General features: G+C 39.9%; 1 protein-coding gene across 1 annotated transcript; it reads left to right on the forward strand.

Annotated features, from left to right (window-relative positions):
• The first annotated feature begins 3,552 nt into the window (after positions 1-3,552).
• Positions 3,553-48,953, forward strand: SLC17A8 (solute carrier family 17 member 8). The gene is made up of 12 exons (XM_032844325.1): positions 3,553-3,849; positions 18,986-19,238; positions 26,092-26,210; positions 28,013-28,127; positions 29,420-29,507; positions 33,427-33,513; positions 33,899-34,038; positions 34,164-34,313; positions 35,281-35,413; positions 42,394-42,504; positions 46,702-46,829; positions 48,496-48,953. Exons 1-12 carry the CDS (start codon positions 3,749-3,751, stop codon positions 48,835-48,837), a joined length of 1,767 nt encoding a protein of 588 aa, XP_032700216.1. The 5' UTR covers positions 3,553-3,748; the 3' UTR covers positions 48,838-48,953.
• Positions 48,954-72,089: the final 23,136 nt, after the last annotated feature.

Genomic DNA, 72,089 nt, shown 5'->3' on the forward strand with positions numbered 1-72,089 from the left:
CAGAGGGTCGTTGTGGGGATTACATGAGTTGAGTGCTTAAAGTCTGACACCTAGAAACTACTCCACAAAGGTTATTACCATTATCAACCATCTAAATCACCAGCAAGAAACTTTTGTAGACCTAAGTGTGTTTCATGAGCAACATGAAGGCCAGTTCTTTAAGGTATGGTTAGTGTTTTCAGCAGCCATTGACCCTTCAGAAAGAGGTTCATGTGGTCTCTGTCTGGTAGTGCTTCCATTGTGTGCTCTAAGAGATAAGTAACCTTAGAGTAGCTAGGGACTAAGAATTGGGTTAGAAGTTCTGCCAGTGGATGCTTTCTGTAGCGAATGAGTGTACTTATCATATTGTGATTGTATTTGCTTTTGATGAAGGAGCAAGCTTTTTGGGAAACAGGTAAAGACTTGGTGAAGTGATTGTGTGTGTGATGTCCTGGGGTCTTAGCATTCTCAGCCTTGAGGATTGGTGGCCAGAAACTATCCTTTTAAGAGCACAGGGCTGACAGGAATTTTTGTAGAAACTAACAGGCTGCTTCTAAAATTTATATGGAAATGTAAAAGACTTAGAATAGCCAAAACAATTTAAAAAAAAAAAGAACAAGTGATTTAATTTCCCAATTTCAAAACTTATTATTAAGCTGTGTTAGGACAGTGTGATACTGGCATAAGGATAGACATGAAGATCAATAAAAAGAATTGACACTCCAGAAATAGATCTTTATGTTCAACTGACTTTTTGACAAAGGTGCCAAGACAATTAATCCAGGATAGCCTTTTTAACAAATGGTGCTAGGACAATGGATATCCACATGGAAAATGATGAATTTAGATGTATGCCTTACACCATATATAAAAATGAACTCAGAATGATTATGGACTTAAATATAAGAGCTAAAACAATAAAACTTGTAGTGGAAAAATAGAAGAAAATCTTTCAGACTTCAGATTAGTCAAAGATCACTTAGATATATAAACAAATGCACAGTCTATAAAAGAAAAAACTGAAATTGGACCTCATCAAAATTAAACATTTTTGTACTTCAAATATAGCATGAAGAATATGGAAAGACAAATGGCAGACCAAGAAAAAATATTTGCAAAACACATAATCTAAAAAAGGACTAAAAACATATACACTTCAATAATAAGACAAATATCTCATTGAAAAAACATAAAAATGGCTAGTAAGAACATGGAAAGGTGGTCAATGTCATTAGTTGTCAGGGTAATGCAAATTAAAACCACCGTGAGATACCATTTCATACCCACTGGAATGGCTATACTAAAAAAGATAGCAAATATTGGTGAGGATGTACAGAAATGGGAGCCCTCATACATGCTGGTGGGAACATAAAATAATGCAGCCACTTTGGAAAATAATTTGGCAGTTTCTTAAAAAGTTAACAAATACCTATGAAATGACCCAGCAATTTCATTCCTGGTATTTACTCAAGAAAAATGAAGAGTTATGTCCAAGCAAAGACTTGCACGGGTATATTCTTAACAGTTTTGTGCATAATAACCCCAAATTTGAAACAACCTAAATGTCCATCAACAGATCAATGGATAGGCATCATGTGGTAAGTTCATATATTGAAATATTCTGCAGAAAAGAAAAAAAGAAGTAACAACTGCTAATAGGAGCTGTGGCAAACCTCAAAAGTGTAAGAAGCCAGGCACAGGAGAGCATATATTGTATGATTCCATGTATATGAAAAGAAAATAGATTAATGGGTACCTGGGACTGGGAGTCGGAGGGGGAGATGGGCATTAACAGTGAATATAAGGGATGTTTGGGGGATGATAGACACATTCTATCTACTTTGTGCTTTAGCATAAGCACCTAATACCCACCATTATTGCATAACTTGGTAAATTTACTGAAAACCATTGTCCAGTTGAAATGGATGAACTATGTGATATACAGAATATACCTCGGTAAAGTCAGAGGAGGCAAAGCAGAGGATGTGATGGGGAGGAGAGAGAGACACAAAGAGAGACAGGTGAGAACAGCTGGAGCCAGGCTGTTTGGATCTGAAACCTGGCAAGTCTTTGCCTCAGTTTCCTATTGGTGAAATTGGGAAAAATGAGTTACTAATCACAAAGCAGTCTTGGGAAGATTGTGATAATATATGAAGCGTGCCTAACAGAATTGGGCCATAGAGAGAGCCTGATATAATATTAACCATAATAATAATAATAGTTATTATTGGTAGTAGTATTTAATCTACCAAGGATGCAGCTGTGATTTAGATAACTTAATTCAAATCTTGAAGAAGGATCAGACTTGAAGGATCATTTGCAGCTTGCAAATGACAGTGACCAGTCCTGTGGACATGACTTTTGGGGGAATCTGAGAGCCCGTAGCACAGGATCTGTTAGGCGCATGCAGGCTGGGAGGTTAGAGCACCGGAGCCTTGCTAATGACAGCTGTTTCTTTGTGGCAGCATCATTTACAAAGGTGTCACCTGCTGCCCATAACATATGATATTTTAACCCCAGTACAACAACCCTTTATGTTATACTCCACTATGTGCCAGGGCTTACTGGGGCAGAGGACAGGTGATTTGGAGGTGTGGAGGAGGGACACCTTGTCTGTGAGGGTTACTAGAGGAAGAGATGTCTTGGTGAGGCTTAACAATCCCCTGACACTTCCCAGATGAAGGGTGTGGAGAGTTACCCACAGGCAGAAGGTACAGCTTGAGCAAACCCCTACGTGGAGCTCGATGAGTTCAGTGAAGGGCTGATACGAAGAGCAGAATGACAAGAAACAAGGTCCCGTGGAGGTCCTTGTGAGCCATGACAAGTAATAAAGAACTTAGATTTCTCCTGAGGACAGTGAGGACCAGTGAAGAGGTCTAAGCAAGTACTAGGACCGGCTCAGATACCTTCCGTTAGTCAGTCCCAATGGACCCTCGCACTGTACCTTGAGAGATCCTGCTCTGTCCATCAGGAGCAAATAAATACCTTCCTGGATACTTGCATTTAGCACTCTAGCATGCAAATGTTCCTCCAAGGACCACGTCCACACTAGTATCTGGCTGAGAAACCGCTTCAGGGATCCCTCGAGGGGCGTATGAGGCGTACCCTGGTGGCCGAGAGCCCATCTGTAAGGCTGGACCTCAGAGACGCTGAGGACTTGTAAATGCTTCATTCGCTTCGACCTGGGTGTCTGCTCTGGCTGACAGCCCACTAATGAGCCCCAGCGGCTGAGGGACAGGTATTGTGCCGGTTACTATAGCATCACCTTGGAAAGGATCACTCAGTGAGAGCCACTGGCTGAGTGAGGCAGGAGGGGGATGTGGTCAGAAGCAGCCAGAGGGGCTGGAGAGAGGCTGCAGATGCTGTTGCTGGTCTCAGGACACCTCGTGGGCTGGAGCCCACTTCAGCTTCTCCAGCTGCAGCCCCAGGGAGGGAGTGAGGCTGCGCTCAGCCTGAGAGTGGCTGCCTGAGACAGTGTCACGGGCTGCTGCTGAGCTTGTGGCTTTCAAGGGACTGAACTCCCAGCCAGACACTACTTGGCCTCTCTTTTGGGGGGGAGGGGGAGGGATTTAGGAAGGGTGTCTCCTCTTGGAATATCTGAGCTGGGTTTCATCTCCTTTTTGATGTTAAGTAGTTACCTCCATGAGAACTGACTTCAGGGTACTACTCGTCGAGGAGAGCAGAGTGGTCCCCACGCTGGAGATGAGGAAGGATAACAGTTTCTGAGACTTAACTGTTAGTGCTTGGAGGTCCCCCTCACCCATTCAAAATGCCTTTTAAAGCATTTGATACCTTCAAAGAAAAAATTCTGAAACCTGGAAAAGAAGGAGTGAAGAACGCCGTCGGAGATTCGTTGGGGATTTTACAAAGGTAAAGTTTGAATGCAAACTTCAGGTTATTTCTGAGTAGTTTCACATTGCCAATGTTTGAAAGAATTTGCTTCATATTTTAAAAGCCACATTTTTAAAAAGGAGTGGATAGGTCAGATTTGATGGCTTCTGGAGTCCTTTCCGGCTCCAACACACAATGCCTGGAGTTTTAAAAAAAAAATGCATCGAAAGTATAGGATTGAATTAGGAAAATAACAAGACAGGCATTTTGTTTATATGGCAGAATGTGTACTTACTGGAGATAGTGATGTTGCATATTGTGTGCTTGGCATTGAATTAGAAAAGATACAGGGAGATAATATTTCCTGTTAATTCAATAATAATGCCAAAATCAGGAACCCCGTTACATGGTTATGCTTTTAGTTGAAATAATTTTTAAGAATTTTCACTACAAATGAAAATTGGATATGTATTTAGCTTGTTATATAAACTATATAGGGTGGTTGCTGATTGGTTTTGAAAGAAAAGAATAGTTACACAATAGTTTGAAGAAAGTATCTTTAAAAATTAGTATTTAAGTAAAAAAAACCTTACATGGTTACAGTGAGAAAATATTATGTACTATCATTAAAGTGAATGTTTTTGTCCAAAATAGAAACACTTTGTATTAAGATAGAAATTAATAGCTGGAAGTTAGAATAAATGCATGTATGTGGTCATTTCCAAACCAAAAAATAAACAATTTTTAGAAGTAAAGTACAACACTGAAAAAAATAAAATAAAAAAAAAGTAAAATACATTGTTATTGGAAGGAGAGTTTGCCACAAATGAATGAATTGATGGGACATTTTAATTTGTGTTTTTTTAATAAATATAGCCTTTCTAGGTTTTATAGGTGAATTTATAAGCAGTCCTTAGGCACAAGGTAAAATGACTTCTTTAAACTCTCTGATATAAAAAAATGTGAAAAATACTCTTGATAAGATTTTTATATGTTTGAATGACTCTTTCTAATCCTGATGAGTGAAAATGCCATCTGGTATCTCCTTTTAACTTTTACGTGGTATCCTTTAAATTAAAAAAAAAAAAAAAACCCTTCAGCATGGAAGGGACTATTTCTAGGCACACAGAGGTTCACTCCATTCCTTGGGTTTTATAACACAGGGGCTTGTCAGTGTGAAATTTCCACTGTATCACTCTTTTTTTTTTAAGATTTTATTTATTTATCTGACAGAGAGAGAGAGAGATCAAAAGGAGGGAGAGCTGCAGGCAGAGAGAGGGAAGCAGGCTCCCTGCTGAGAAGAGAGCCTGATGCAGGGCTTGATCCCAGGACCCTGGGATCGTGACCTGAGCCACAGACAGAGGCTTAACCCACTGAGCCACCCAGGCGCCCCTGCACTGTATCACTCTTGATGAACTTTCATAGTAAGAGAACTGGGTTCAGCCTGTCATTAATTTAAATGTTAAAAACAAAAAGATTTCAATTAGGCCCACAATGAATTATCACGTATAGATAAAAACCTAGCTGACAGCAGGATAAACCACCCAAACATAGGAAGTAATTATAATGACCTTTCCTTTTAAGAATGTTTTAGCTTTGTATTGCGTACTCTCCAGGTAACGTCCATCTTACTGTGGTGGTGTTCCTTTGATTAAAAATGAAAGAGGAAGGCACAATGGCTTGATTGGCATATTTAAGTATGATGACAAAGGCATCTGACAAAGCCAGGAACAAAAATTGTGACTTTGGATTATCGTTAACTACAGTCACCATAATAATCATCCAACTCTGTGCCTTAGTTTATACAATATTTGACAAGGAAGCACTTAGGAATTTTCTTTCCAACATTAAATTGAATTGCTTTTTTGAAATTGAATCACTTTCTTCGGTAAGAGACTTATTGTAAGAGCTGGTTTTCTAGTGTTTGCTTAGATGATCCACTTGAAGATTCTTTTGTTTGCCAGATTGGTTTGCTTAGGAATAGAACAAGATTCATAATTTCCACGTTGTACGACCTCAACCCAACATGGAGCTATGTGTTTAGGACTCTGAATGGTTTCTTTGGAAGTGAGTCACAACACAATAGAAAATGACTAACAGGGCTTGAGAGGATATAGGATGCTCTAAATGCATACTAGATGTTATCACTGTTGGCTTACTAGAGAATGACTTGAGAAAAAATAGTGCCAAACTTGAACCCCTTCTTTCTGTGATCCTAGAAGGAAATTATTGGCAGAGGAAGGTAAGAAAAGGCATTAACTGACTAGCAATCCAAGTTGACCCTAAGCTCTGACAGTCTTTGAGCAGAGCTCCAGAATTAGGACTCCTTCACCGAGACCAACTCTGATACACACTTGGTGTTCACCTTGTCTATAAGATATTTATATTTAAGTGCCCCACCCAGAGCCTGGTATACAATGAACATTCCTTCCTCCCTGCTGATTTTTCACTTAAAACCAGTTGGCAAACTCCAATGGAAAAAAAATCAGAAAATACTATTTTCTGTTTTGTAAGGTACAAGAACATTCAGAAGTTAGAAACGTTGACTTCCTAACTCCTAAGCAGTGTAAATCACTGATGTCTTGTAATATTGGATACTGAAATCATCATTTAAATGGAATTATTAGGGTGCTTTTCTTAAAAAAGATTTTATTTATTTGAGAGAGCACGCACATGCATTGCAGGGGAGGGGAGCAGAGTGGGAGGGAGAGGGAGAGAGAATCACAAGTGGACTCCACACTGACCACAGAGCCCCACTCAAAACTCGATCTCACCACCCTGAGATCATGACCTGAGCGGAAACCAGGAGTTGTGTGCTTAAATACCTGAGCCACCCAGGCATTTCTTTTGGGGGGGCTTTTTAATTACTGAGTGTTTCTCATGCTCAGGGGAGTGGCACATGCATAGGGAAACATTTGAAGTTTGTACATGGGGCTGATTATAGTCAGGCGTTATTAGCCTTTCTGGAGAAGAGTCATTGATAAAACACAGCTGAACAATTTCATCAGCTAAAAGTACACTAGTATTTCAGAAGTGTAGGAAGAAAGAATACATTCACTCATAGTCCAGTATTGGAACAGATGACATGGAAGGCATTACATTTAGAAACTGATCTCTAGAAATAGACATGTAGATTTTTTTACTTACATGACAATATGGGTGTCCTCTAATTGCTTATGTATAATAAAATAATAATGGCAAACATCTGTTCCAGGCACTGTAAACACTTTTAATTCTTTTAAACGCTATGGGATGGGGACTACTGCAGTTACCATTTTAGAAGAGAAAGCTGAGGCACAGAGAGGTTTAGTAAGTTTCCTAAGGTCACATAGCTTATAAATGGCAGAGCTGGGTTTCAGACCAGATGTTCTCTGCCCACCATTCTTATTCATTACACTATGCAACCTCTCTGTCTTTGCTCTTCCCACTTATTGTGTTGAAACTTAATGACTCATTTAGGTTTAGGGAGTTACTTGGGCTGCAGTGTAGCCAGCAATCACTGGATCTTTTCGGCAAGTATGAGCTTTTCTCCCAATCAGTTGTAGTATTGAAGACTTCCCAAGGGAAACTGATGGGATGCTTGGTCTCCTTATATTTATATATTCCCTTTAAAGAGATGGAACCAATCCTTGTGTGTTGCTTCCATCATCAGCATTCAGTGACTGTGTATTCAACTTATGCGCCAGACATGCTTTGTCTAGCCCATTGACAAATACAAGTGTGTGAGAGTGGGCTCTGAGGTCAGGTGAGTCCAGGTTCTAACTGCTGTGACATCATTTACTTTCTGCCTGGACAACCTCAGGCAAGTTGGCATCTACTGGCCAGGGTAATTCTAGTAAAGCAAAGTCAGGTCGCATCTCTCCCCTGCTCAAAACCTCCCCACGGTTTCCCACCTCTCTCAGAATTAAAGCCAACATCTTTTCAATGGACTTAAAGACCCTACCTGATTTGTGGGAACTTGAGAACTCTGACTTCATCTCTGGCCTTCTTTTCCTGCCTCACTCCACTCCAGCCATACTCTGCACTGATGGGGGGACTCCCTAGACCCCTCCTGTGCCAGCTTCTGCATCCTGTTTTTCACCCTGTAAGGTTTTATCTCTAATTCTTTGATGGCTTATTCTCCCATTTTCAAGTCTCTACCCAAAAGTTACCTTCCCAGGGAGGACTCTCCCAACTCTCTTTCCCTCCTCCTCCCACCCGCTCCCAATCTCTCTTCCTTGCTGCATTTTACTCCACTTCTCTCTTAGCTAGGGTTGCCTAAAAGTAGACCCTGAAACAGGAATTTGGAGAGCCTAGGATGTGATTTACGGAGGTGGAAATTGGGAGGCAGGGAGTAAAGCAGGATAGGAAAGGAGAAAACCAAGCAAGGATGTGATCTCAGGTAATACACAGGGGCCAGATCACAGTGGGAGGATCTGGGCACTGAGCTGTCCCTTGAAGCAAAAGGGCCAGTCTTTTGTGTCTCTGCATCTGTTAGTCATTGACTGTGGGCTGCCCCTGCTGAGGATCAGGATCATTTCAAGATCAATCAGCCTTGCCACTCTTGTGACCCTTGGCCTTGCCTTTTGGTCTTGGCATGAGGACCCCAACATGACAGGGCAGCAGTAATAGCTCTATGTAGTGGGATTTTCACTGTATTCCCAATTGGAAGTATTCTTCCTTGGGCGTCAGGACTCCTAGAGCCACAGAGTCCAAAGTTGAAGCGATCAGATATCCCATAAGTGAGTTACTAGACATAATGGTAAGTGGGCTATTCCCACTTCTACCCTGTGTTTCTCAAACCAATGCGTTCTGCCCAGGGCACATTATAAAAACTGTTGGTTTATGGAACATACTTCATTCTAAAGGATAGCACCCTATCTTCACAGGGATTTTTCTCTGAGCCAATGCCACAGCTGCATCTGAAAGAGGTTTCCTTTGCTCTGTCAGGCTACCAGCTTCAGCATGGTGTGGCTTGAGGTGGGACCAGTGGATCCCATTGTCCTATGCCCCCTGATGTACCTCCTTTGCCATAATTGAGTGTCTTAGTCTTAGGTGATGTTATGTGGGATCCCATGTTGGCTAATCAGGATTCTTTGAATCATCAGGTAGTGATGCTGGCCAAGACTTGCAGGCTCATTTGTAGAATATATGTCAGCCTCAGTCAGGATGAATTGCTACCTTTTCCAAGATGGAAGGAGTCTGATATAAAAATTTTGCTACCAAGAGGCTGGTTTGTCTCCTTGGAAACTGTGCAGTATCGGGGTGCAGAATTGGTTTTGTTGCTGACAGCTGTGGTAGCTCCAGTGGTAGCACCAGTCTTGGTGAGTGAGATCCCAGACATACCTTCCATCTCTGCGACCATGGCTATCCCACATGCCACTGCTGCGGGGCTGGGTGGCTGAGAGGAGGAGCTGTCTAACATCCACCAGTCAAGCCAGCCATCCATTTAGTTTAGTGCCTCTTTCCAAGTGGAAGCTCTGTGGTGTGTGTTCGTGAGCATCCCAAAGATCTCATACTCTATGTGTGTGCCCTACGTTCATCCTCATGTCTGTCAGTTCCTGTGAATCAGATCCTTTAAATGCCATTCTGACCTTGCTTGCCCTTGTCTCTGATCTTGAAGTGCTCCCACTGGCCTCTGCTACTTCAGAATTCTAGCGTTCTGATGGCCACTGGGAGCCCAGTTCTAGAATAGCACCTCCAGCGGTCTGACGGGATCTGCCTAGGACAGCCACTGCTGAGACACTCAGTGGTGCTGGGGGCCCATTCCTCATAGCCTTGGCAAAGGAGTGTGATTCCTCAAGCTTCCTGAGGAATATATTTGGCGTGTGGACTTTCTGTCATATCTATTAAATCCATCTATAATCTGCCATAATATTCTAGCATCTCTCTTAAAAAATCAAAACAAAACAAACAGTTAAAAGGAGACCTATTTATTGAAGAGTATGATTAACATTGAAAATATGTCATGAATTTTTATATTGCAAATAGTAGACATCAGAATTTTAGCTAAAGGATAGAAGATAACCAATTTAATCCTCACTAATTCATCTATATGGTCAAATCAAATTTAGTAGTCATTGTAACAGGCATTAAAACACAAAATAGGCCTGTAATTTAGGTTTATTGGCCAAGGAAGGAAGGGAGAGAAAGTGAGCCCTGAACCCAAAAAAGGATATTCTTGTAGCCTTGGTTATTCTGTCTTTGGAATGAATGTGGATGGCAAGGGGAATGATGTCGGGCATGCTTATTAAGCCATGACCTGACTTTCTCCAGGTCCCCATCTCTAGGTTCTTATTCAAAGGGGGAAGTCGCTCATGGTCAAGTTGAAAGGCAGATGTCATGGATAATCAAATCCACTTCATAGAGATGGTCTCTGCTCAATTTCTGACCCATAAGAAACTCTTGAGTTATTTTTTAAAAACCATCATAGTGGCTAATCTCTTCCCACAGTGCAACAATGACTAGAAACCAGTACATAATTATTATTATTATTATTATTTTTAAAGAGAAGTTGTCAGTCTCCTCTTGGCATCTCTACTTTGTCTAAACTTCTGAGAACCATGCTGGTAGCTTGTTGGAACTATTTCTTTTGGCCTTTGCCAGGATGTTAAATCCTGTGTCATGGGCCCCTTGCATCCATTTTTCCTAACGCTGTGTAACAAACAACCTGAATGGCTTTAATTTATTTTTTCTCTCACTGTGCTGGAGGCCAGAAGTCTAAAATCAAGGTGTCAGCAGGACCATGCTCTCTGTGAAGCCTCTGAAGTGGGGTTATCTTTGCCTCTTCCTCACTTCTCGTGGCTACGGGCAACCCTAGGCATTCCTTGGCTTGTAGACAAGCACGTCACTCCAGTCCTTGCCTGTGCTGCCATCTGGTCTTCTGCCCTGAGCTTCTGAGTCTATGTTCAGATTTCCCTCTTTTTACAGGGACACCGGTCATCAGATAAAGACCCATCCCAATCTAATATGACTTCATCTTCACTTGATTATGTCTGCAAAGACCCTATTTCTAAGTGAAGTCATATTTACAGATATCAGAGATAAAATACCTTTTTGTTTTGGGGAGTACTCTCCTGATTTTTAAGCTCTAGAAATTAATCCAAATTCTGAAAAACCACAGACACACACACACACACACACACACACACACACACACACACACAATTTAAACCATCAAACAAAACATGTCTATGGGCTAGACTGGCCTTTGAGCTGTCATCTGTATGCCTGGCTTTTGGAATAAAAAGCCACAGAGACCATGTCTTTTTTTTTTTTTTTTTTTTAATTGTCCATCTTACCATTTCCTGATTAGGTAATAAGCTCTGACTCTCTGCTTGAATGAGGGGACAGGAAAGGATGAAATTACCGGGGGGAAATAAAAACAGGTTAACACATCAAAATCAGTGTGACTGTGCCAGGTGCTAGGGATACTTGGTTCCTGACTTTGAACTTATTATGGTATAGTGGAAGAGGGAAATATTAATTTTAAAAGTTACAAAAAAACAAGTAGTATGAACAGTAGTGACTGGGTAGGAGTTGAATTTTATTGAGATCTTTTAGAATTTGATGTCCTGAGAGCCACATGGATGAGATCCTAAAGCAAGTCCCAAACTAGCTCTGGGAGTCAGATTTTTAGTACCTCCTCCCTTTTTAAAAAGTTACCATTTATTGATTATTGATCCAGCGGTAGGAATGCTACTAAGTGCCTTATAAACTTTATTTCTTCTAGTGCTCACATTAGTCCTTTCTCCTTCCAGGGAACCAAGGTTCAGAGAGGTTAAGTCTCTGCCTCAAGGTCACACAGCTAATAAATACTGGACTCAGCATTTGACACAGGATTGTCTGACTAGAGGGCATGTTCCCTCAATCCTTCTTCAATATTCTTTCTCCAAAACTTTTAAAAATGTCTACTTAGTTATGGACATTGGGAATGTATGTGCTATGGTGAGTGCTGTGAAGTGTGTAAACCTGGCGATTCACAGACCTGTACCCCTGGGGATAAAAATATATTATAAGTTTATAAAAAATAAAATAAAATAAATGTCTACTTAGTTGAAGCACTTGATATGTATAAGATGTTTTCTGGTTCGGTCCTGGGTATACTGGCAGGAACGGGCTTGATACCAAATCTGGCTTGTGTTTTCACTTCACCCACTGCAGCGGGGTGCCTCTTGGGCAAGTTTTTGACGTGTTCTGAGTCTCCCAAGCTGTGAAAGAGGGGTAAATTCTACCTCTCAAGATTGTTCTGAGGATTAAGGGAGATTACGTATATGGATGTATATCTAAATATGTACCTCACACAGTACCGGTGTAGAAGGTAGTCAATACCCTTCCATCCCCTAATACTCTATTAGTCTCTTGAGCTGCCATCACAAAGTACCAGAGACTGGGTAATTTAGGACAAGTTTATTTTCTCACAGTTCTGGAAACTCAAAGTCCAACATCAAGGGGTCGACAGTTTGGTTTCTCCTCAAGGTCACCTACTCACTGTGTCTTCCCCTAAGGATGCTGGTCTTACTGCATTAGGGCCCACCCATATAATCTCATTTAATAACTCTTTAAGGCCTTTTGTCCCAATACATTCTGAGGTCCGGACTGTTAAGTCTTCAAAGTAAGAATTTAGGGTGGGGATAGTGGTGACACAATTCAGTCCATAATAAATACCATAAGTGAGCAAGTGAATGGATTTTAAAAAGCTATAAAATGATCCATAAGTTCTGCTCATTTTGTGCTGCAAATGTTGACCTTACTGCCTACAAAACCAAATCAAACCCGGGCTGTAATTACGGGTGCATTTGAATTGTAAGTAAGTAGTTCTGTTAAGGGCCTGAAGGCTAGTGAGCATATCTTAAGCAATTAGACTGCTGGTGCTGAGTGTTTACTGGGCAATTGTGTTTGTGAACAATAGGCTCGGACTTTCCTAGAGTGTAAGGGGCCAGCAGTCCACAGACTGCTGCTTTCTGCATTTGGAGAAACAACAAGACAAATGTTATGTTGGCAAGAATGAAGATTCTCTGATCTTCCCGACCAAGTGCAGGCAAACACCAAAACACCTAATATGATAAACAGCTCTTTTGGATAATTAAAGCTCTCAACTTGTTAAGAACGGAGTCCTCTTTTCACTGTCTTATGACCTCAGCCCTCTTTAGAAAAACAAACCAACAAACAAACTCGTTTTTGGGCAGGGGTGAACAGATCTTTACTTCTGTGTGTAAGTGCTGCAAGTCAGGAGTGAAGACTGATGGAATTGATCCACCCACTCCATTCAGCTGAATAGGGATTAATTATGTCCAGGCCGTATGCTGAGCCCTGGGAATAAAGAGGTTTCAGAAATGGCTCCTGTCTTCAAAATGCTTACATCATCTGGGGAGGCATTCATTGACTCATTCACTTTCTCAAATCCACAGAACCTTACTCAACACCTACTGTGCTGATGAAAGCAAATAACTAACTCAGTGTGATAAATGGTTCGACTGAGGAATGTGTGAAATACTTAGGACACATCTGGGATGGTGTAGCCTTAACACTGAATCAATGTCTACTCATTTGTGGTGGTAATGTTTTACTCATTGTTGGCTAGACTTGTTTAATTTCAACAACAGCTCTGTGAGATAAATATCGCATTCATTTTACAGATGAGGAAATACCATATTCAGAAAGGCCGACTTCCCTTGCCCAGAGTCGTACAGCTAGCACACAGGTGGCAGAGCTGGCTATCAAACCTGGGTTGACTGATAGCCATGAAGCTTGACTTGTCCCATCACACAGGGGGTGGGGGTTGAGAACCTTCCTCTCTGAGCTTGTTATACAAGAAATGTTCCACTATTTTACTGTTTTTAAAACAAATCAAATCTGACTGTGGGCCAAGCCTGGTGGAAATGAACTTCCGGTTGATGTGGGTGGGCTCTTTCTGCTGCAGCTACAGTGTGCAAGGACCACACAAACAACTCAGGGGGTCCCTCTAGTGGTTGATCCGTGTTTGTGTCTGGTCGCATGGTGGCTTGAAGTCCACAGACTCCGCTATCACCTGGGGCAAGGGAAACTGCGACCCAGCACCCAAACTACCTCTCCACAGCTCCCACATCCTACCTCCAAGTTGGAGGAGTGCTGTAGGAGATGGCTCAAGGTCAGGCAGCGATAGGTCCTGCTACTTGGGGAGCCCATATTTCCTTCCATGGAGTTTTATCTTCCCCTTTATCACACTACACTTTCTTTTCTCTCTGCCCCCCCATACCATTGTGTCCTTCTGGAAACTCTCAGTGTATCCCAGATGGCAACATGCACACAGAGGGTGCTTGTGTTGGTCCAGGCCCTCTGAGAAGACAGGGACAGATGCATAAGAGATTTATTGAGGGAAAATGGGGAAAGAGCTGAGGAGGACTGGGAGAACATTTGGACTGCGATGCTATCTGTGTAGGAGAAAGGGAAGGAAGATTTTGCGGGAAGAGTCTCAGACTATACCCCAGTAACTAGGAAGTTTTGTAATGCCAGTGGGGAGCATTGGAGCCAGTTGGGCCACTGATGGGCCTTGCCTCTTGCAGGAAAGGACCTGCCCTCTATGCCTGCTGTGCTCAGTGCTTGGTGGGGAGCAGCCTGAGGGAAAGTAGTCCTCTCAGCAAAACTCTGCTGCATTCAGAGTATAGCAGCTGGGGTTGTCTTTAATTAAACTCCTCAAGGCTCCCTGGTGCCTGAAAATGTTAGTCTGTCTTACTCTTCATCCAAACATCTGCATGATTATAGAGAGATGCTGAGTTTATGACTTGTAACAATTTTATTAATAGCAGTAATAGTAGTATTTACCATTTAGCCATAAAAAGCTCTTTCATGTACCAGGCGCTGCACTAAATAATTTACTTGCATCCTATCATTTAATCATTAAAACAATCCTATGAATTAGCTATGATCATTAGCCCATTTTAGAGATGGGGGTTGTTGTATAATGAACTGTGTTCCCCCCATATTCACATGTTGAAGTCCTAACCCCCAGTGCCTCAGAATATGACTGTATTTGGAGATAGGTTCTTTAAAGAAGTAATTGAAAGACATGGAGAGAGAGACTAGGAAGAGACTGACTCTTAACTACAGAGAACAAATTGATGGTTGCCAGAGGGTAGGAGGGTAGGGGGATGGGTGAAATAGGTGATGGGGATTAAAGAGTACACTTACGATGGATGAGCACTGGGTGATGTATAGAGTTGTTGAATCACTATATTATACACCTGAAACTAATATAACACCATATGTTAACTATAGTGGAATTAAAATTAAAAGTTAAATAAAGAAAATAAAGGAATGCTGAGATTTAAACGAAAAAATAAAAGAATGTAGAAATTAATCAAATAAACAAATGAAAGAGATAATTAAATTAAAATGTGGTCTTCAGGGTGGGTCCTAATCCAAATGACTGGTGTTATTATAAAAAGAGGAAATCTGGGGCGCCTGGGTGGCTCAGTGGGTTAAGCCGCTGCCTTCGGCTCAGGTCATGATCTCGGAGTCCTGGGATCGAGCCCCGCATCGGGCTCTCTGCTCAGCAGGGAGCCTGCTTCCTCCTCTCTCTCTGCCTGCCTCTCTGCCTGCTTGTGATCTCTCTATCAAATAAATAAATAAAAAAAAAAAAAAAAGAGGAAATCTGGACACAGAGATATGCAGAGGGAAGGTAATGTAAAGGCAGCCATCTTTTAAAAAATTTTTCTTTATTTAAATTCAATTAATTAACATATAGTATATTATTATTTTCAGAGGTAGAGTTCAGTGGTTCATCTGCTTTATATAACACCCAGTGCTTATTACATCACATGCCCTCCTTAGTGGCCATCATCCTGTTACCCCATCTCCGTACTGCCCTCCCCTCCAGCAACCCTCAGTTTATTTCCTATAGTTAAGAGTCTTTCATGGTTTTGGCCATTTACAGGTCAAAGAGAGAGGCCTCAGAAAGAACCCATCTTGCCAACAGCTTGATCTTGGACTCCTGGCCTCCTGAACTGTCAAAAAGTAAAGTTCCATTGTTTGAGCCACTCAGTGTGTGGTACTTCATTATGGCAGCCCTGGCAAGCTAATACCAGCATATTGTGGCTTCAGGTGGTCGAGTGGCTTGGCAAAAGTCATAGAGCTAGCACACAGGAAAAATAGCACTCAGCTTCTCACATTCCAGAGTCCATTCTCTTAAATATTTTTCTCTACTGGGTTGTCCATGGCGGCTGGGGCAAGGGCAAGAATGCAGATGACAAGGTGATGGGAAGCTCACAGAGATAGAACACAGCCTGGTGAGCCAGGAAACACATGTGAGAGGGAATTGGCCGACCTGATAACCAGGAGAAAGCCTTCCCACCTTGCCTATATCCTCTTCTGGCTCTGTGGTATGGCCAATCCACTCTTGCTTTCTGTACTACAGTTATATTTGTGCCAAATGGAAATATTAGGTTTCCTATATCTCACTGAGCTGTTTTAACCATAATAAGGTTATTATATGAAATGAGGAGCAAGAACTGAATTTGCTTTATACCAATATTAGTGTAGTTGTTGCATATTATCCCTGTTTTAGCTAATACTACTGGTACCATTGTAATGTGGTGTCAACATTAGAGCAACAGTTTTCCATGGGATACAAATTATATATGTTCTGATGCCAGAAATTCATGGAGATCACCAGGACCACTCATTATAAATAGTCCTGTGATTCAAATGATTCTTGGACATCAATTTAATGACAATACATGGCATCAATGCTCAGTCTAACAGAATGAACTCATTAAATGATTGTGGGGATTAATGTAATAAAAGTAGCTGATATACATTGAGTTTTCATGTGTGTTAGGTTCTGTTCTAAGTGGTCTAAATATAATAATCCACTTATGATAATCCTGGGAAGAACCCCATGAAGAAGAAACTACTTTTATGATTCCTAGGTTACAGATGAAGAAACAGAAGCCCAGAGAGGTTAACTAGGCCAAAGTCACACAGCTAAGTAAGTGGAAGAGTAAACATTCAAACTAAGTCACACTGACTGCTAGTTTGGGTTTAGAGTGGAGAAGAAATCAAGCATCCAGGATGACTTCAAGATTTTTACCTGAGCAGCCAGAGGAGCAAAATTATCATTACTTGGGATGGGAAAGATCTTAGAAATTATTTTTTTTAAGGGAAACTCAATTTGGATATGTTAAATTTGAGATGCTGATTGTTTGTCCAAGGAGATGTCAAATAAGTCTCTTTATGAAAATTGGGATCTGTATCTAAAGCCCACAGATGGAATAAGATCACTTACAGAGTGTAGATAGAAAAGAAAAGAGATCTGTGAGCTGAATCTTGGGCATCCCAGTGTTTACAGATCGGGGAAGTAGGGAATCGGTTTAAAAGACAAAACAGAAAGAGTGGTAAGAGAATTAAGAGGAAGAGCACATGAGTGTGGTTTCTTGAGAGAAAATGAAGATACGGTGATCAGTTGTGTTAAGTGCTGATAGGCTGATTACTTGAGGACCTAAAATGACCATTGGATTGAGCCAAAGGTTCAACAGAAGGCATTGATGACCTTAAGAAGAGCAATTTTGGTGGACAGGCTCGGGGATACCTGGTTGGAATGGGTCCAAGAGAGAGTGGGTGGTGGGGAATTGAAGAAAGAGTCTTCCACTTTTTCTAAAAAAAGAAGATGAAAATGGGGGTAGCTGGAGGAGAACGATGTGGGAGAAAAAAGAACATATTTGTTGATAATAGGAATGATCTAGCAGAGAGGCAAGAATAATTGATGAATTATGGGAGTGGGAATTTCTGGAATAATATCCTTGAGTAGGTGAGAGGAGGTGAAATCTGGTGCCCAGGGAGAGAGGTTGGTTTTGGGTAGCAGCATGGACAATTACCAAAGAAAATGTAGAATGCATCAGCATAAATGCAGCTGGGTAGCTAGGTACATTGAGAAGTTGCTGAAGTTCTCTTCTGGTTATTTCAGTGTGCTCATCCATTTATTAAGCTCCCATTCTGAGCTCAGTTAAAATTGAAAGCTCCTTCCCTGGCTTTATCATTGCTCTCACTTTGAATTCAACAAAACCTGAATAATCCAGTAATTATGGCTCCTTGACTTTCTTCCTCACCAGCTAAGACCTGAAGGAGGGCAGAGAACATGTCACATACTTTATTGTTCCCCAACACTTGGCATAGTGCCTGACATACAACATGCACTCAATAAATATTTGATGAATTGAATTGAATCTAGTATATTTATTTCTTTATACATATACTTTAAATCTGATTTTGCTTGAGTCTTAAAAACTACCAAGATCATAGTCTCTGTGGATTGGTGGGCAGATTTTTTGTATCTCAATCCATTCTGCTAATCATTGTATTAGCTATTTATTATTGAATTCAATATTTATGAAAACTTAAAAGCTTTGCTCATTTTTACAAAAGTTTGGACCTTGGTTGGGCCATAGCAACATCCTCAGAAGGGTTATAATATGTGAGAAGATGCAAATAGCTCCTTTGATAATTGACAGTGTTCAGTTTGCCCAATTCCCTTTTATTTTTTAAATAAAAGGGTGAATTCCCTGTAATTGACATACCATAATCTGAACCGGTAGAAGTCAGTGAGAAATCCTAGAAAGAACCACCTAGAAAGAAAGGATGTACAACCAACTGGCTATGTGCTGTGGTAGAAAATGTGCCTCCCTACCTCTACCTAACATTTTATTAAGATTTAGATAAAGAGGAAAAAAAGAATCTGCGATTGGATTGATTTCCTACTGTTCATCTTTTTAGCAAGCTTTAGGTGACACTAAAATCAAGAAGTGTAATAGTTAGCTAGGTCATACAATGTGAACGAAGTCTGTCAATACTTTTCCAGCAGGAAATTCAGTGAAGTGTATTGTTGAGGACACAGACTTGGACTTGGATTTGCATCCCACCTCATAAAAGACCTAGTTTCCTGACCTGTATAATAGAAAGAGAACACAATCGATGTTATGGAGTAGTTGTGAGCTTTAAATGACCTAATGCCTATAAAAGTGCAATACAACCCCCAGAAGATCAGTAATGTTAGTCACTATTATTTATTTTCATGACAATAACAACTTTCAAAAAGGCAGGCTGCAACCTACTTTGGGTTTCCCTTTTTCTTCTTTGGTTAACCTTTACTCTTTGCCTAGTATACTTCCTTTTTTTCTCTAATCCTGGCCTTTCTTCTCTGACCATTTTTCTTCCACTATAGAAAAATCGATGGGACCAACGAGGAAGAAGATAACACTGAGTTGAATGAAGAAGGAAGGCCAGTGCAGACTTCCAGGCAGACGCCCCCACTCTGCAACTGCTACTGCTGTGGCCTCCCCAAGCGTTACATCATTGCCATCATGAGCGGGCTGGGATTCTGCATTTCCTTTGGGATTCGGTGCAATCTAGGAGTAGCCATTGTGGAAATGGTCAACAACAGCACTGTCTATGTCGACGGAAAACCAGAAATTCAGGTCAGTGTCTGTGTTTGGTGGGGGCTGTGCAAATACTTGGCTATAGGAAAGAAAGCACTGCCCCTCTTCCATTGAAGTGACAAAAAGGTAGAATGGCTACCATGTGCCAGGCACTGTGCAAGGTGGAGGAAAGAGAATGATGAGCAGCACGGGCTGGGCCCTTATCACCATAGAGATGTACAAGTAAGTCAGCATAATTCACAGTGGTAGTGCTATGTTGGAGGTGTTCAGAATGCTTGGGGTCACATCAGAGGATGCTGTGCCAGACTTGGATATCATGAAAGAATTCCCATAGAAAGTGATGGCTGGTTCTGAAAGATAAGGAGGAACTGACAGACAAAAGGTGTTTCCTTGAGGTGGGAAGAAGAGCGCTTGAAGAGAAAGGAACATCTTGTGGTAAAGACTGTAGGAGAGAAGGGGAGGGAGGCAGAGAGGAGGAAAGAGAGAGAGAGAAGGAGGGAGAGAGGGGGGAGAGAGAGAAAATGATGTTATTTAGGAACTGAGATAGGAGTTCATCTTTTCTGAGCCATGGACCCATTTGACAATCTGCTGTAGACTTATGAATCCTTTGTCAAAATAATGTTTTAAATTCTTTCAATAAAATGCATGGGATTATAAATGAAACTAATTATATTGAAATACATATATCAAATTATTGAAAAATAAGGTTGATATAGAAACATATGGGCTTCTTTATGAACCCATCAGATGACAAAATTTAACAATGGGTCTAAAATTACTGTACCTTTGGTGTGCCTGGGTGGCTCAGTCAGTTACTTATCTGCCTTCCGCTCAGGTCATGATCCCAGGGTCCTGGGATCTAGTCCTACATCACGGTCCTTGCACAGCGGGGAGCCTGCTTTTCCGTTTGCTTGCCACTTCCCCCTGCTTGTGCTCTCTGCCTCCCCCAACAAATAAATAAATAAAATCTTTTAAAAAGTGAAATATAATTACTATAAGTTTGAAGTTTGCAGTATAAACCATAGTTTAAGATAGTGGTGACAACTGTCATATGAACAGATTCATAATTTCCACTAGTGATGGAGTCACAGGTACTGATACTACTACTGTGGTTTTTTGCCTACATTCATAATCACAGGAAATGCTAAATTTCAGCTACCAGTTAGTGAAAATAAAAATGCCGAATTTTCCCACCAAAGTTCACAGGTCTGCAACCTTCTATCTTTGGATTAAACGCTGAGAACCCCTGTAGGAGAGTAGAGCATGGCAAGCATCAAGACAGGGGGACACCAGTGTAAATAGGGGTTAGGCCAGGTAACGACTGGTAAGCCATGTAGGGAGTCATGGGTGGGCTTTGTGCAGGGCCCACTGTATCCAACCAGGGGTCTCCCAGTGGACTGGGATTGGAGTGAGTAGAAGCAGGAAGCCCAGTTCAAAGGCAGTTGTAGTCACAAGCAAGCATACTCTGATGTGACTTAAGAGCATTGAGGAGGGTGCACGAATGCAACTAACGAATCATTGAATATTACATCAAAAACCAATGATATACTATATGTTGGCTAATTAAATTTATATTAGAAAAAAGCACTGTTTTTATGAATCACTGGAAAGATGAAATCTGGCTTGCTTCTTACATAGTAGACCTAGAGAAGTATTGAGGCAATGGGGAAAACCCCCCTAAAATGTATGCCCAGTGCATGCATGTCTCATTGTATTGAACATACGCCCGGGAATGACTTGTGTGGAGGTACACCAGTTCGCAGAGAGGCACCTAGGTCTCTGGTCCCTGAGTATATGTGGAGAAACACTGACATCAGAGTTTCCCCACTGCTGTTTGGTCACTGTCTATAGCCTGTGCCAGGAAGAAGGTGTCATATGAAATGGGAGCTTTTATTATACTGTGTCCTATGTGAGTCTCCAAGAGGGGGCTGTGGTGTGCATTATTTCCTGGACTTTATTGTCGAACACCCTCTTTCATGCCACAGCTATTAGCATTACCTGGAACAGTTCCTGCTAAGCGCTGGTTTGGGAAAGTTTGATTCTTATCCACTAAAAAGAAGTCGTTAGTTGGCCCTGCAGGCTTTTTTTTTTTTTCTTTTAGCTAAGCGATTTTTCTGCCAGATGAAAAGAGAACAATGGAGAGCCTGCTAGCCTCTTTCTGATGCTGCAGCTGAATTTGTTCTCAAAGGATATGCTAGTTGTTTATTTTTTTGGTTTGGAGGGAGGGCAGGAGAGGTATGATGCGGCAAGCCATGCATTTTTTAAATAAAGAGTGATGTATATTAGTGAGATTTCAGATGTGTATCACATGCATTCTCCCAGCCTTTTGTGAGCAGGGCCAGCTAATTAAAACTTGTCTGCTGAGGCCCAGATCAAAATGAGATGCTGATTTGTGTTTGTTTGTTGCCTGGAAAGATAGGCCTAGGTCAACAGAGTCTGCTTGGAGGCATATGGAAAAGAAATTTTTGATAAATCTAAGGAACAATACTAGTGTGTGCTCTCTGGTTTCTGTAGTTTTCCCTTTGGAGTCTTAGAGAAACTGATTGAGATCTAAAATATGCTTTGCATAATTTCTTCTGGTCTCAAAAATAGGAGTTGGGGAGCATTTCGGAAGCTCTAGGACAACTCCCAATTTATAGCAGGCCATTTCTCTCTGACTCAAATAGAACAAAGCTTACATGTCAGCTGAACCTGATGACAAAGATTTTACTGGTATTGTTGTTTATTTGGTTTTTCATTTTATGGGAATGGGGAACTACATATTTTTCACTGAGATATTTTGAAGTCCTCATTTTCAAAAGAGGAGAGAAGTAAGCAGTATGAGTATGTAGGTCTTGCAAATATTTAGGTTATACTGTACTAGTGGTATACAGGGTAATTTTAGCTGATGTGTGAATACTCACTTTTAGTTTAATAATTATGAATTTTAAAACACGTGAATCACTTAGAATAGCATCTGACATATGGCAAGCAATAAATGACTGATGTTTGAGAAACTTCGTGATTATCTCTTTTTACCTTCAGGAAAAGTCCAAACTCCTTCCCATGAATCATGAGTCCTGTAGAGTTAAGAGCATGGGCTTTCGAATTGGCCAGACCTGGTTTCACACTTGACTTCTTTTGTTTATTAACTCTGGGACCTTGAACAAGTTGTCCTTATGTCCTGGTCAGGGATTGCTGGTTGCAAGGAATAGAAATGCAGTGAAACCAGGTCAAGTTAAAAAGGGAATTATGCGGGACACCTGGGTGGCTCAGTCGGTCAAGCCACTGCCTTGGGCTCAGGTCATGATCCCAGGGTCCTAGGATCAAGTCCCACATCGGGTTCCTACCTTGGCAGGGAGCCCACTTATCTCTCTGCCTCTGCCTGCCGCTCTGCCTGCTTGTGTGCTCATGCACTCTCTCTCTCTCTCTGACAAACAAACAAATAAATAAATAAAATCTTAAAAAAAAAGAAATTATTAAAAAAAGAAAAAAGGAATTATGTTAGGGCTGTATGGGATCTCATGAGAGTGAAGGGCAGAAAGCAGGTCTGATGTGTGTATTTGTGCAGTCCGTGCCCTGGACAGTGGGAAGCCCAGCCTGTGGCAGGACTGAAATCCTGGCTGTACTCCATGAGGGGCAGAAAATGAGTCTTTACCTAATTCTTTCCAGGGCATAAACAGAGGCTCTGCCAGGAAGGGCAGAGTGGAGCTGGCCCTCCTGGGAATGAGGAAATCCTTAGCTAAGGTCTCCAGCTTGCTTGTTCCATACAGTGCCTCATCTGCTTCTCTCTGAGTATGTCCACTGTCCTAGGTCTCTCCATGGACTCTTTTCTTTCCTTTTCCATCACTTCACATGTCCGTCCTCCATAGTGAAGTGTCTTGCTCAGGAACTGACTTACTTGGCCTTGAAACTAAAACTAAACTCAAAGTTTCAGTTCAGGTGTTCAGTCTTGTCTAAGTACAATTTCTGGGTTCAGATTGGGGAGAAAGACACACATACATGGGGCCATTATGATTCTAATGGGGCTCAAGTGATGAAAATCCGTTCTCAGCAGGCCCAAGTGCTGTTTGACATGTATGATCTCCTTCAGAGAATACCTGGAAACACAGTCCCTCAGAGAGGAAAGTATGAGCAGGAGACATTTTGATTGGTAATTAGCCTTTGGAAGAAGTGAATCCCTCTGCCTTGGATCTTTGGCTCCTTGGCTCATTCTGTGATTCAAGGCAAAGATGTCTAATCTCTCTTTCTTAGTAAGAAAGTCAAGTTATACAAACAGTGCAAAGAATGTAGTTTTTTGGGTCAAGCCAAAAAGAGATCGTGATCTTGGCTCTCCTTGTAACTAGTTGTATGACTTTGGGCAAGTCAGTTAGTCTCTTCAAGCCTTATTTTCCTCATCTACAAAAGAAGAGCCAAGAATTACCTCTAGGTGTTGTAAGAATTAAGGGAGGGAATACATGGACAGTGCCTTAATAAAATTATGTCCCTCTTTTGCTCCAAGCTTCTAATGGTTTCCATCTCTCTTTGATTAAAAGCCAAGGTCCTTTTGGTGATTTCAAGGGCCTCTCATCATTTGAACCTCTCTTACTTTAACTCTTATTCTTGTGTCCTTCACTCATTACCACCCAGGTATCCTGACATCTTGCTGTTCCTCTAACCTCAGGGCCATTGCACTTGTTATTTTTCTGCCTTGAAAGTTCTCTCAGATAATTATTTGCTCCTTTCTTTCCTTTAGAGCTTTACTCAAAAATCACCTCCTCAATGAAGCCTTCCTTCTCTATCTAAAATTGTGCTCTACCTCACTCCTATCCTGCACTTCCTGTCCCCCTCCCTGCCTTATTTTTTCTCCTCATCCCTGATCACCATCTAACACAGGCTGTACTTGTTTATTTGTTAACTAGCTACTGTTCCTACTGGCATCTTTGTGAAAATAGCAATTACTCTTGTTCTGTTCACTGTTGTATCCCCAGGGCCTAGTACAATGTGTGGCAAATAGTAGCAGAGAGTAAAAATTTGGTGAGCTGATTTGAATAATGATTGTTAGTTTCATTTTACTCTCTCTCATTTTCTTTTTCTTTTTCTTTTCTTTTTTTTTTTTTGAGTAATATCTACCTAACATGGGACTTGAACTTATGACCCTGAGATCAAGTGTCACATGCTCTACCAACTGATCAGGCAGGCACCCCAGTTTCATTTTATTTATTTATTTATTTTTAGATTTTATTTATTTACTTGACACAGGGAGAGAGAGAGCACAGGCAGGGGAAGCAAGTTCCCTGCTGAGCAGCGAGCCTGATGCAGGGCTCTATCCCAGAACACTGTGATCACACCCTGAGCCAGAGGCAGATGCTCAGCCAAATGAGCCAGCCAGGAACCCCAGTTTCATTTTACACTTAAACTTCAATTTCCTAATTGGTAAAATGGGAAATATGGTATAGAGGAGGCCAGTGTTACATGGACTGTGATCTCCTAGAACATGAAGGCAATTCTTGTTTGAGTTAGTATTTGCACTGTCTAGCACCTGACCTGGCACACAGGAGGCACTAGGTGAATGTTGAATAAATGAGCAAATAAATACGTAACAACTTGTGATGGGAAAATAAACCAACAGAAGTTGATAAGGCGTAATATGTTGATAATTAAGAACCTTTCCTCCATAACAGGAACACCTTCCATTTTGATATGATTGCTTTTTAAAAAAGATTTTATTTTTAATGGACTATGTCATATAGACTTATTTTTAATGGACTATGTTAATATAGTCCAGTACCATACAGGTTTTATCATGTGAGTAGTAGGGGCTTGCCTCTAGATTGCAAGATGTCTTTAATGCCCTTGAAATTCTGTAGTAGATATTTGAGCAATAAGTATTCAAGACAGACCAAGCCTCCTCAAGGAGCAGTTGAATTCTCTGGTACTAAAGGTGTTCAAGCAGAATCTCTACACCCAATGTGGGGCTCGAGCTTACAACCCTGAGATCAAGAGGAGCAGTTCTAGGGACTGAGCCAGCCAGGTGCCCCCAATCCTTTACAAAGCCATTCATGTATTCCTTCATTTGGCAAATATTTACTTGCACCTTCTATGTTCCAGAAATTTATTTTAGGTACTCAGGTTATAAAGCCAAAGGGACATGGCTGTTCCCTTAGAGTTGCTAGCCACCAGTGTGAGAAATGGACATGTGAATGGCTAGTTCGAGAACAGCACCCAGCATGGGCCATGGCTGTAAGGACAGAGGTCTGTGGGACAAGTGCAGGAAAAGGTGATCACTTCAAAAGGGAGCTGGGGAGCTTCCTCAGAGGAAGGAACATTTGCAAAGAGTCTGAAAAGAATGAGTAACTTTCGGAAGAAAGGGAGGAAAGGGGGCCTAGCCCTGGAGAATCACATTTTCAATGGCTTAAGGGTTGTGTCATTATTAAGTGTGTGTGTATATATATATATATATATGGATCTACTACATACATATATATGTATTTAAGTTTGTACATAATCTCTCCTTGCTCTCACTAGAAGACAAGCTCAATGATAGCAGGGACTTTGTTGTATTTGTTGCTATATCCCAAGCATACAACAGCCCTCCACAAATATTTTTTTTAAAGATTTTGTTTATTTATTTGACAGAGAGAGAGAGAGAGAGATCAAAAGTAGGCAGAGAGGCAAGCAGAGAGAGAGAGGGAGAAGCAGGATTCCCACTGAGCAGAGAGCCTGATGCAGGGCTTGATCCCAGGACCCTGAGACCGTGACCGGGGCTAAAGGCAGAGGCTTAACCTACTGAGCCACTCAGGTGCCCCCACAAATATTTGTTGAATAAAGGAAGGAAAGAAGGACCTGGTGGGTTGTTATGTAGGATCATTGGTGAAAAATGGTTGTCAAGGGTTTTCTTACAAACACAACCATATCTAATTTCTCATTTCAGACAGCACAATTTAACTGGGATCCAGAGACAGTGGGCCTTATCCATGGATCTTTCTTCTGGGGTTATATTGTGACACAAATTCCAGGTGGTTTCATTTCAAATAAGTTTGCTGCTAACAGGTAAGGCAAACTGAAATAACACAAATGAGGTACACATCATAACATGATTTTGTGTTTTTATAAAATCTGCATAGTTTGCTCTCAATTTAGAGATGCAGAAGGAAAGACAGGAGCCATTCCAATAGATGTGATTCACAGATATTGATGTGATTCTGTTCTTAAGTGTCTCTTGTTATTTACTTTTTTGTCTAACTTAATTTATCTTGCAACTCTTTTAGTGATTATGTAGTAAAAAGAGCAGTTGAATCTGAATCAGAAGAAATGTTCCTGGATACTAAATAACTCAACTTGGTGACCTCTAGAGTCACTTTTTTTTTTTTTTCTTTTCTGGGTCTTTTTCCTCATCTGTGAAATAAAGTATGGTTTTGATTGTGTTTGAGTTTCCTTTGACAAGTGACATTCTGTGATCCTATATACTATATTAAAATAGTTCAGTACCATATAGATTTTGTCATATGAGTAGTAGGGGCTTGCCTCTAGGTTGCAAGATGTCTTTAATAACCTTGAACTTCAATCCTAGGTGTTTGAGCAATTAAAACTACCCAAGACAGAATGAGCTGCCTCAAGGAGCAGTAGAGTTCTCTGTCACTACAGGCATTCAAGCCAAAGAAGATGGCCTCTTGGAGGATACATAGGGTGTATATGTAGCTGCACAGGGGTTTACTAAATGTCTCAAGTTTCCTTCCAATTGTATGTTCTGTGTCACAGTACATGTATGGATTTCATGAACCATATGTTTTATAAAACAGTTTCTCAAACTTTAAAACATAACTCATTAGATGGTAATGAAATCAACATGTGATTTACCAATGAACATTTTCTAAAAAAGGACAGAAAAATAGAAAAGAGGAAAACCAAATAGAATAAAATAGAATAGAAAATATCTTAATTCATTGCACACTTAAGTATCGGTTCTTGAAATTTGTTTTGGTTACATTTGTGAGTATGATTATGTTTTGAGTTGCAATATAAAATATATTTTGTTTTATGGGTTAAGGTAAAAAAAGAAAGTCAATACCATAAGATCTAAATATGTACAAGCATGACTTTATTTACTTACATTCTGGTCTAATTTGTGTCCTTCATTTATTATCACTTATCTATTGTATTCTTTTCAAAAAGCGATAAAATACTGGCTCATATGATCTCAGGGGTGACTGCTTATACTTCTGCCATAAAAGGAAATCACGCATATTTCTAACATGTTAAAAGGGCTGAAGCATCATTAATGTGTGAGAAAAGAAGAAAATGCTGCTTGCTCTCTTTTCCCAGGATACTCTGGCCCAGGCAGGGAGAAGGCATGGGGGACTGGGCAGCAGGCTGGGGGCTCAGACAGGTACATAGCTTGTTTTGTGCTTGGCTTGTCCCAGGATACAGACTGCTTTCTGACAGTATGGCCTTTTGGTAAAGTGACAATAAAATTGTGAAGCAGGAGACACAATCCAAATGTGTCAATGTCATGTGGTAATAGAACGAGTCAGTTTGGTAGAAGCAAGCAGAATCATGCATCTCCAGCAAGCTCACCTCATGTTGGTCAGTCTCCAGCTTTAGGACCTCATTTAGGAAGGATATTCCCATATTGGCAACAACCTGCCTGTAATGGGTCCAGGGATGAGCTCAGGATTCATAGCTGCCCAACAGTCTAGCTTGGGATATACCAGATCCTAACACAATATCTATTTCTCTTTTTATTAATTTCCATGGTGATTTTCCATGAATGGTGAGGTTCATTCCTGATGTCTGACTGAAGCACCATATCCATAAGTGTGCCTGCCCCCTAACACAGTGTTTTGGTCCCTCAGGGTCTTTGGAGCCGCCATCTTCTTAACATCAACCTTGAACATGTTCATCCCTTCAGCGGCCAGAGTGCATTATGGCTGTGTCATGTGTGTCAGAATCTTGCAAGGTCTAGTGGAGGTAGGAGATTCTTTCCTTAATGGTTTTTGCTACTGCTAGTTAAAGTATGGTCCTTTAGATAATTCAGCTTCTAAAGAAAACTGCTTTACTGAGTTTTCTGGTCTTCTACCTTGTCCTGCTATTTCCACTCTTCAGTTTTAACTACTGTCACAAATGCTTTAATTAGAATGCCTGTGTGATTACAAACGTATACACAATAAAGGACCGTTTCATAGAGTGCAGAATTTCACATGAGGAGACAGGAATGATCTTAGAGGCAATCTAACCCAACCCCTGTCATTTAATGAATGATGAAACTGAAGCCCAAATATGATAGTTCACATAGCAGTGGCCCTTTCCACTAAAACAATTTAAATGGATTTATTAATAAATCTGTAAATTTCCAGGATGTAGTATTACACAGAGATTTAACTCAGGGACCTGTTGAATCATTATATTGTACACCTAACCCAATATAACACTGTATATTAACTACACTGGAATTTAAAAAATTAATAAGAAAATAAAAATGTGAGTCTAGAAAAAAAATGTAAAAGCCAGTACTTCCTCAAGAGTAGTACAAAAACAGATGGTGAGCTAAATCAGGCAATAGTTTCCTGAGCCCTGATGTAGAGCAGCGTTTCCCAAGCTCAGTCATTCACCTCTAAACTCCTTTGCTTCTGTTGTATTCATGTACAATTTGTACTATTATTTACCTACAGTTTTTCCCTAGATCAATTCATTAAAACACACACACACATACAAGAATCTTATCACAAGCAACAATATCTTTGAAATCATGGGTTTCATGCATCAGTTACATTGTTTCTTAAAGCCTATTAGAATATATATGCACCAGTAATGGGAAAAAAATGTCATTTGTTGTAGCAACTCAAATCCATCTCTAGTTCCACTAGAGGGACATATACCAGACTTTGGAAAATAACTGATGGGTGGAAAGAACTTGCTATTAACAGCCATGAAGACTAGAATGTAGTCACTTCATGGCTCTTGGCCTCAGGTTCTGTATCTTGAGGGGATGGACCAGCTGATTGCAGAAATCTCTTTCTACACCAATATTCTATAATAATATGAAATATAAAGACTCCTTCCCCATTCCCCACCATCCTTGCATTGGAACTGATATTCAAATTGAAGCATCTGTGCTGTGAGTTAAAATAGCTGACACAAGCTACTTGGTATTCATGGTTTAGGTTTTATCTTGTAGCCTCTCTTAAAGAAGCAGGGTCTATGTTTCAAACACAAACAGAAACTGGAGTCAAATCAATAATCTATTTTCAACTTTTTGCCAGGGTGTGACCTACCCAGCCTGCCATGGGATGTGGAGTAAGTGGGCACCACCTTTGGAGAGAAGCCGACTGGCTACAACCTCTTTTTGTGGTAAGTGTATTAGAATCTTAAGTTTTACTTAGGAATGCTTTGTCTTTAAGTGAAGACCCTACTATGTAGGATTTTTTTTTTTTTTTTTTTTGCATAACAGAAGTCCAAATGTGAGTGATTGCTGGTGCTGGTTTCACTGCTCAGTCATCCATCAGGGCTTGACCATGCTCTGATTTTCTATTCTGCTGTCCTCGAAGTGATAGCTCTTTACTCTCCCACTTGTTCCTCTGGTTCACAAGAGGGTTGTTACAGCTCCAGGCATCAAGCCCACATTCCAGGCAGGAAGAAGTGGAAATGGTTGTCCTAGCCACATCTGTTCAGCAAAGCATATGCTTTCCAGAAGCCCCTTATGAGGCTTCCACATATTTCCTTGGCCCTAATTGTGTCAGATTCTTTAGCAACTGCAGAAGCAGCTAAGAAACCAAGTGCTGTCCTCGCCAGCACCATAAGTAGAGAAAGGTCAAAAAGAAGGGGTTGAAAGTGGTTGTTGAATTAGCCAACAAATGATATTTGCTGAGGTCAAAAGCAGAAAAGAGAGAATCATTAAGCCTTTTGCTCCTCTTCTTTTTACAGAAAGAGAAGTTGAAACTAAAGTTGGAAGTTTTGTTTTATTGAATGGAAGTCAAGGTCCAAGGTCACACTGGACATGGAACAGGAGCTAGACTACCTGATTCTTTTTTATTTTTAAAAATTTCTTTGTCTATTAGAGAGAGCAGGGGCAGAGGGAGAGGGAGACTCCCTGCTGAGCAGGGAGCCCCATGCGGGGCTCGATCTCAGGATCCTGGGATCATGACCTGAGCCGAAGGCGAACACTTTACCTACTGAGCCTCCCAGGCACCACTAAACCACCTGTTTCTTAATTCAGAACTTTCCTCACTACACACTACTATGTACATACTGTCATAGAGATCTTTTAATTAATTTTAACCTTTACATTCCAGATGAAAATGGAGGCCATCCATCTTACCTGAAAGCATATTAGTGGTCCTTAAGTAATGAAGTGACTGTAAATTACTGGGTCACCAAACTTCACCTTGTTAATGTTGTCTTATTCCAAGTCATGTTTCTGGGACTGGCCCTCTATGGAACAATCAGTGTTTGAAGGGTCTCCTGGATACCAATCAATAACTTAACAAGGACAGTGGATGCTGACACCATCAGCACAGTTGTTAAACGTATTTTCCAATATTTTTTTTTTATGGGGAAGGGGTTCAGGAAGATAAAAGTGCCTCAGGCCATGAAAGTCACAATGGGGATTGGGTAAAATTAGTATCAGAATTTAGCTCTGCCTAGTTGTTCAAGCTAGTGTGTCTTGACTAGGAAAAACCAACCTGTATTTCTTAGGGAAAGGAAGAAATAAAGCTTCTTAATTTCTGTGAATATTTTCATTTATTTCTCCCTTGCTCTTTCTCTTTACCTCCTTGAATAATAATTATTCTTGTTATTATAATATAGATTATTATTATTATGTAGAATCCCTGGGACTTTGTTGTGAAGTATTCACCAATGTGCCCAAATTATGCCTAGCTTGGAACTGCATGCACTGTTGAGATGTCTTTGCATCTTTAGCCTCTCTTGTCCTTAGAAACCATTTCTGTCCTCTTGTTTGTAGTTAAGATCATCTCCATTTCTACTACTGACCTGTGCCAACTCTAGAAGAATATAAGATTCTGACCTTATGAATTGTCAAGTCCTTGATCTTATTTTCTTTGGATGGTTTATTTATAAGGCTTTTTATTTTGATTCGCCAGCAAAGCAAGAATGACTAGCTGCCACACCCCATTCTTAGCATCTTTATAACCCTTCAAGGGCTGGTTTAAGAAATGTTTGACTCTCAAGGAAGGTTACCTGATCAAAGTCATAAGCTTTATTACTTTTCCCAGCTAAGGTGTGGTCTTGGTTTGAAAGAACAGCCAAGTGTCATTAGAAGGAAACCCAAATTTGGGGTTAATCCATTCTTACACAAAAAATATTGGAGTTGGCAGGTATTTTAGGAAATATCTAGTCGAGTTTTCACAGCTAGTGAGGACAGAAGTGGGGATCTGCCCACTCCTAATGGCTAATCCCTCACCCCCACGCCATTCAACAATCATTGGAGGGCTCCTCTGTCCTCCACTGTCTGCCAACAGAGGGATCAAGGTGCTGTGAGCTCCCCCAGGGCTGTCTGGATGGCACGCCCCATTGAGGTATGCTCAGGGGCTGTGAGTGTGACAGATTATAGTCAGCCATGTCTCGAAGGATGAGGAAGAGTTTTCTATTAGACAGAGAAGGACAATTTCAAGTGTAAAATTTCCCCTATGAGAGAATGCTTCCTACTATGAAGAATTAATGGGAGTTTTGGAGTGGAGGAGGTAGGACCAAATTATTAAGTAGTTACAGATAAAGGCTCTGGATTCCTACAGACTTAGTTCCTGTCACCCACACCTGTGTGACCTCAGGAAATTTATCTGCCCTTCCCCCACCTTGGTTTCCCCTATAAATGAGGATGATATTGGTACCAACACCAAGAGTTTGAAAGAAGGGTTAAGTAGAATCATGGCTTTGGAATCCTCAACATAGTAGTGGACACACAAAAAGCACCCAATGCCTCTTAGGTGGTGGAGTTATCCCTGGACCCTCATTGTCCTGGGCATTTCCCTACCCCTTACTTCTAGCAACTTTGGTCCAGGGAAGACCACCTTCTCCACACCCACAGCAGAGTCAGGCCTGCAGATCTTTCTAAGCAATGTGCCTTGGAATACTTGTCTTACTGGTTTGTGGAAGTCTGAGCCAAAAAAAAAAAAAAAAAAAAATGCATTGTCATTCTGTATATCACAGTCACTTGATAGTTGGGGTTTGTGTGGCACGGATTACAGCTTACAAAACATCTTCACACACATAGTTTATTTAATTCTCAAACATCTCTGTGAGATAGAGATGTCTTTCCCATCTTCTACCCGAGAATAATGATTCTGAGAGACTGAGAGACTCCCTCAGGTGTCATGATGTCCGGATTTAGGATTCCAGGTTGGGCCTTTCATGGCCAGTCAGGCCCAGCTTGGAAAGATGGGATTTCATCTCTTTCTGTGGAAGATCCCCAAACTCCCATTTCCTGAAGGTCTCCTAGGCTTTGAAACAGAATTTCCTGTTGCTACTCAATTTCTGAGCAAGAATTTTTTTCATTCACATCCCAGAGGGAATTTGAGGGAGTAATTTTTTTGATTCAGTTAATACTGATCGGGAGTTTTTAGGGCTCATGTCTCTATAGCAGATTATCATGGATCTGTAGGGGATGGTGGAGCCTTTGGGATCTTGTCTAGACAAGATAAATAACCACATATATGAAAGTATTTATAAGGTTAATTGTTTTTACAAAGAAATAGACTTTAAAATGGGCCCATTCCAGAGGTAGGTGGAGAGAGCAGCCTTCCTGTTCATTCTGCCATCCTGGATTAGAATTGTTTCCTGATTTTTAAAAAGAAATCAAGACTCTAAAAAGTATGATTTTTTACTAGTTTGAAGTCCTCATTTAAAGACAGTGGTGATAATTCTCCTCAACTGTGAGCTCTGGAAGGCAGGTTCATTTGTTCCTTTGTTTGCTATCTTCACCCCTAATATTGTACCTGGTTGAATTTTTCAAGTTTCTCTTAGATTTTTTCCCCATCTTTTTGTCCTATTTTTTCATGTGATTCGAAATTGCTGTTGCTGAATAATCTTTGTCTTGTCCTTCCATGGTACTGGAGAAAGTTAAAGGGCATCCAGTGACCTTTCTCTCCCAGAAGCCCTATTTTAAGTCACATGGAGAGTTTGGCCCTCTGCACGGAGGCATTCTGGCTCTTGCTCAGGTGGATTCATCTTCCTTTCCACAAAAGGAACTCTAGATGGGCTAAAGGGACCCACATAGCAGTTGTCAAGTGTCCTCCGTGTTTTCTTGTTCTAGGTTCCTATGCAGGGGCAGTGATTGCCATGCCTCTGGCTGGGGTGTTGGTTCAGTACATTGGATGGGCCTCTGTCTTTTATATTTATGGTGAGTAATTTGACTTCATGAGTTCCCATGGATGACTCATAGAGATGGTATTTTACTATATCATGGGGTTGGCTAAGAATTTACTATAGGAAGATAGAGATGATTAAAACAAGCTTATCATATAAATGGGATACTTGTCTGCTTAGGATTCTTTTCATGCTTATATCAAAGTTGGGTTTATTAATGAGAACAATATCATCTTTCTTTAAATACCAGTTAACAACAACAATGGGCAGCAGCGACAGCAGCATCAGCAGTAGGGAAAGCAACAACATACTTTCTTCTAGATGAACATCATGCTAACTGGGGATATTATGACAATTGGGATATTTAGAGATGGAGGACAATGAAACCACATGATTAAACATTTTGTTTTTTACTGCAGGCATGTTTGGGATTATTTGGTACACATTTTGGCTATTGCAGGCCTATGAGTGTCCAGCTGCTCACCCAACCATATCCAGTGAGGAGAGGACCTACATAGAGACAAGTATAGGAGAAGGAGCCAACGTGGTTAGCCTCAGTGTAAGTACAGAGGGAAAGATGAAGACTGGTCTCTTTTCTACTTCTCTTAGTGATTGTGTTGTCCTCTTAAAAAAATAATATGTCAATATAACCACTAAAAATCTCATGGTGTTTTTACTCTCTAGAAATTTAACACCCCATGGAAAAGATTTTTCACATCATTGCCTGTTTATGCAATCATTGTGGCAAATTTTTGCAGAAGCTGGACTTTTTATTTGCTGTTAATAAGTCAGCCTGCTTACTTCGAAGAGGTCTTTGGATTTGCAATAAGTAAGGTAAACACAGAGATGCTTCAAATGTTCTTGAACTTTAAATCCCTTGCTCCGACTGAGAAAACCTTTGCATGACAAAATAATTAAATTACTGATCAGCATTCATAACAGTTCTATGACACCTAATACCCTAGAGGTCAGACAAGTTCTACGTTTTGGGCACGGTATATATAGCTATTAATTTCTTCTTCATAAGGATCAGAGCTATATTAAACTGCTTTTAAAGACTTATGTTCTATTCGATTTCAAAGTGGTTTCGAAGCTAAATTCAAGAACTGCATATTAGGTAAGGATAAAAAGATTTGAAGGTAAGATGTTTTTGTGGGTTTTTTCCCCCAAGTTACTCAATGAGTAGCAGACTACTCCTCTCTCTGTAATGGCAGTTATAGCAATAACAACCATTGCCTTGTATGGTTTACAAAGAACCTCTTTCAGTGTCCCCAGTCACTGTCATTAGGTTGTCTGTGTTTCAGGAAGGAAGGGTAGATGGTAAAACATAAACCATCATCATGAAAGACGCAACCTCCTTTGTACAAGGAGGAGAACAGTAGCCTAGGAGAGGTCGTTGTGTGTGTAGCTCCAGGTACTGTCTGAACTGACCTTGGAGGAGCTAGCATAGTCAAGTCATAGTGGCTCCCATCAGTGAGCACTCACTCCGCCACAAGTGTTTGACTAGCATGTGGGGGCACTATGGGAGGTTCTGGGGCCTCTGTGATGAATACAAGTCTTGTCTGTCCTCAAAGAGCTTCCGGTCGGGTTGGAGACACAGGTCTGTACTTAAAATCATTCACTCATTCATTATTTATTACAAAATTCAGGCCCATCTCGGTTAATTAATTAGATAATTAATTAGATAATTTAATTAGATAATTAAACTCGGTCGGGGCAGGAGTGGAGGGGACCCAGAGAATTGGGGAAGTGCAACTCTCCATAGCAGCTAAAAATAGCTCATTTCTTCTTTTTATTCCAGGTGGGTCTCCTGTCAGCAGTTCCCCACATGGTTATGACGATCATTGTGCCTATTGGAGGACAACTGGCTGATTATTTGAGAAGCAGGAAAATTTTGACCACAACGGCTGTCAGAAAAATCATGAACTGTGGAGGTACTTTGGACTTCATAGGTGGCTTCAGCAGCCTTTACAGAATGAGATGAAACTGAGCTGCAGAGCATATCCTGGAAGTTATATCTACCCATTAGAAAGGATCTTGGGGCACCTGGGGTGGCTCATTTGGTTGGGAAGCCAACTCTTGATTTCAGCTCAGCTCATGATCTCAGGGTTGTGAGATCAAGCCCTGTGTTGGGATCCATGTCAGTGGAGAGTCTGGTTCTCTCCCTCTCTCTCTCAAATAAATAAATCTTAAAAAAAAAAAAAAGAAAAAGAAAAGAAAGAAAGAAAGAAAGAAAGGAAGGAACAAAGGATTTTAAAGTCTCCTAAGTTCATTATTCTGCAGATACTTGAGTGCCTATCATGTTCCTGCCAACTGGTCCTCCAGCCCGTGCTTGTGCAGCCTGAGATAGGACAACTTAGCTGGTAAATCAGTACACACTTCCAACTGTAGAAATGCTTCTTTCGTCTACTCTTAAGCCAAAGTGAACTGATTTCCTGTGACATACCTTTATCATTTGTCCTTCCCATACATCCTCCCAAACACATAATCCTTTGCTTATGTAGTTTATTCCCTTATCTCCCTTTCTACACATATAGCTTTTGGTAAGAAACACAAGAAAAATATTTTATCCGAATAGTCTTCGTTCCTCTCATCTTATGCTTGTGTATGCGGTACACACACACACACACACACACACACACACACACACCCATCCTCTTTTCTGTATTTATTTCCTGCTTTATGTTTTGATTTGGCAAAGACAAGGAAGCAGGGTGATTTTCCAAAAGAGGTAGGTAAAAGTAATCATGAACCCCTGCCATGTTTATGACTGCTTACCTTTTTTAAACCTTCCACTTTTTCCTTATCTCTTTTTGTTTTTGTGTTTTAAATTAGCATTTATTGGATGCTTTCTGTGTGAGACACTAAATGACATCTTTTATACACATTATCTTATTTAATCCTTATAACCATGCTGTGGTTTACAGTGAGGAAACTGGAGTAAAGAAGAGTGACTTGCTCAAGTGACAGATGTTGTGCAAGATCCCAGGTCTGTCTGAGCTCATTGCCAATGTCCCAGTCACTGCTGCTACTCCTCCTAGGGACTGGTGGGGGTTAGGGTGGACAGGCAGGAAGTAGAGAACAGCGCCATCTATGGGTTAAAAGTTACAAGAGCTACTACATTGGAATGGAGGGAACAGGTGGACAGTCACTTTAGATTAAATGGGTCAGGGCTGTTTAGAAATGAAGAGTACATAGAGATTGCACAAGGGCAGACATAATCTGGTCCCACAGTATTTCAGGTATAAAGTCTGACCAGGGAATTTGGGAATAATGTTTTGGCATCAGGTGTCCATTGACGTGAACTTTTTTACAGAAGACTGAAGGTTGGCAGGTGTGGACCTGCTCTCCAGCAGGTGAGAGGTAAAGCTCTGGGGCACTGCATTTATGGTAGCTGAGGTAAACAGATTGATCCCCCCCACCCCAAAATGTTCACGTTCTAATTCCCAGAATGTGTGCTTATGTTTCCCTACATGACAAAAGGAACTTTGCAGATGTGATCAAATTAAGGATCTTGAGATGGGGAGATAATCTTGGATTATCTTGGTGGACCCAATTTAATCACAAGGTTCTTTCTAAGAGGAGGCAAAAGGGTCAGAGTCAGAGAAGGAGATATGATGGTAGAGGCAAACATCAGAGATACAGCCAAAAGCCAAGGAATGCAGACAGTCTCTAGAGCTGGAAAAAGCAAGAATGGAGTTTCCTTAGAGGCTCCAGAAGGAACACAGCTCTGCTAGCCTCCTGATGCTAGCTCTCTAGGGCCCATTTTGGTCTTCTGACCTCCAGTGCTGTTCAGTAGTAAATTTGTATTGTTTTAAGCCACTAAATTTGTGATAGTTTGTTACTGCAGCAATCAGAAACTAATATAGAAGCCAAATTTTTCTCCTCTGGTTATCATGTTCTGCCCCAGCTGAAAATCTCCCTCCACACCAGGCCTTGGATATCTCTTTCCATCTCTGACTCTGGTCATTCCCTTGCTCTTTACTGTGAGCTCTGCACACCTTCACCTCTCACCTAGTCCTCACCACATTTCCTTCCACATGGGTTCATCTTCCGTCTTGTGAAGTTGACATCAACCTTCAGTGACTGCTCCTTCCAATGCATACTTGGGTGGTAACTCATCATGTGAGCTACCATATTATAGCTCTTGCAGGAAAGTGTTTCAGGCAGAAGGAACAGCATGAACAATGGCCCCAAGGCAGGCATGAATGTGGCATGCCAGAGAGCAGAAGGAAGGAAAGTCAGAATGGCTGGAGCTTAAGAGTGAGATGGAGGGTGACAAGAGATGGGACTGCTCAACTAGGGCCAGATCTTGGGAGGCTTTGAGATATGCATAGAGCTTGGATTTTTTTTTTTTTTTTTTTTGGAAATGCCCTGGGAAGCAAATAGAAGGTTTAAAACAGAAAAAGTGACATGATCTGATTTATGTTTTCAAATCTGAAGACTAGAACATAGAACGTAAGAGTGAAAGAAGGGAGACCAGTGAGGAGGCCATTTCAATTATTGTGTCAAGAGAATATGGTGTCTTTAACTAAAGTAGTATCAATGAAGATAGAGTGGGATGAGTTTCTAAAGTCTCTGAGCCCAACTTTCTTCTTTAAAATCTGAATAATAGTATTTGCTTCCAGTGTTTATTACAAATGTGAAATGGGACAAGGTACAAATGCACCTAGCATGGGTCTAACCTATAGAAGGTTGTCAGCATATGTTAGTGCCTTTTTCCTCTCTTGTGTTTAAAACACTGGCAAAACAGAAGTTTGTCTAAGGAGACATTAGACAACTATCTGCTATTCAAATGTATCTTTGATGGCCAAAAATATGTAACCTTTTAACCTGGAACTTGAAGAAAAATTCTGGATTTCAACCCCACTTTCACAACTGTTTCTCAAGCCACATGCCTTGAAGACTCTGAACATATTGTATAGGACTGTCTTGTTCGTGTTTAATTTTACCCCAGTCACTTCAGCCATTGTTCTGCCATAATCGACAGTGTCAGTGTTGGGTGGTGGTGGTGGTGGTGAGAATTATCAAAGATTTTAAAGAGCTAATGAAGTGACTTGAAAATAAACATTTTTTTTGTTCCAGAAACTAGAATGCAAACATAGAATCTCCCTAGCTTCTCTCCCATCTTTAACAAACAAACAAAACAGCAACAATAAAAACCAACCCAAACCTCCTCACATGTCTTTTCATGTCATTTTATATTTTGAAATAGCAGGCCAATGAGTTCTACATTGTATGTTTTAAAAGATGGTTGTCTTCTTTTGCTTATATGCAAAGATGCTAGACTAGAGATAAATACATGAAGAGAGAGCTTTGTGCCATCACTGAGGAAGCCAGATCAATTTGGACATAAGGAAGCATTTGCATGATTTTCTAGAGAATTTAGTTGGTTTCATGTTCTCAAAGAGGAAATACAGAGGACATTTCTCATCCTCTATCACACATTTCCTAGAGTCTGTCACCTTTTTTTCTTTTCATAGACAAGGGATGTTTGCTGCTAGAATCACTTAAAGCAAACAGATCACCTAAGACATGAAGCTCTGCTCTACTTCATTCTCAATCAGGGCACATTTCCAAGATCCTCAAAAACAGATGTCAAATCCTTGTACTTCCCTCTATAGTACATGTAAAGCGTGACTGAGGTAAAAAATTCTAGTCTGGCTGAATTGGTTGCCTGTGTGAACTTTTAGATTGTTTAATATGAAATGAACATTTTTCTCTGACCTTTAAATACTAATTCTGTTTCTCTTGTCAGCTATGATAGGTTCACTTTCAAGGTCTCTTGTTCACTTCTGAAGTTCAAGTTTTATCCTCAAGCTCCTGAAATATATAGTCCTATCTATAGCATTTTTTTCACTAGGAACATTTAAGCTCATAAATTATTTTTTCCTCTTTTTGGCAATCTACTAACTATTTGGCAAAGATCATTTTCCTTCCCTTATAGATGAACCAATGTTTCATTCATAAGTTTTATTCTTCACAAAATGTCTCCATTCTAATTGTTTGGAGGAATTAATTTTTTGGTACAACTTTTGTCTAGAGTGTTAAAATTAAAGAAGTTTCAGCCAGATGCCTTCTTATTTAAGACAAGGCACTTCTAAAGCACATATAGTTAGTGTATAAAACACTAGCAATTGTCCCTTATATTTAATTTAAAACATTGAAACAAAATTGATAACAAGTATCAGTGGTATAAACCCCACACTTGAGAAACACAGCTGTTTCCATTTCATGTGAGTCTTTTTTAAAGATTTTATTGGTTTGTTTGTTTATTGGGTGTGAAAGCAGGGGGAAAGGCAGAGGCAGGAGAGATAGAATCTTTTTTAAAACAATTTTTAAAATTTTTTATTAACATATAATGTATTATTAGCCCCAGGGATACAGGTCTGTGAATCATCAGGTTTACACACTTCACAGCACTCACCATAACATATACCTTCCCCAATGTCCATAACACAACCCCCCCCCCACAACAAACCTCAGTTTGTTTTGTGAGATTAAGAGAGGAGAGACAGAATCTTAAGCAGGCTCCACACCCAGCATGGAGCCCAATGAAGGGCTCCATCTCATGACCGTGAGATCATGACTTGAGCTGAAATCATGAGCCAGAAGGTTAACTGACTGAGCCACCCAGGAGCTCCATCATCTGATTCTTTTTAAGTGACCATCTAAAATAATTATTGATGCTTGCCTTGTTTCTTTGATAGTTTTAAGAAAATGAGCTCAGAAGGTAAGCAATTTACCAAGGTCTACAAAAAGCGTTTTGGCTTGTATTTCAACCTAACTGTCTTGACTCTGGGTCCCATTTTTTCCCCCTTTGCATTAATTTGTTAAATATTACTTACTGAGTGATACTATATGCTAACCAGGCTCTATGTTATACATGTGGTATCTTTGTGGGGGAGGCAGAAACACAAATGAAAAATTACAAAGCAATTACGAAAAGTTCTGTAAAATTAGTAAGAAGAAAGAGATGTCAGCTTCACTGGTGGGGGCGGGGGAAGGGCAGGGTTGCCAGGGAAACTTCCTAGAAGAGGCAATGTTTGAATTGGACTTTAAAGAATATTAAGTTTTCTCCAGAAAAAGAGAAGTAAGTGGTAGGAGAAGAGTATCCTGGGCAAAGGAAGAGCCTGTGAAAATACAATTGGGGCATGTAACAAATTTTATGAGTAGGAAATGGCTCATGGATCTGCTTCACTACAAGGAGGGTTTTATATGGCCTAGGGTCAGAGAGGTGAGGGCTGGCAGATGGAACAGCAGGAAAGGCTTATTATATGCACTATAGTGGTAATGCAGAACTCTTGATGAAAGTTTTAAGCAAAAGGTTGATGGTCTAGCTTTGTGGTTTAGAGAGAGAGAATGATGTGGAGAATGGGTCGGAAGAGGGAGAGATGGGGAGACCATAAAAGGAGCTGTTGAAGTTGTCCAGGTGAGAGGTAATGGGATCAGGACACGACAGTGGCAGAGGAGAAAGCAGAGGTCAGATTGACACCTGTAGATTTGTCTGTGAAAGCTAAGGAAGAATGAGAAGTATACAAGATGATTCTGAGATTTGAGCATTTGACTTTTGTTGGCTTTTTTCTTTTAAAGATTTTATTATTTTTTAAAGTAATCTCTATGCTCAATGTGGGGCTTGAACCCACAGTCCCAGGATCAAGAGTGGCACGTTCCACTGACTGAGTCAGCCAGGTGCCCCACTTTTGGTTGACTGTGCTTATGTGATAGGCACTGTATTTGATGCCTTATTTACCCAATTTCATTTAATCTTCCAGCATCCTATAAGTTGTATTATTAGCACCCTTTTGGGGGATGAGGCATCTAAGGAGTGGAGTGACTTGTCCAAGGTCACATAATTTGTGATTTGTTGTGGAAACTGAGCCCAGGCTTGTCTGACTCTAAAGTCTGGGTTCTAAGCACAGGTGGACAGATTAATTTAGGGAGGAAGAGAGAACATGGTGGAGGTGAAATGGTGGTGGTGTTCTTTGTTTAGAAGTAAAGAATAGGGGAACAGAGATTTGATGTGAGTACGTGGTCTTTGAGGTGACTACAGAACAGTCAGGTGATGTCTGGAATCAGCAGACAGTCTCCAGAATGAAGCATCATTATCTTTCACCTCCCAGGACACTTCATATACCTGAAAATGGCACTTATGTCATCTTTCTGTCTGCTGTTGACTGAACTCGAATGTGTGTGTGTGTGTGTGTGTGTGTGTTTTGTGAGAAGAAACATCTTCATAATTTCTTCATCCTTTTTTATTGCACTGGATTCACTTATTTAGAATGAAAGGAACAGAAAGTACTTTTGTCCTGCTGTACTTCTGTGCAAATATCTCAAAGCTTTTATGCAGCAGTCTGAGAGCTTAACAAACTTCTGAAAAGGGAAAAATTTTGCCTTGTGCTTTACAAGAAGTGAGGTGCTGGGTTTGTTTGTTTGTTTGTTTGTTTGTTTTTTCAGATGTTCACTACAGCTTTCTGGTCATTTCTGGCAATATATGTTAGAGTGTTGTCATTTTATTTTTCTGTGAGTGGCCATCACTTATATAATCAAAGGGGGATCACCGACAGTATATAAGAGAGTTTTAGTAGCTAGAAATGGCAGGGGCAACTACCCATGAGGCAACTGATAATAAATATTGCTCATCCCAGGGGCATCACTGGAACATGCTGGAAACATTCAGTATTCACAGTGCACCAGGGTGTAGGTTGCAAGGCTCACAGAACACCTGGGTAATGTTAGCATAGTCATGTAATCATGAAGCACCAGGTAATATTGCTAGCAATGGGCTGGAATGTAGATACTAAAAACTTAGGTCTGTGGAAATAGGAATAGATTCTTATTTGATAAATACATGAACTGAGCTGACTGACATGGAAACAATATGTTTTTTTCTCCCTGCTGTTTCCATTTGCAGGTTTTGGCATGGAGGCAACCTTGCTCCTGGTGGTTGGCTTTTCCCACACCAAAGGGGTGGCCATCTCCTTTCTGGTGCTTGCTGTAGGATTTAGCGGCTTTGCTATTTCAGGTGAGGTGTCCTTTCATTTTCCAAATCTTTTCTACAGATTCAGTAAGTCTTGGGATGAAGGAAGAGAAAAGGAATATTCTATCACTTTCCTTTAGTAGCCAAGCCATTCTCAGGGAACAGGCTGTGGGCTAGAGAGTTTCATCATGGGAATGATAACCCCCCTGAGCCATGGGCAGAGGCACAAGCACATGCCCCAGATGAAGTGGTCCCTTCATACTTCAAGACCAGGTCACCCCTTCTCATAGAAGCTCTTGTAAAATTTTTGATCTTCATCTCTAACTAGAGAATGGCTAATATTAGCTCAAAAGTCAGGTGATATAGTCATTTGACATCATGTTATAAAATCCAAAGGTTTTTTTTTTTTTTTTTTAGAGTGGAAAACGTCTTTAGATTTTGTCTTCTCCATGGCTTTTGGTTTCTAAAGAAGGAAATGCAGGTCTAGAGAGGGGAAGTGACTTTCCTAACAGGCGAGAGCAAGTACTAAGAATAATAATGATGCTAGTGAGAGCTAACCTTGACCAAGCGCAGATTCTGTTCCTGGGACTGTTCAAAGCCCTCTGTGAAATTCTCACACTACCCAAGGTGGCCTGAGTCTGTCTCCACATTTCACAGGAGTGAAGACCAGTCTACTTAGAGTATGTGAGAGGCCAGGGCACTGTTATATCATGTCTTTGGGCTTCAGAAGCTCCCTATGCACAACTGGACGAAAGAGTAAAATTCAGTTGTTCTCCTACTTTAAACCAGACTGTCACCCTGGCAGTGATCACCTACTGGACACTTTACACAGATGATGTGTATGTCACAACACTTTGAAGCAAGTAGGTAACATCACTAGTTTACCGAGGAGGTACCTAAAACTCAGAAAAATCAGATCTTTTTCTACTGTCATATAGTTGGTAGCAAAGGAAGAAGTAAAGTGTAGTTCTGTCTGGCTCCAAGCCTGTGCTCTTTCTGCTGTTCTAGGCTGCCTGAAAGATCAGAGTAAGCATATCCCAGAACAGAAAAATATGGAACCTTTGATAGTTTTTTAAACCATTGTAAAATAAAGCCTTGATCTTTTCAAAGTAAATAGAGCTGTTGGACAGTGAAATTGGAGGCAGGGGGGTCTATTTTAAAAGTAACATGCAGCTAAGAAATTGGGTTTGGAGGTGCATAGACCTGATTTTGAGGCCTCTCTTTACTATTTGCTATTTATAAAAGAAAAAATGCTAAGTTATTTTATAAAAGAAAAAATGCTAAGTTATTTAAATTCTCAAGCCCTGGTTTCCTCACCTAGAAATTAGAGAGGTATAATGGCAACCTCACAGGGGTTGTTGGGAGATGGCCATGAACTTGAGATAATTCATGCATTCACTTACATTTCCTATGAGCCAGGTGCTATTGGCAGCAGGAGGGAGAGTATAGCAGAAAAAAAAATCATATGGCATCCTCATAAAGTTTACATTCTGGTAGAAATAAAGCATTTGAAACCCTTAGTCCAGTGCCAGATACACAACAAAATTAACAAGTATTCACTATTGTGAATTGTGTTGTTGAGTCATTATTCATTCACTTTAGCCCAGGACTTCTCAAATTTTGATGCACATACAAACCACCCCAGGATCTTGCCAAATGCAGATTCTGATTCAGCCCAAGATTCAGCATTTCCAACAAGCTTCCCAGCACTGCTGATGCTGCTGATCTATGGTCTATACTTTGAGTAGCAGTTTCCAGTAGATGTGGAACACCTTTCTCTGATAGCCCTGTGATGCAAAAGGGATTCATATCCTGTGTCCAGAGATAATGAAATATTTAGGCTCACATTGTTCCTGGATTGGCAATTACACCATGATTGGAAGGATACAAACCCAATATACCAAAAAACAGTGCCTGCCTTTCTTTCTTTCTTTCTTTCTTTCTTTCTTTCTTTCTTTCTTTCTGACAACCCAGTGAGAAGGATATTGCTATATCCATTTTACTAGTGAGGACAGCAGAGTTTAGAAAGGTGACTTAACTTGCTCATGTAAATTGAATGGCTGGGATTGGAAAAATGGTTTACCTGACCCAGCAGTGACACTGTGGGAGGGACAAGGGCCCTGGGAACAATGATTCCTCAGCATCCTCTATCTAACCACTTTATAAGGAGTTCATAGGGATGCCAGGGATGATGGTACCATTCAGGAACTGATTATCAACAAGAGAGCTGACATAGGTGGGATTAGGAAGATACAGGAATGGGTGATCCTTATTTTGAGAAATGTCCTATGTAGAGAAGACAGACTCTCCTAGCTTGTATGCTTTTTTTTTTTTTTTTTGTATCCACTACAGTATCTCAGTTTCTCAATGATCTTTTTCTCCTAAACACCAGGGTTGTGCAGCTAGAAATCTAAATGGCTTTTCTCACATTATCTTTAGCTGAACACAGATGCCTAGGCTTTGTATCAGAATATAATACTCAACAATCATACTAATTGCTTCTTATCTCTGGGTTCTTTTCTAATAAAGTGTTTATCGCTTTCAAATCAACAGTAAGATTAATTAATCTTGCAGCTGTTTTATATTCTGATTGTCTGCCACTTTGATCTGAAAGAGAAGGTATATTTATTACAAAAAAGGTTTTCTCAAAATTCTCCCTGAATTGGAGGTAGGGAAAAACAACCAATGTGCCAGATTAGGGCAAAAAAAAATTTTTTTAAATCCTATCTTCAGGTTCTTTGCACAGAATAAAGAATTAAAAAGCAAGGCAAAGAAAAACAAAAACATGAATAAGCAAAACCTACAATCTCTTGCTGTAATTTCAATGGCTCAAATGCATAATTAATTATTTATAAAGTGCATACTATATACCAGATACTTTGCCAGTTCAGGTAAGATAGTGGTAAATAAGACAGATGGATAACCAGCCATAAAGAACGTTCATGTTGGTTTTCACTTCTATGTACCATGTCCTTAGCATACATTATTTAATTCTCATAATTTTATAAGAATGATTATGCCAGCCGATAGAGGAAGAAACAGAGGTTCAGAATGTTTAAATCCTACGTCCACGTTTGCATCTCAATCTGCAAGAGGCAGGTCTTTCTGACTCTAGAATGCTCACCTGGGCAACACTTGTAGAACCTGTTCCAAGGGCAGGTGGCCTCCTCCTTTGGAGCCTAGCCCCTTCCCCTGCCTTAGCTCTTCCCCCTTAATTCCATTCATTCATTTTTTTATTTTTTAAAGATTTTATTTATTTATTTGAAAGAGAGAGCATGAGCAGAGGGAGTGGCAGAGGGAGAGGGAGAAGCAGGCTCCCCACTGAGCAGGGAGTTTGGGCTCCATCCCAGGACCCTAGGATTCTGAGCTCAAGTCAGGTGCTTAATCGACTAAGCCACCCATTCATTCCTCTCTCTTGATAAATAGTGAGGTGTTGGCATCTTGTTGTTTTCCCATTCCCAGGAGCATTATCATCCCATAGAAGACCTCAAAGAGAGGGAGATGCTCAGCCTGGCAGCTGCAGTGGGTGGTGTCCTTGTGGTGGTAGCAGTGCTGGTTAGCAGAGCTTAGCTGCTTGCCAAGGGCTCTTGCATACATATTTCCTGAGGCTCATCTCACAGCATCTTGAGGAGTTAAGTAGTCATTTTGCCCTCATATTAGAAAGGGGAAAACAAAGCCCTAAAACTTACGTAAGTGGTGAAAATAAGATTCAAATCCAGATTTACAAACTCCAAATCAAGTATGTATGTGAGAGTCTTTTGCAAGTTACAGAGGATTCTGGCAATGTTTGTGCAAATATTTGTTATCAAAAAATGACCTTTTCCATCGTGCCATATGGCCACCAAGACAGGCTCACCTCCCGTGACCTTTTGGGAGTGAGTTAAGGACTAGGAGAGAGGGTTTTATAAGGCCAGGTTTGGTTCTAATCATACTCTGAGTAAAAGTGATCCTTTCGATTTTTTCAGTATTGCCCCAAAACACCGTTATTTTGGAGTTCCACCTAGGAGCACAGGTGTCACAATTCTCTCCATGGAGAACCCATGGGAACCATTGCTGGTCAATCACAGTTCATTTTTCTGCTACGTGCAGGCACACCTGACAATTCTCAACCCAGCTGTGTCAAGAGAGGTGTTCATTAGTCATATGGTAGAAGAAGCCAAATAGATTGGTGAGAGTTAGGAAAAGCTGTGTTGTTACCAAAATGTTCTTGACTCTGATTTTGAGATTTTGGCTTCACTATAGGTTTTAACGTCAACCACCTGGACATTGCCCCCCGCTATGCCAGCATTCTCATGGGGATCTCAAATGGAGTGGGGACCCTCTCTGGAATGGTCTGTCCCCTCATTGTTGGTGCAATGACCAAGCACAAGGTAATGGTCTCCTTTGGGACTCTGGGTTGCAGTATCAGAGGACTGAACTACTGTGCAAACTTGAGATCTCAAGGCCCTACCCCAGCCTGTAAATGTGTATGTCTTTGACCTTGGCTGAGTCATTTGAACTTTTTTCCTCCTCCTCCTTTTTTTTTTTTTTTAAATTATTGTTTATTGATGGCAAGAGGGTTGATTGAGGATTGGTTCCACATTTCCTCAAGGGGTGTGTGTTGCGGGGGGTGGGGGAGATAAATGAATATCATAGGGACTATTTAGAGACACAAAGAAGAAACTGAAGTGATCAACTCAGGATAAATAATTGACCCAAGATTGTTTTATAATTCTAAGTAATTAAACTTTATAGCCTATTCCCATCTATTACTTAGCATGTTCCAGTGTAAAGATATTAGTGTTGTTATACTTCCTTATTATGAAGAAAATGAAAATACATTAATGGCCTTTTCTAAGAACCTTCAAGGGTGGGGCGCTCAGTCATAACTGAACCTTTGTGTATTTAGAGGAGGGTGGGTAGTAGAGGAAGATCCCAGAATATCCAGAGTTCAACCAGAGGCCACATGGTTTCTTAATCCCTGTCACTGAAAAGGTTTTAGGATGCTGCTTTGCACAAATAAAAATTTTCTGATTCTATGGAGTTTTTACCTGACTTTTCTTAGTTAGATTGCCTATTACTAATATGATTTTAGAAAGTCAGCTTCTTGGAGAAAAAAATGTAGGTTAACTTTTCTTCTTCTTCTTCTTTTTTAATAGAAAAGGAAGGTGGGATTTGGGGGTTTTATAGGCAGAAGTTCTATGTTTTCCCTCTCTGTTCATGAGATTGTGGGATGGGTAACTTGACCACTAAATCTCAGATAATGACTTCACCTAACTTTAAACACAAATTCCCATTATTTTTTGATTTTACTGTATCTTACACAGATAATATGATTAAAGTAAGCTATTGACAGTCAAGAGTGTGCAATTTCATAATTCAAATATTGTTATGTATCCAACAGCAAGCAAGAGGGAGACCTCTGATATTTAAAATGGTGGGTTCCTAAAGCAAGTTTAATGTAACCTACATATGAATGGAAACCCCATTTGTATATTTAAAAGACCTGTGAAATGGTGCTGCATGTATTTTTACATATTATTTATTTTATTTATTTTAATTATTTTTTATTTTTATTTTTTTAAAAGGTTTTATTTATTTATTTGAGAGGAAGAGAGAGCATGAGAGAGAGAGAGATCATGAGCATGGGGGAGGAGTAGAAGGAGAAGCAGGCTCCCTGCTGGGCAGGGAGCCCAACAATAGACTCAATCCTAGGACCCTGGGATCATGACCTGAGCCAAAGGCAGATGCCTAACCTATTGAGCCACCCAGTCTCCCCCATATTGTTTATTTAAAAAAGTAGTTGTCTAAATTAAAAAATGCACATTCATGGTCATCTCTAATTTCTGTATTCACTGTTGTGTTAATTTTCATTTCTTAAACATGCAAATTCTCTTTGGCTCCTGGGCTGGCTTCTGCCACACACCTTCCCTAGAAGCACAGCATTGCAGTTGGTTGTGGGCAGGAGATTTTGTCCCCGTGGAAGCTTCTAGAACAAACTGTTAATCTCTATTTTTGGTTAAAACACATTAATTGTTACTATATTTCCTTGTCTAGACCCGTGAGGAATGGCAGAATGTGTTTCTTATAGCTGCTCTGGTGCACTACAGTGGTGTGATCTTCTATGGAGTCTTTGCTTCAGGGGAGAAACAGGAGTGGGCTGACCCTGAGAATCTCTCTGAGGAGAAGTGTGGGATCATTGACCAAGATGAATTAGCTGAGGAGACAGAACTCAACCATGAGAGTTTTGCAAGTCCCAAAAAGAAGATGTCTTATGGTGCCACCACCCAGAATTGTGAAGTCCAGAAGAAATGGAGAGGACAGAGGGGAGTGACCCTTGATGAAGAAGAGCTGACATCCTACCAGAGTGAAGAGAGAAACTTCTCAGATTCAGCCTAAAGTCTGAGGGGCACTTCCATCTTCTCCTTACATAGAGTCAGAAAGTATCCATACCTATTGCCTTCCCCATAGCCCAGCTTGCTAGAGGGTCAAATATGGTGATACTGGAGGTGGGAGTCGGGGGGAGGAGAGGAAATCTAATCAGCAATAGAGAAAGAAAGGAAAATATCTTGCAATGACATGTTAGGGTATGGAGCTCACTCTCAGTTGACAAAATGGGAATAAATATATAATTTTTTGGATTGGCAGTTGGCTCTTCTCAAAGAAGTGTTCTGAAAGTTCAGTTCAAAGTTCAGTTCTCAAAGTACTGAACTTATTCAGGAAGGAATGACTAGAAGAATAAGGGAGACAGTACCAAGCTGTTCAAAGAAAAACCAAAGGAACTGAGAATATTTGGCCTGGAGCAAAGAAAGCAGTAGCTGTCTCTACGTTTCTGAGGGCAGCCATGCAGAAGAGGGTTTCCTATTCCCAATAAAGGCCACTGCTCATGGAGGTCCTGCATTGTGCCAGGTGCTTTATAAACATTCTCATTTAATCCACACACTGCTATGACGTATTTCTTGCCTTCATTTTACAGCTAAGAAAGCTAAAGCAACAAGATATTGATTTACCCAAGGGCCAGGGCTGAGATTGGTGGGGTCCAAAACAGGTGGCAGTTTTGGGGAAGAACTTTTCACCTCAGTGTAGAGAAGACTTTTTTTTTTAAATAATGAAAACTGAAACTTGACAGGGTTGTCTTGGGGATAATTCCCTATTTTGGCAGACATGGGGGATGGGAAACATCTGGTTTGGTGTGAAAGCATTGCCATTGTATGAGGGGCTGGATTCAAAGATCCTGAGTTTGGAGAGAGGTTAAAACATAACAAAGAGAAGAAAGGAAAAAGAAAAGAAAAAAAAAAAAAGAAAGAAAAGGAAAAAAGCTAAATAAGATAGCCATATTTTCAGGAATCTGATGTCCAGAATGGCTGAGAGGAAGTAAGCAAAGGGTTGGCTAAATTTTGACCCTTCATGGCATCAAGAATTTAGTTAAATAAATAATGCCCCAAATTACTTATACATCTTTAAGACATTCAGTAATTTAAGAAGTAGGTTCATGTGTTTTATTAGGTAAAATTCTCTTGGAAGAGTTTTCTGTTTTAAAAAAATGTGTATCTTTAGCCATTTCTGCTAGTGATATTTGGAAGTTCGATTAAACTATGCACAACTATCGCTGAAGTATTCCTAATGATTGTATTTGGAATGTTATTGGGAAAAACCAAAATAACATAGTAGTAATTATATAGGGAAATGAAATGAAAGCATGAATGAAAGCACCTGTAACAACTAGACTTATAGCTAATCTTGAAAAATTCATCTTTGATCACATAAGGCAATAACATGGATACTCTCTGGATATATTTTAAAATCTAATGTTATTTTAAAATTTAAAGTTGGCATGTGAGGTACTGTTTGAAAATAAAATTGTTTTCTTGTTCATTGGTTTTGAAAATTTTGTTTCTACTTTCAGAAGAAAAATATAATGTCAAAGAAAAATTATAGATTTACTTGTAGTTTATTATAAAGTGTTTTTTGTAAGTTATACCATGTACATTTCTTGTTGCTAGTTGTATCAGCAGAGTTGCAAAAGGGTAATTTTGAGAGAAAAATAGAATTGTCTGACTCTCTAGTAAATAATATCCTGTATATCATTGGTATATAATTTATGTTATCTTATATCTTTAAATCTCTTTAATGAGTGAATGCATGTAAGTCCCATACAACAGTTCCTGGCATGTAGAAAGTGCTCAATAAATATTAACTATTATCATCATTATCATCCTGCAACCTTTCTGGGAACTTTTCAGTTGAAAAGAAAGCATGCCATATACTTCTCATCCATCAGCCATAGAATTTGTTGTGAAGGTTGTGTTGTTTTCTAAGTTAAAAAGAGAGAGAGAGAGAGAGAAATTTACAGTAGCTAGTGTTTTATTTTTTCTTCTGTTAATAAAGTCAAATAACTTTTAAAAAACTCATGATAATCCTTGAGGTAATAATGAAGATCTCAATACAAAGCCGTATTTGCTCCATCAATTTAGAGTCAATGTCATATGCAGAAATCCCACATTTTGAGAAATCAAAGCATTTAAGGTGCCTGTAACTTGCCCTTCTAATATTAAAAAAAGAAAAAAGAATGGAGCCCTGGATCATTGTGTTGAAAATGAAAACACATTATTTTGTTGTGATGGGTTCTGCAAAGATTGCATCGCACAGATTATTACATTCGAACACCAGACAGATGCAGTTTTCAGTCCATGTATATTTTGCTGCAGATATCCATTTGTAGGTTAACCCAGGAAACAAACTGTAAATTCAGCAGAAGGGATGGGAAAGCCTGAAGTGTTGGATTCTTGAGACAAGAAAGGTTTGACTTTTTGTAAAGAATGCAACTCTTGGAAGACTCCTAAATATGACTAAAAAAATTATTCAAGAAATCAAGACACATTTGTTATCCCTGTAGGGATGTGAAGTTTAACAGGTAAGAACTGAAATGTGCTGTTTATCTTTCACACTGCCTTCTTCTGACCCCAACACACCTGTTCTTCTGTCTCTGTTTCTTTTCTCAGCTAATCACACCACTCTTTGCTGGAGCTAGGAATCTTGGAGTCATTTTTGACTTTTAAAAAAGTAATTATTTCTCTCTCTCTTTCCCACCAAATCTATTTAATTTTATTTGCAGTCTGTGATCAATGTCTTACATTGGTTTTGGAAAAATTTCAGCTGTTTTCTCTTCTGATACTGCTTTTGCTTCACCTGTGTGCAATTTCCAAGGGTCCAGCTAAATGGATGCTGGACAGGATGTGGGACAGTCTTTCCCATATCTCTTCTATGTTTTCTATATTTTCTAGACTTTTTCCTCTTTCTGTGTCATTCTGGATATCTTCTGATTTTTTAAAGTTCTTTATTTCTCTCCTCAGCAAGGTCTAATCTGGTAAAAAGAAATCCATTGTGTTGTTCATTTTAGTTACTGTATTTTCAGTTTGAGAATTTTATTGATTCAAAGTTCTACTATGTCTTTTAAGAAATATTTCTAGTTCTCTGCTGAAATTTTCAATCCTGTATTTTATTTCCTGGAACACAGTAAGCTAATTATTTTGAAGTCTGTTCAGTGCCAATATCTGGAGACCATGTAATTCTGTTTCTATTTTCTGTGGGTTTTGCTGATTCTTGTTCAAACTATCTTATCTTGGTCTGTACTTGGTTTTCTCTGTATCCAAAATTGTATTTGAAAAATTATTTGGGGGCGCCTGGGTGGCTCAGTGGGTTAAAACCTCTGCCTTCGGCTCAGGTCATGATCCCAGAGTCCTGGGATCGAGCTCCACATCCGGCTCTCTGCTCAGCGGGGAGCCTGCTTCCTCCTCTCTCTCTCTCTGCCTGCCTCTCTGCCTACTTATGATCTCTGTCTGTCAAATAAATAAAAAATAAATTAATTAATTTAAAAAAAAAGAAAGAAAAATTATTTGTAGAGGGGCGCCTGGGTGGCTCAGTTGGTTAAGCGTCTGGCTATTGGTTTCAGCTTAGGTCATGATCTTGGGGTCATGGGATCACCTAGGGCTTCACACTCAGAGGGATGTCAGCTTGAGATTTTCTCTCCTTCTCCCTCTGCCCTTCCCCCAATCATGCTTGCTCTTGCTCCCTCTCTAAAATGAATAAATAAATAAATCTTGGGGGAAAAAAAAGAAAAATTGTTTGTAGAAATGATTTTAGGTTTAAAATAATGCCTTTTTTCCTTTCGCTGTCCAGAAAGGATTTTTGTTTGTTTTTTTCCAAGAGCCCAGAGAGTTTCCAGTTGTGAAATCTGAGATCTTCTGGGCCACCCAGATGACTCAAAGCTGGGCTACAGGCAGCGTGAAGGCTCTTTTACTCTCATTTCAACTTCATTCCTTGGTTATAGAACATCAGGGTCTCAACCCACACTGCTGTGCATTACTGTGGGTCTATACCAAGCCCTCAAACTGCTCAGCTATCAAGCACTGGCTTTGTTATAATTAACAAATGTTCCCAGGAGAAAAGTGGCCTCAAATGCCAGGCTCACTTCTCAGGATTTTTGTCTTCACCAAGATGGCCAGGTGGTAGCCAGGAAACTTTTCATTCTATGCTGACTATCCAATGTTGTTGAACAGACACTAAAAAAGACATTTTTCCCCCCCAGCTTTTCTAGTGTGAAGGTTCACCTGAACTAAGTAGCCTGTCATTAATGGACGATGAAGTCCTTTTTAATTTTATTTTCACAAATTCTCTTGGACAGATTTATCTCTCTAGAAATAGTGTGGTAATAAACCTCAAATCTCAGCGGCTTAATACAGCAAATGTTGATTTCTCTCTGATGTTGCTAATAGAGTGTGGGTGTAGTTGGGTGGCCCGGAAGCTTGTTTCAGACAGTCACTCAGGTATCTAGGATTTGTCTTTTTCTCCACTCACGTCTTACAGTTCACTATTTGGAACATATGACCTCTGTTATCACCATGCAAAGGGGAAGGAAGGCACATTGGCTATTTACTGCCTCACTTGGAAATGACACTGTCAATTCATTTCTTTTTTTTTTAAGTTTTGTATTTTATTTTATTACTTATTTTTATTAACATATAACATATTATTTGCCCCAGGGGTAGAGGTCTGTGAATCGTCAGGCATACACACTTCACAGCACTCCCCATATCACCTTCCCTCCTCAATATCCATAATCCAACCACCCTCTTCATACCCCCTCCCCCCAATAACCCCTCAGTTTGTTTTGTGAGATTAAGAGTCTCTTATGGTTTTTCTCCCTCCTGATCTCATCTTGTTTCATTTTTTCCTTCCCTACCCCTGAAACCTCCCACTCTGCCTCTCAAATTCCCCATATTAGGGAGATCATATCATAATTGTCTTTCTCTGACTGACTTATTTCGCTTAGCATAATACCCTCTAGTTCCATCCACATCATTGCAAATGGCAAGAGTTCATTCCTTTTGGTGGCTGCATAGTATTCCATTGCATATACATATACCACATCTTCTTTATTCATTCATCTGTTGATGGACATCTAGGTTTTTCTATAGTTTGACTATTGTGGACATTGCTGCTATAAACATTCAGGTGCTCGTGCCCCTTCAGATCACTACTTTTGTATCATTAGGGTAAATACCCAGTAGTGTGATTCCTGGGTCATAGGGTAGCTCAACTTTTTGATAAATCTCCATACTGTTTTCCAAAGTGGCTACACCAGCTTGCATTCCCACCAGCAGTGTAGGAGGGTTCTCCTTTCTCTGCATCCTGTCCAACATCTGTCATTTCCTGACTTGTTAATTTTAGCCATTCTGACTGGTGTGAGGTGGTATCTCATTGTGGTTTTGATTTGTATTTCCCTGATGTCAAGTGATGTGGAGCATTTTTTCATGTGTCCGTTGATCATCTGGATGTCTTCTTTGCAGAAATGTCTGTTCATGTTCTCTGCCCATTTCTTGAGTGGATTATTTGTTCTTTGGGTGTTGACTTTGAGAAGTTCTTTATAGATTTTGGATACTAGCCCTTTATCTGATATGTCATCTGATATGTCATTTGCAAATATCTTCTCCCATTCTGTCAGCTGTCTTTTGGTTTTGTTGACTATTTCCTTTGCTGTGCCAAAGCTTTTGATCTTTTTCTTTTTAAGATTTTATTTATTTATTTAACAGACAGAGATCACAAGTAGGCAGAGAGGCAGGCAGAGAGAGAGGGAAGCAGGCTCTCTGCTGAGCAGAGAGCCCGATGCGGGGCTCAATCCCAGGACCCTGAGACCATGACCTGAGCCGAAGGCAGAGGCTTTAACCCACTGAGCCACCCAGGCGCCCCAAAGCTTTTAATCTTGATGAAGTCCTAATAGTTCATCTTTGCCCTTGCTTCCCTTGCTTTTGGCGATATTTCTAGGAAGAATTATCAGCAGTGGCTGAGGCCGAAGAGGTTGCTGCCTGTGTTCTCCCCTAGGATTTTGATGGATTACTGTCTCACATTGAGGTATTTCGTCCATTTGGAGTCTATTTTTGTGTGTGGTGTAAGGAAATGGCCCAGTTTCATTTTTCTGCATGCGGCTGTCCAATTTTCCCAACACCATTTGTTGAAGAGACTGTCTTTTTCCATTGGACATTTTTCCCTGATTTGTTGAAGATTAGTTGACCATAGAGTTGAGGGTCTATTTCTGGGCTCTCTATTCTGTTCCATTGATCTATGTGTCTGTTTCTGTGCCAGGACCATACTGTCTTGATAATAACAGCTTTGTAATAAAGTTTGAAGTCTGGAATTGTGATGCCACCAACTTTGGTTTTCTTTTTCAACATTTTTCCTCTGGCTATTCGGGCTCTTTTCTGGTTCCATATAAATTTTAGGATGATTTGTTCCATTTCTTTGGAAAAAAAATGGATGGTATTTTGATAGGATTGCATTAAATGTGTAGATTGCTTTAGGTAGCATAGACATTTTCACAATATTTGTTCTTTCAATCGATGAGCATGGAAGGTTTTTCCATTTCTTTGTGTCTTCCTCAATTTCTTTCATGAGTACTTGATAGTTTTCTGAGTATAGATTCTTTGCCTCTTTGGTCAGGTTTATTCCTAGGTATCTTATGGTTTTTGGGTGCAATTGTAAATGGGATTGACTCCTGAAGTTTTCTTTCTTCTGTCTTGCTCTTGGTGTATAGAAACGCAACTGGCTTCTGTACATTGATTTTATATCCTGACACTTTACTGAATTCCTGTAACAGTTCTAGTGGTTTTGGAGTGGAGTCTTTTGGGTTTTCCACATAAAGTATCCTATTATCTGCAAAGAGTGAGAGTTTGACTTCTTCTTTGACAATTCAGATGACTTTAATTTCTTTTTGTTGTCTGATTGCTGAGGCTAGGACTTCTAATACTATGTTGAATAGCAGTGGTGATAGTGGACATCCCTGCTGTGTTCCTGATATGAGGGGAAAAGCTCTCAGTTTTTCCCCTTTGAGAATGATATTCGCTGTGGGTTTTTCATAGATGGCTTGATGATATTGAGGATGTACTCTCTATCCCTACACTTTGAAGAGTTTTGATCAAGAAAGGATCCAGTACTTTGTCAAATGTTTTTTCAGCATCTGTTGAGAGTATCATATGGTTCTTGTTCTTTCTTTTACTAATGTATTGTGTCACACTGATTGATTTGTGGATGTTGAACCAATCTTGCAGCCCAGGAATAAATCCCACTTGATTATGATGAATAATCCTTTTAATGTACTGTTGGATCCTATTGACTAGTATTTTGGTGAGAATTTTAGCATTTGTGTTCATCAAGGATATTGGCCTGTGATTTTCTTTTTTGATGGGGCATTGTCTGGTTTTGGGATCAAGGTAATGCTGGCCTTATAAAATGAATTTGGCAGTTCCCCTCCATTTCAATTTTTGAACAATTTCAGTAGAATAGGTAATAATTCTTCTTTAAATGTTTGGTTGAATTCCCCTGGGAAGCTGTCTGGCCCTGGGCTTTTGTTTGTTGGGAGATTTTTGATGACTGCTTCAATATCCTTACTGGTTATGGGTCTGTTCAGATTTTCTATTTCTTCCTGGTTCAGTTTTAGTAGTGGAATACATCCATTTCTTCCAGATTATCGAATTTGCTGGTGTATACTTGCTCATATTATGTTCTTATAATTGTATTTCTTTGGTGTTGGTTGTGATCTCACCTCTTTCATTCATGATTTTATTTATTTGGGTCCTTTCTCTTTTCTGTTTGGTAAGTCTGGCCAGGGGTTTAACAATCTATTAATTCTTTCAAAGAAACAGCTCCCAGTTTCCTTGATTTGTTCTACAGTTCTTTTGGCTTCTATTTCTTTGATTTCTGCTCTGATCTTTATTATTTCTGTTCTCCTGCATGGTTTAGGCTTTCTATGCTGTTCTTTCTCCAGCTCCTTTAGTTGTAGGGTTAGGTGGTGTACTTGAGACCTCCTTGTTCCTTGAGAAAAGCTTGGATCACTATATACTTTCAGTACCGCCTTTGCTGTGTCCTACAGATTTTGAACAGTTGTGTTTTCATTATCATTTGTTTCCATGAACTTTTCAATTCTTCTTTAATTTCCTGGTTGACCCATTCATTCTTTATTAAGATACTCTTTAGCTTCCATGTATTTGAGATCTTTTAAACTTTCCTCTTGTGATTGAGTTCTAGCTTCAGAGCATTATGGTATGAAAATATGTAGGGAATGACCCCAATCTTTTGGTTCCAGTTGAGACCTGATTTGTGACCCAGCATGTGATCTATTCTGGAGAATGTTCCATGTGCACTAGAGAAGAATGTGTATTCTTTTGCTTTGGGATGGAATGTTCTGAATATATCTGTGATGTCCATCTGGTCCAGTGTGTCATTTAAGGCCTTTATTTCCTTGTTGATCTTTTGCATGGATGATCTGTCCATTTCAGTGAGGGGGTGTTAAAGTCCCCTACTATTATTGTATTATTGTTGATGTGTTTCTTTGATTTTGTTATTAATTGGTTTATAGATTTGGCTACTCCCATATTAGGGGCATAGATATTTAATATTGTTAGATCTTCTTGCTGGACAGACCCTTTGAGTATGATATAGTGTCCTTCCTCATGTATTTTTTTGGTAGAACAGAGTTCTATTCAAGTGGGTGAATAGAACAGATTTTGGTTGTACTTTGGTCTCTTAGGAGAAACTACCTTCCAAAATATTAAAGAAAGAAAAACTTGTATGTATATACAAAAATAAGGGTAAACATGATAAAGGGATAGAGTATGAGTATAAAGATGAAAATTTAAAAAAAAATACTAAGAAAGGAATTGATAAGGTAAGTTGGTTGAAAAAATAAAGAAGAAAAAAGAAAAAAACCAAAAACAGTGGAGGGTAGAGAATGTGCTCCAGCAGGAGACTTAACAAAACCCTGTGATAGATTTAGGGCATATTTTGATGTATTTGGAGAAATTGTATCCTAAAAATTTATTGAAAAAATAAACCCTATATGTATACAAAAAATAAGGTTAAATACAATGAAGGATGAAATATGACTATAATAATGAAGGTTTTAAAAGATCTTTTAAAGAAAGTTATTATTAAGATAAACTAGTTAAAAATGTTAAAAGAGGAAAGAGGGAAAGTTAAAAAAATTAGAAGAAGAAAAAAAAATTTTTAAATTTAACTTTGCAAGGCTAAAGGATCATGGGGAGAAAGCCATGAATTCCATGCATTGCTTTCCCCTATCTCTGGAATTTCGCTGTTTTCCTTGATCAGTGAGCTTGGTCTTGGCTGGATGTTCTTGCTGATTTTCTGCAGGAGCCGCCTGTTGTAGTGAGTATCAGAAGTCTTTGCCCGAGGCAGAATTACGCCACCCTTGCCAGGGGCCAGGCTCAGAAATCTGCTCAAGTTCTCTCTCGGGAGTTTTTGTTCCCTGAATGCTTTCTTCAGAGCTCTGGAGGATGGGAATGAAAATGGCGGCCTCCCAATCTCCAGCTTGGAGGACCTGAGAAGTGGGGGCCCCACTCCTCAGTGTGCCTTCAGAGAAAAATGCTCAATCCCTCCCGTCTCCCTGGTCTCCGGTTGCACTCCATGCTTACCTGGGCTGTGATCGAGCATTTCTATCTCTGACCTACAGCCCCATTTGGAGTCTCCAAACCCAGCAGATTCCTGCCTCCAGAGGATGAAGGTGAGTCTCCCTGGATCTGCCACTTGTGGGGACCCTGCTGAAAGAGCAGTGGCCCAACTGTGCTGTGGATCACAGTTTAAGGTAACCCCCGAGCTGAGAGCTCACTCCTCACCTCTGTTGCTGTAGTTGGCTTCCCCGCTCCAACACCTTGGAGCTCTGTAACACTCAGACACCCCTGATCTTTCAGTGACCCCGCAGGTCATGAGACCACACTGTCTCTGAGAGGGCTCCACCCCCACTTAGCCTCTGGAGCGATATCCCTCAGTGGAGCAGACTTCTAAAAGTTCTGATTTTGTGCTCTGTTGCTCCACTACTTGCGGGGAGCCACGGTCTATCTTCCCATTGCTTCGGATTCACTTCTCTGTACATCCTACCTTTCAGAAAGTGGTCAATTTTCTGTTCCTAGAATTGTTGTTCTTCTCTTCAATCTCCTGTTGAGTTTTTAGGTGTTCAGAATGGTTTGATAACTATCTAGCTGAACTCCTGTGACCTGATGTCATTTCAGTCTGCTACTCCACCACCATCTTGACACAGTCACTTCTGCTTCTAGTCTATCAACCTACACTATTCATAGTCCACAACCTACACTAGTCAACCTAACTTCAGAGGTGGCTGGGACATGAAGAAGAGCCTGTGGATCCTGAGAGTGAACACTACTTACATCTCTACTCAGCTCTAGCCCAGGTTTACGGTCTTTTGAACTCTCATGTGGCATGCTGAATTAGTTCCTTAACTCCAAGTGCTATAAATGATGTGACTCCACTTTGTGGCATTCTGGAAGATCTGAACTAGGTTGTAGGGAGCAAATTTTATAAGGGAGGGAGTTTTGAGCCCCATCCAGGAGAGACCACAAACATACCAATTCAATCTCATTAGAGCAGAATAAATTCTGGCCTGAGTTAATAACCACATGGACCTATTTGAAAGTCAAGGAAAACTACGTCTTTCTTTAGATTTCACATATTACTATGTCCCAGACCTTATGCTAAGGCTTTTCCATACATGATCATTTAGTTTTCATGACAATCCCATGAGGAAGGTTCAACTATTTATTTCAAACATTTATTAATAAGTAAGTGGTGTTTCAGAGCAGAACTTAAATGTAAGACTCTAGTGGACATATTTTAATCTTAATTCTTAATTTTTAATTTGTTCTCCACTGCTTCTCCTGGGCTGCAGTAATTCCAGACAGTGGTGATTCTCAAAGTCAGGAGAGTGTCCCAGTTATCTCAGTGAGAATGAGCCAGCTGATGGAATGAGCCCTGGTAGTTTAGTCTAGACCCATGCACAGGGACAGATGAAAGAGCAGATGAACAGGTGAGATCCCTCTTCTCATTCGCTACTGGACTAAAATGAGATTAAGAATCAGAGGCCCTTATCTTTTCCCTATTTCCCTGACTACACAAAGTGTAACATGGAAAGTTTGAACCCAGTGTTTACTGGGTATGTGTGTCTTGGGGAGTGGGGGGCAGGTTCCACAGGATTGAATTTCTCCCAGGCCCTGGAACCCCAGTTATGGAACACAAACACAAGAAAGGAGGTGAAATTGCATTTAGAAAGTTGAATGGGGATACATCAGTCTTAACTGACCTCGGTAGAACTGAAAAAAAAGAAGGAAGCTGTTTTGAGTTACTGCACCCACAGAAGCTGAAAATTGAAGGCACCAGCACCATGTACCTCTGGAGGATGGGGAGGAGCAGGGGTAGAATGAGATCAGAGGAAGGGGGCTGAAAACAAGGATTGGTTGAAAGTAAGAGTTGCCAGATTTCCCAACCCTGCTGAAAATGCGTATACAGAGCAGTTATAACCCTAGAGTCTGTCCCTGATCAGCTCAACCAAGGAACTGTTTCTCTCCATACCTAGTGGAAATAGGAGGTTAATTTTCTGGACAGGAACTCTCTGGACTCAAGAACACCTGTCATAGTTCAATATAAGCTTCAAAAGGTAGAGATTTTAGTCTGTTGTGGTCACCAATATATCTCAAGTACCTAGAACAGTGCCTGGCTTTAATAGTCATTTGGTAAATATTTGTCTAAGGAATAAATGAATGAACCTTACTAAACACAGGGAAATTATTTAACAGTTTGCATACTGAACACAGAAAGCTTCCAACTGCCTTTGTGAGCTGAACTTCCATAATGCTGGTAGTCAGGTTTATAGTCCCTAGGTAGGAGATTAGAGGAACCCCAGGGTGAGGGGGGAAGCTCACTAAGAGAATGCTTATAGCCATTGACATTTGGGGTTTATTTCTGCATCAAAATAACTGCTCAGTCACTCCCTGTGGAGGCCACCCACAGAGTCCTGCTATGGGAATAGAAATTCCATCATTCATTCATTCATTCATCCTATAATTATTTAGTACTGATAATGAGCACCTCAATTATTGAGTACCTACAATGGTCCGGAAACTTGGAATAGAAAATAAATTAACAAAATAAGTATCTGTTCTTATGGAGCTTGCATTCTAGGGGGCAGACAAAAAAAATAAGCAGGTTGATGAGTAAATCAAACGCATAATATGTCAGAGGGTGATAAATGTTAAAAACAAACATAAAACAGGGTAAGGGGGATGTGGAGTGTGGAGTGTGGGGTTGTTGGGTTATGTTGAGTGTTCAGGGATAAAATGAACTTTGAGCAGAGAAAGGAAGGCAGTGAGGGAGTCGGGCAGAAGCATATTTGGGCAAAGAGTTTCAGGCATAGGAAAAAGCAAGTACAAAGGCCATTAAGGGTGAATGCACTTGGCATATTCAAAGAACACCAGTTCCTTGAAGTTCTGAACACATTTTGAAGGAAGATGAGATATTTACTGGGAGGCAGAAGACTGGGGAGGATCAGGATTGGTAAAGAAGGGATCAAGAAGTTAGACATGTTTGATTTTGAAATTTTACTTGCCTATTGATATCTATGTGGCTTTATGAGGTGGACAATGGAAATAGTCTGGGATTCAGGGCAGAGGTCAGATCTGAAGTTGTGTACTTATGAGTCATCATCACGTCTCACTGGTAGTTAAAGCCACGAGACCAGATGAGATCAACAAGATTTGAACATGACTGAACCTGGGGAGTGCTCCAACATAGAGAGATCAGGAAGATGAAGAGGAATCAGCAGAAGAGATGGGGAAATGGAGGACAGAGGGAAGGTGGGGAGTGGGCTGAGGAACCTAGTGTCCAAGTGAGAAAAGCATGCCTCAGAGGGGGACATAGGATTAGGACATGATCAGTTGTGTCAAACGGGGGTCAAGGAAGATGAGGACTGAGAATGGATGCTTGAATTTGGCAACATGAAGATTGTTGGTGACCTTGACTAGAGCAGTTTCAGTGTCATGGTAATAACAAAATCCTGGATAAATGGGTTGAATAAAGAGTGGGCCTTTTATTGTCTATGCAGGGATTAGAATAAATCTTAATCTAAAGGGGAAGAAAAAATACTGCATGCATGACACAAAAATAGAATTCTATTTTTTAAAAAGGAAGAAATACCCAGAGAAGCAGATTGGGCTAGATAAACTCTTGAGTCTGGGACATCAGTTAGGAGTCTGCTATAATAATTTAGAAATGAAGGCAGAGCCAGGATTGGAGCAATGAAAATGGGGAGGAGAGGGCAGTTACAGAATACTTTAAAAACTTCTTTTCCCTAAAAAAATATAAACATGCTCCTTTATAATTAAATCTGCCATAATATTAACATATAAAAATATGCTAATATAAATAATATAATATTATAGCAGATTTATATTATTTATATTAGCATATATATATGCTAATATTATAGCAGATTTAATTATTCTTGCCATTCAGCACATGTGCTCCAGTCTTTCCTCTATACATATGTATTTTTCAACAATCTGGGATCATACTGTAAGACACAGTTTTATGTCCCGCTTTTTGCACTTAACCTTATATAATAAATTCCTGTGTCTTTAAATATTCTTTGAGAACATGATTTTAAAATAATCACTGAGATACAATTTACATAGAGTAAAATATGCAAATTTTAGGTTTACACATGGACAGATTTTTACTCATGTATACATACACCTGTGTACTGCCCCTACTGGTAATCACTGTTCTGATCTTTGAGATTTGTGGGTTAATTTTAGCTGTTTTTGAGCTTTGTATAAATGGAATCATATAGAATCAACTCTTTTGAATCCTACTTCCTTCCCTTAGTATAATATTTAAAAAATTGATAAATGTTACTGTGTTTATCAGTAGTTTCTTTTTAAAAAAAAATTGGTATATAGTATTATTTTCTATGGCTATAACAAAAGTTGTTTATCCATTCTCCTATTGATGGGCATTTGGATTGTTTCCAATTTTGGGGAGAGGAGGCTACTGTGAATAAATCTGCTATAAACATTCTTGTCTTTTTGGAGACATAGGTTTTTATTTCTCTAGAGGGGGGACGGCTGGGTCATAGGGTAGGTGTAAAACTTTTTAAGAAGCTGCCAAATACTTTTCCACAGTGGCTATTTCATTTTACTTTCTAATCATCATGAATATAAGTTCCCATTGTTCCACATCCTTGTAGATGAAAACACGATTTTAAAATTATTTTTATTTATTTATTTACTTTTTAAAAGAGTTTATTCATGTATTTGAGAGAGAGCAAGCGAGAGCACAAGCAGGCAGAGCTGCTGGAGAGGGAGAAACAGGGTCCCCATTGAGCAGGGAACCTGACATGGGGCTCGATCTCAGGATCCCAGGATCATAACCTGGGCTAAAGGCAGAAGCTTAACCAATGGAGCCACCCAGGCACCCCCAAAACATGATTTTTTAAAATGGTTGATTGGTATCATTTCATCTTACGTGCCTAGACCAGTTGTTTGATGTTTTAGGCAATTTCTAAATTTTCACTATTTAAATAATAGTTCTTGATTATAAATCCTTGACTTCATCTGTAAGAGATATTTTCCAGGGAAAATTAACCTGACTTTTCATTTCTATTTATCATTCTGTAAGTAACCAGTTAAGCTTATTAGCAGCAAAAACAGAACAGATGATGCAAAAATGTGGCTGTCTGAAAAACAATTTCAAAGTGGCTTTGAAATGCATTTCTTTAATAGTTATATATAAAGAGACTAGGTAACTAAAATTTCAGGGTCTCAAAGTACATCAAACACAGGAATAGCACGTAGTAATAGTGTTTTCCTCTTATCTCTCCCTCCCCTTCCCTGCTCCACCCCTCATCTCCCTTAACCTTTGTCTCTCTCCCACCAAATGACAAAACTAAGCAATTTATTTACTTTTATTTATTTATTTTTTTAAAGATTTTATTTATTTATTTGACAGAGATCACAAGTAGGCAGAGAGGCAGGCAGAGAGAGAGAGAGGAGGAAGCAGGCTCCCTGCAGAGCAGAGAGCCTGATGTGGGGCTCGATCCCAGGACTCTGGGATCATGACCTGAGCTGAAGGCAGAGGCTTTAACCCACTGAGCTACCCAGGCGCCCTTTACTTTTATTTTTAATTAAAAAAAAAAAAAAAAAAAACTAAACCAATTCAGTAATGAGTTTGGTGTCCTTTATTCCAGGGAAAACAATCCTCAGATTGTGGGAGTCCAGTGTCTCACAAGCAGTTGGGACACTGTTCCTGAGGGTTTGGGCAAGCATGAATTTTAAGGAACATTAGAAGAGGCAACATGGAAATAGGACATGACTGGCTAGGAGGTTGGGGATTTTCCTATAAGGCAAGCAGGTCCTATTTTCTAGGGTCAGGTAAGCTGACTAACGCTGCATTGCAGAATTGTGATTGGTGTGTGTTAGGTTTCCCCGACAAGTATTTTTTCTGGCAGGCTGGCTCGGGTTTAGATTTGTGGTGTGGGCCGGGCCACAAAAGCTGCCTTCAATTTTTGGGTCCTGATATATGAATTAACTTAATTGTTCTACATATACACATCCACTCACAATGTCTGAATTCTGAAATGAAGTTTGAGTTCCGTCAAATAACTAAGACATCCCACCAACTTACGAGACTTTCAACTCTTTCAGCCATCTGTTTGGTAGCTTCTGTGGAGTTTGCAGACTGGCTTGAGATTTGCTGCCAGGTGACTCCACTTCCTTTCTTCCTTAAATTCTTCCAATGAGGGTGAATAGCACCACCTTTCAGCCATGGCTTGTGGCAGGACAGAACCCTTTACCCGAACTAGGGGAGGAGGCTGAGCTTTTCTGGCCAAGTGCTCACCTTGCCACAAATTTCATGTGAAGGGAATATCACAGGGGAAAGAGGAGCAGTTATAGTTGGATCCTGAAGCCAAGTAAAGCCACGGTGGTTCCGGATAATGTTGGTGTGGGAGAAGCTACCTGAGTGCCTTGACAGGAGACCTTAAAATTTCTCAATTTTGGATAGAACATCAAATTTCATAGAACACCCTCAGAAAACATGAAGGAAATGGCAAGTGTTTATGTTCAATTCTGCCCAGTAAGGGGGTCTATCTATATTTTATAGCTGTCATCATATTCTCAAAGTTGTCCATGACCCAAAAGAGGCCAAGATTTGCCCAGAATGAGCTACAGGTGCTGAATGGAAGGCAACCTAATTGTTACACAGCAGCTGTAACTGACATGCTGTTTGTGAAAGCTTAATTCTCTGGCTCAAGCGTCTGGCCTCATCTCTCCTCTTTTCCTCATCTAACTTTCCTGGTTTATTCCCTATCATTTCCCCTCAATTCCTTCCTTCACTTGGACCCACCTTTCTTCATTTTTGTCTATTTCTATACTCCTTTTCTTCTTCTTTCTCTACTGTCATAGACTGAGCAGGGGAGTTTGGCTTCAAATGGTGGGGCAATCAGGTAGGTCAGAACTTCTCTAATTTATTTCTCCCATCCTTTCCCACTCTTCTTATAAGATATGATTATAAGACATTGGAATTAAATAAGTAAATTCATTTTGAAAGTACTTTGCATAGTTTTTTTTTCAAGCCATATACCATTTGACCATAATATGTGCTCAAACATGATGATGAGCACCCCAGGAAGATACTGTTAACATTCTTGATAAATTACTGGAAAATACTATGAGATACTGTGAATAAATACACATAAAGCTTGGTTAAATATTATCACTTAAAGAGCCATTTGCAAAATTATGCTATTTATATACCAAAAGTGAATCCCATTTCTTTACAGATCAAATAATTATGCACAGCAAGAGCAAGCATCTTGGCTTTTACTAATTACACAAATAGCTTTTTGTATTTTAAGAGTGCTGGTTGTTTTAAAGTTCTTTCCGAGACTGTATGTTCAAAGATCATCTTTTAATCTTTTTTTAATCTTTCACATTTTTAAGAATGATGTAATCTTTCACATTTTTTAGAATGATGTAATGCTTCTTTATTTCACCATAACATGGAATCGAAGCTCCAGAGTTTAGGATTCACAGATTCTTCCTTTTTAATCTTCTTTAGAAATACATTTCATAATGAATTCTAGTCTAAAATGCTATCCTGGTTTTCATCAGAATTTTTCTCATACTATTCTTAGCTGAAATGGGGTAAAGAGTCAAACGACTTTTGGCTCCATTTTTTGTGTAGTGTTTGTGGTTTCACATGATTTTAATACGCTTGAGGATAAGATTTCATTTTGAAGAGAAGGGTTTAGGCCCCTGTGGTCCAACATAGACCTGTAAGCAGCACTCTCTGTAATGAAGGCCATAATATTTTTATCTTTTTAAGAAAGATTGAAGACCATGTTTTTTTAAGTTCTTTTTACTTCTTTTTATTTATTTTTTGAGAGAGAGAAGGGGAGAGAGAGCATGTGCATGTGTAAGCAAGGGAGGAGGGACAGAGAGAGAGGGAAAGAATCTCAGGCAGGCTCCATGCCCATCATGGAGCCCATGTGGGGGCTTGTCGTGGGTCTCGATCCCACAACTTTGAGATTATGACCTGAGCCAAAATCCAGTTGGATGCTTAACCGACTGAGCCACCCAGGTGCTCGTAAGACCCTGTTTTTTTTAACAGATGGATTCATCAGTGTATCTGGGATGAAATTGTTTTTTAAAATGATAAAAATCTGATTTTACTCCTTATTTAAAACTCCAAAGATTTCTGTAGTGCTTGTTATCACTGCAGAACAAGCCTCAGCTAAATTTTTATGTTTTTAAAACAAAACTACGTAATGGCCCGCAGTCCCATGGATCAGCAATTTGGGTTGGGCTCAGGCAGGTGGCTCTGTTGCTGGTCTCCCCTGGGGTCACTCACGTGACTTCAGCCATCTTGTATTTGGTGGTGTTTGGATGGTCTCATCTTCCAGTTGACAGGTCTGGGCTTCTTTTCATGGTAGACTCTGGGCAGCATTATAAGGAGGAGAATATGGAAGCTGCAGGGCCTCTTCAGGCCAAGTCTCAGAGGTCCCACAATGCCACTTCTGCCACATCCCCTTGGTTCCAGGGCCAGCCTCCTCAGTTCAAGGAGAAGGAAAATAGATTTTGCCTCTGGATGAAAGGAGTCTCAAAGTCATTTTGCAAGGGTGCATCAACATAGGGATGCAAGGATTAAAGTAGTCGTCTTTGCAAGCAATCTACCACACCTCATCACATTTAGAATTAAAACCCAAATTTTGCCATGACCTACAAGTTGCTACCTCATGTGCTTTCTTTATCAATCTTGTATTGTTCCATGCTTTCCTTTGTTCATTGCCCTTTTTTCCGTTATTCAAACTGTACCACATTGTTTTCTCAAAAACAACTGTTTCTGAATTGCTCCTTCCTATTATCTTGGCTCCTTTCATTATTCGGGTCTTGGTTAAACATCACTGAATATCTTTTTTTTCTTCTTAAAACCACTTTATTGAGGTACGTAAAAAGCTGTATATATTCAATATGTACAACTCTATGAGTTTGGGGATAGGTATACATCCATGAAACCACCTCCATAAGACCAAAGACATGTCCATCGTCTCCAAAAATTTCCTCACATCCCCTATTGTTATTATTATTAGTGTGTGGAACATTTAACATATGATCTACACTTAGCAAATTTTAAGTATACAGTACAATATTGCTGGCTAGAGGCTCTAAACTATATAGTAATGTCGAGAACTTATTAGTGCTGCATAACTGAAACTTTGTACCCTTCAGCCATCACCTGCTTATTTTCCCTGCCTCCACCCCCAGCCCCTGGTAACAACCATTCTACTCTTTGCTTCTCTGAGTTTGACTATTCTAGATTTCACATGTAAATGAGAATTCTCATAATATTTAAAGTTACTCTGTCTAAAGTTGCCTCTTCCAATTCTCTTAGCTACTCTTCATTTTATTACCTATTTGCTTTTATCTATTTTGAAAATCACTCTCTCTGAAATTACCTTACTTTAAAAAAAATACTTATTTCCCCAGTGCAACATGCGTTCTATCGGAATTAAGGCTTCATCTGTCTTCTTTATTCCTACATATAACAGGATAAAAATATGCCTAGCGTAATGGGTTTCAACCTTGGCTACACTTGAAATCCACCCCAGAGGGTGTGGAGTAATGCCCAGACGACACTCTGGATAACTGGTAATGCTGGCAGATCCCAAAGAACAGCCAAGTTGAAGGACCACTGGCCTAGCCTGAAAACTTCACAGTGAAGCAGGAATGAAGGCTGGGTCTTAGAAAGAAGGCGAGATTCAGAATAGTGAAGGGAGGAAGAAGGCCTAGGGAGAACAGACATAGGAGGAGCAAGGAAAAAAGGAAATGGATGTTGCAGAATTAAAAAAATGTCAGGAATAGGCTGGTATACTTGATTCAATAAACTGTTCATACATCAACCGCTTTTCTTGAATTTTCCAAGCTAGCTCTGATTTGAAATACTGTATTCCATATTTCATGTAAACCAACAAAACATCTTTTGACACTTTAGCATCCAAACACCACTTCTAAGGCAGAAGCAATATAAAAATCATAGTTAGATGACAGGTTTTTTTTTTTTTTCTGTTTTCTTTAGAAAATACATTCTCTGACATGGGATATGCATTGAGTAAGCAACTTCAGATTCTTAAGCGGGGCACAGGAGTGATGAAAGTGGTGTCTTGTGATTGTTCTTTTAGAATAGATTGGAGATTAGAGACAGGAAGAAGAAAGAGGTAGGGGCCCCAGCCAGGCCGATGCATTTATCCATGTGAAGTAGATAAGGGTCATGGTGATAGGGACATATAGTCAAGGGTAGATGTGAGAGACATTTGGAGGAAAGAAACAAGTCACAATCACAATCCACTCTCCTGGATTAAATTATTCTGGCTGAGCATTGACTAGTTTCACAGAATTGACTTTGTTTAGTGCTGTGCGTTTCCTGAGGGGAGGAGGGTCACTGGGCAGAGAGCAGAGAGAAGTAATTTTATTGGTATTGCTTTCCAAAAGTCAAATCTTTTATTTAAAAATTTGAGATTAATTCACATACCATAAATTTTATTCTTTTAAAACACAAAATTCAGGGGCGCCTGGGTGGATCAGTGGGTTAAAGCCTCTGCCTTTGGCTTAGGTCATGATCCCAGGTCCTGGGATAGAGCCCTGCAGCAGGCTCTCTGCTCAGCAGGGGACCTGCTTCCTCCTCTCTCTCTGCCTGCCTCTCTCTGCCTACTTGTGATCTGTCTGTCAAATAAATAAATAAAATCTTTAAAAAATAAAAAAAATAAATAAAATGCAAAATTCAGTAGCTTTTAGTATATTCACAAAATTATGCAACCAACATCATTATCTAATCCAGAACATCTTTCATCACCCCAAAAGAACCCCACATACCCATTAGCAGTTGCTCCTCATTCTCCCTTTCTCTATTTCTTGGCAATCATTAATCTACTTTCTGTCTCTGCAGATTTGCCTGTTGTGAACATTTCATATACCTGGGCTCATATATGGTCTTATGTGACTGGCTTCTTTCATTTAACATAATGGTTTCAAGGTTCAGTATGTTTCAGTACTTGTACATGTTCAAACATGTTTCAGTACTTCATTCCTTTTTATGGCGGAATAATATTCCATTATATGGATATACCATTTTGTTTATCTGGTCATAAATTGGTGGACATTTGGGTTGTTTCCACTTTTTGGCTATTATTAGTAACGCTTAAGCGCTGCATCTTTGAGATAGCCTTTATAACTTTCATGAGCCCTTTTTATTTTAATTTTTTTTAACAAAGCAATTTTGGAATTTTTTCTTTAAAAGATTTTATATTTAAGTAATCTCTACTCAGTGGGGCTTGAACTCACAACCCTGAGATCAAGAGTCACATGCTCTACCAACTGAGCCAGCCAGGCACCCCTTCAAGAGTATTACTGGAAACATCACATTGCCTCACACAACTGTTAGAATGATGCCATTAAAATCGAAGAGCAAGCCATTGCTTTTCTCAAAACCCCTCAATGGCTCCCTTCTCACTAATCGTAAAAACTGATCCAGAGCACAAATCCAAGACTTTCTTTGATCTATTCTCCTAACTGTGTCTCCTGCTTCTGTCCTTTGTCTAAGCCATCCTGACCTTCTAGTTGCTCCGCAGAGATTCTGGGCATGCTTCCTCCTCTTCTCTCAGATGTCTCAAGGGATCACTCTGTCACCGACTCCAGATCTTTGCTCAGTTGTCACCTTCTCAGTCAGAACTTTTCTAACCTCACCATTACAAAGAACAATCCTGTGCCCCTACTGTGTTTTGAGCATCCCATTTTCCTTCCTGCTTTATGTTTCCCTTAGAACTTATGCTATCTATATATTTTATTTATTTATTTTTCTTTATTGTCTATCTTCATTAGAATGTGAACTCCATGGGGATAGGAATTTTTGTGCATTTTGTTCACTGATTTATCCTAGAATAGTGTCTGGCAGATAAAAGGAATTCATTAAGTATATGTTGAATGAATGAATATACTTCTAATTAGGCTGCTCAGGCTGTGTAAAATATCACATTTCTTTGTTTGTGGCTCAAATGATAACCATGCAGTGTGAAAGTATGTCTGCTTCATGCTGACTGGAAGTTCCAATGAGCATAAGTCTTTGACTATATTCGTTAGTTTGACTAATGTAAAATATAGGAATTATCATTGATACATCAATTTTTTTTTGGTAGAGATAACTTTGGACACTAGGGCATCTATGACGGAGGCCATGGGAAGTAATTGGAGATGTCTAGTGGTAAGAAGCTTGGTAATAACTACTCAAAACAGCTGTGTAGAAGGGTCTTGGTTAGTGCAGTTAGTTAATTTTGAGAAATTCCAGTGGGGAAAAAAAAAAGCTGAATTCTAAACAAGTTTATCAGCATGTGCCATTTGACTGGTCTCCTGTTCAAAGGTTCCTATTGCAACTCCTTTTGCATCACATGCATAAAACTGAGGCAGCAGTAAGTGACAAAGGTTTTATTTATCTCCTGTTATTATCTGTTGACTTTTAAAGGGCTGGGTAATGAGCAGAGGCAGATTAGCTAACCCACTGGGAAAGATGAAGCAATGTCTTGTGAGGCCCAAGGTTTCTACCAGTCCCTTTGGAACTCTCCGAGCCATGATCATAGGCTTCTGCTGAGAGAACATGGCAACAAACACTTCTGTTACATAGCTCCGTGGACCCAGGCTCTAAAGGGGAAGGAATGTGTTCAAAGCCATGCTGTTAAGTAAGAATCTGGCCAAGGAAAACAAAACTGTTACTTGAGTATTAGTTTGAGATATTCAAAAACTATTGTCAATCAATATTAATTATGCTTGGAATGCACCACCAGATACTGGCTATATATCACATCACTTCACCCGTACTGCAACCTTTTGACATAGGTATTAGTTTTCCCATTTTGACATTCAAGAGACTTGAAACTCACAGTCACTGAGTAGCTGGCCCAAGGCCCCAAGTAAATGGCAGAGCTAGGATTCACATCTAATTATCTTTGACTATGAAAATTTTTCATATACTTCCCTGAAGTCCAGTGTCTCCAAGTGAGAAAATCTCTTTCTCTAAAGGTCTCATAGTTCCTGCCCCTTGACATTCCCAAATAATATCAATAAAAATTATTATTATAATGATTATGTATGCTGGGTGCCTACAATATGCCAGGTATTATTCTAGTTTCTGGGAATACATAAGAAAATAAATGGAAGAAAGACTTTTGACTTTGTGGAAGAAGAAAGGCCAGGAACATAATATAGAAATAGTTTATATAGTTTTTTGCAAGGTGGTAAGTGTGATACAGAAAATAAATAGAGCATGGTAAAAGATACTGAAAGTATCTGAGAGTGTGGCAAGTTCAAACAGAGTACTCAGGGCAGCCTTCACTAAGAAGATAATACTTGAGCAAAGACGTGAAGATGCAGATATCTGGGGTGAAATTTTGAGGCAGAGAGAAGAGCTGGTGTAAAGTCCCTGAGGTGGAAACATGCCTTATGGTTTGAGGAAGAATGAGAAGGTCAATGTGAATCAAAGAGGAGAATGAAGGAGAAATGTTCAGGTGAAGTGTTCAGGGGGCCGGATTGTGAAGGGCATTGTCAGCCACCATAAGGATGCTGGCTAGCTTTTACTGTCAGTGAAATGGGGGAGTCTTTGTGGGGTTTTGGGCAGAGAAGTAACAATATCTAACTTACATGTTAAAAGGATCCCTCTGGCCCTTGTGATGAGAGAAGTGAAGAGGAAGGAGG

This window comes from Lontra canadensis, unplaced genomic scaffold (genome assembly GCF_010015895.1).
Source record: "Lontra canadensis isolate GAN:19392208 unplaced genomic scaffold, GSC_riverotter_1.0 scaffold150, whole genome shotgun sequence".
NCBI classification, from domain to species: Eukaryota; Metazoa; Chordata; class Mammalia; order Carnivora; family Mustelidae; genus Lontra; species Lontra canadensis.

Excerpts from the sequence above, each read along its gene's own strand:
- SLC17A8 (XM_032844325.1), top strand. The coding sequence starts at position 3,749 with ATGCCTTTTAAAGCATTTGATACCTTCAAAGAAAAAATTCTGAAACCT. Across the intron at positions 34,039-34,163 it reads CCAACGTGGTTAGCCTCAGT|AAATTTAACACCCCATGGAA; the intron begins GTAAGTACAGAG and ends TTTACTCTCTAG. Across the intron at positions 42,505-46,701 it reads TAGCGGCTTTGCTATTTCAG|GTTTTAACGTCAACCACCTG; the intron begins GTGAGGTGTCCT and ends GCTTCACTATAG.